At 46.1% G+C, this 72089-nt stretch overlaps 1 protein-coding gene across 1 annotated transcript; it reads right to left on the bottom strand.

Annotated features, from left to right (window-relative positions):
• Nucleotides 1–16973: 16973 nt before the first annotated feature.
• On the bottom strand, nt 16974–41028 carry PTTG1IP (PTTG1 interacting protein). The gene is made up of 7 exons (XM_073551572.1): nt 40850–41028; nt 38084–38136; nt 25756–25864; nt 23490–23595; nt 23153–23218; nt 21022–21068; nt 16974–19544 (listed from the first exon to the last, which is right to left on the bottom strand). Exons 1-7 carry the CDS (start codon nt 40911–40913, stop codon nt 19501–19503), a joined length of 489 nt encoding a protein of 162 aa, XP_073407673.1. The 5' UTR covers nt 40914–41028; the 3' UTR covers nt 16974–19500.
• Between the last annotated feature and the right edge of the window lie 31061 nt (nt 41029–72089).

Raw genomic sequence — 72089 nt, forward strand, 5'->3', positions numbered from 1 at the left:
CAGCTTCTAGTCTCACATGGAGGCTATTGAATATGCAAATAAAATCCGTGGAGCCTCATTTAAGAGTCTCAAACACGGGACTAGCCAGATCTTCCTCCAGGGAAGGACCCAGCCAAGGAGTGGCTCCTTTCGGAAACCACCATATTAAGTGGCCCTTTAAGTCAATATCCAGCTCTTTACGAGTTTACAGATATGACAAGGGAAATACCAAGGCCAGGTATCCATCCACAGACAGCTGTTTCGGGGTGTTGACCCTCATCAGTGTGGAGTAGGATTCTGGCTAGGTGGGAGGCTATTGAAGCATACCAAAAAAAAAAAAAAAAGTAAAAATATAAAAGAATTAAAAAAATATAAAAAGTTCCAAGCACCCCCCTTCCGCCCCATTCAAAACAAAAATCAAACATACACATATTTGGTATCGCCGCGTTGAGAATCGCCCGATCAATAAAAAAAAAGGATTCATCTGATCGCTAAATGGCGTAGCGAGAAGAAAAGTCAAAACGCCAGAATTACATTTTTTATTGCATTAAAATGCAATAACGGGCAATAAAAAGATTATATCTGCATAAAAATGGTATCATTAAAAACATTAGGTCGGCACACAAGTAGTAAGCCCTCACCCAACCCGAGATCACGAAAAATGGAGACGCTACAGGTATCGGAAAATGGCGCAATTTTTTTTTTTTTTTTTTTTTTAAACAAACTCTGGAATTTTTTTTCACCACTTAGATAAAAGAGAACCTAGACATGTTTGGTGTCTATAAACTCGTAATAACCTGGAGAATCATAATGGAAGGTCAGTTTTAGCATTTTTCTAGTACATGCTAATTATGCAAATTGTCTCTTCAGAGAGGAAGAGAACTAGAACTCTAGTGCCACCTATTGGAGGTAGCAATCCTAAAAGTCAATGTTGACCCTTTAACGAGCCTAGTTACATGACTTAGGATAAAAGCCAAGCCAGAATCTCCATTTGCAGACACTGTGTTTCGGGGTACTGCCCCTCATCAGTGCAAAGTGGGAGAAGATCTGGTTTGGCTGTGAGCCAAACCAAACCAGATCTTCTCCCACTTTGCACTGATGAGGTGCAGAGTGTCCTGAATACCTTGAGTGTTGTCTCTTGGTCTTGCGGCATCGCCACTTCGGTGGCTTAAGCCGGTCGCTGCTTTTGGGAGATAGCCAGGAGGTTTCGGGTAGGAAATCCTTGGAGCTGTGGACGATGGGAGTCCGACTTCAGTTCTCTGGGACCGGTGATAGCCGGGTCAAAAATGGATTCAGGATTGACATCGCTGAAGATAAGAAGTTACATTTTTCCCTGGGATATTTGGTCAACATGGTGTTTTATGACATCCTGAAGATTCGGAAGTCCGATATAATATGCCTGCAGGAGTTTAGGAGAGAAGGCAGGTATGTACTGGTGCTATCTTCTATGGCGGCTTGCCAGAATTTGTTTACTGCCCTGAAAAATGGAGTGGCAAATCCTTTGCTGGAAGGTCTTACCTTTACTGTGCTGTACTCTAAGGGAGATATCCCACTTGTAGTATTCATGCACAACCCGTTTGTTTCCCTGGAGGACATTGCTTTATTTTTGAAAAGACATTGCATTTATGTTCAGTACTCCCACAGGGTCCTGAATGGAGAAGGGCTCTGGACTGGGAAGTACAAATTTTTTGTGAGATTTGGGATGGATCCCCAAGGCCCGGGAGGCATCCATTACCCCCCTCTTAATTTTTCAATTGGGAAAAATACTGTTTTTTTGTTCTTTCCAGATGCCCTGATGTATTGCAGGAGGTGTAAAAATTTCGGGCATACCAAGGATAGTTGCAAGGAGATGCCAACTTGCAGGAATTGCAATGCTTCTGGCCATATGGCAAAAGACTGCACAAATCCTGTTATGTGTAATGCTTGTGGTGAGGAGGGCCATAAGTATCGGGACTGTAAGGCCAGGATCAGTCCTAGGTCTTACGCTGAGGTCTCAGGTGGGGCAGCTGCACCCACTGCTGCTGTTGTTGACATTCCACAGGTTTCAGACTCGGAACTTATTGAAGAACCTGAAATCATGGAGGCACATGAGGAGGCCCTGCCCCAAACGGAGTCTCCCAGCCCAGAGGTGGCAGTTTTGGAAGCTACTGATGTTGAATGTGAGCTCCCTCTTCAATCTGATGTCTGTGGGGAGGGGGAGTTGGAGAGTACTCTTGGCAATACCCCCAGTGTATCTTGGTTTGCTACTGAGGAGTTGGCCAGTTGTGGAGATCAAGGTGACTTCACTCTTGCGAGGTCCTCTGAGGATGAGGAGCCTGGAAATTCCTGTAAGAAGCCCAGAACGGATTGGGCAGACCCCGGTGAAGTTTGTTTAAGTCCGGTGAGTGAACGTAGTTACCCTCAGAATGTCTTCTCTCCTGACACCAATGCTTTTTTAGGCATTCCCGCAGACGTAAACAGATTCAAGGAGTTGCAGTTCCAGATGGAAGACGAAAACTGCTGAAGAGGAAGTGGCGTGTCTGTCGTCATGTAAATAACACAGTCATGTTATGGCTCCCCAAGCTGGTTGAGGCATTGCGTCCCTGAATGTCAGGCAAATTAGATCCAAATTCAGGAGGGCAATCGTTCTAGATTATATTAAACAGATGAATGCTCACATCTTTTGTCTTCAGGAATGTGCAAAAACGGCGTGAAAGTGCAATGAGGACTGCGCTTGCTTCTGGTGGAGTACAAAGTCTTTATTCAGCCAGGCTGAATAAAGACTTTGTACTCCACCAGAAGCAAGCGCAGTCCTCATTGCACTTTCACGCCGTTTTTGCAAATTTGTCCTAGGACCCTGTGCAGACTTGCTGCTGCTTCTCATGCGTTTATGGGTGTTGTGACTTTCTCACAACCCCAATAGGTGAGCACCTTCCTTTTTCTCTGTTAATGTGTTTTTTGATACGGATTTTACACAGTGGATGCGCCCTGTATTTTTCCTTTCGTCTTCAGGAATGTGGGATTGTGGACGCTCCAAGCGATAAGGACTGGCCTTACGGACAGCATGTATGGTCTGGCTCATGTGTTAATAGGAACGATGGTGTAGGGATATTAATGGATAACAGGGAGATTAGTTAGATAGCTACACGGTGGTAGAGGTGGGTAGATGCATAATTGCACATGTTAGCTATAGGGGATGGCGGGCTAGAATTATTAATATGTACTGTCCATCAGGACACGACAGGAAAAAGGAGCGTCTGGCTCTTTTGGAAAAATTAAGTTTGTTTCTTCTGGGCAAAATGCCTACAGTTTTAGTTGGAGACTTTAATTGCACCACAGAAGGGAATTGTGACATAACTGGTAAAAAGTTATCCAATCTTACTTCTGATTTTTCCCTTCTAGATGCTGCTGCTCTGAAATTTGGCATCCCACCACCGCCAACGTACCATGCTGATAGGGGTGGTATTGCATCCAGGATAGATAAAATGTTGTTTTCCAAAAATATGTTGTGTATGAATTTTGAAAAAAATGCTGTACCTTTTTCTGATCATGAGTGTTTGAGAGGTGTGTTTAGTGCGATTGATGACCGTGTGTATGGGGGTGGAGTTTGGAAGCTGAATGTAAGGTTGTTAGAAGATGAGGATGTGATGAATGAATTAAAAATAAAGTATAAAGAGTGGAGAGTATGTAAGAGGGATTTTGCGTGTGTACTGGAATGGTGGGACTGGGTTAAGGTGTGTTGCAAAAAATTCTTCAAAAAGTGGGGCTATAAAAAAGCTGCTATTTATCGGAGTAGATTTAATGATTTAAACAGGCGCTTAGACTGGATAAGGAAGTGTGGAGAAAGTGGCATGGATGTGTCTGATCTGCTGGCTGAGACAAAGAGTGAATTAAAGAGTGTTATGGATGAAAAAGGGAAAGAAATCATCTATCACACCAAAATAGAACATCTTGAGAAAGATGAAAAGTGCACAAGGTTCTTTTTTAAGAAAATGAATGGGAGAAAGGCTGATATGGATAAAATCCTGGATAGGAACGGTTTGTGTGTATCAGGTGAGAATGTGATAAAGGAGGTGAATAGGTTCTATAGCAAGTTATATGATAAAAAATGGATTGATTCTGGTCTTGTTTCAGAAGTGCTGAATGGGTTAGAGAACAAGTTGGATAGTGGAGAATGTGATATTTTGAATGAGGACGTAATTATGGAAAAAGTAGAAAATGTGATGAAGAGTGCTAAAAAGAATAAGACTCCAGGTAAAGACGGATTGCCGGTAGAATTCTATGTGAAGGCGTGGGATTTTCTGGGTGCTGATTTGACTGAGATATGTAAGTATATGTGGGAGAGTGGTAAGTTGTGTGAATCAATGAAAGAGGGGGTGGTTGTGCTTGTGCATAAGAAAGGTGAGAGAAAGTGTTTAGAGAATTGGAGACCTATAACATTGCTGAACGCAGATTACAAAATATATAGCAAATTGTTGGCGAATCGTATGCGTGAGGTGATTGGTAGTGTTGTGGATGAGGATCAAGTGTTTGCTGTGCCTGGAAGAAGTATGAGTGATAACTTATTGTTATTAAGGGATTTGATTGGAGACTGCATGGGAAGGAAACGGAAGTGTATGGTTCTGTCAATTGATTTTCAGAAAGCGTTTGATAGGGTCTCACATGTGTTTTTGTTTAAAGTTCTGGATAGAATGGGATTTCCTCAAAAATTTGTGAATGGGATAATGTCTTTGTATGATTGTGTGTCAAGTGAGTTTCTTGTTAATGGGTGGTTGAGTGAGAAAGTGAATATTAAGTCTGGTGTAAGGCAGGGGTGTCCCATGTCCCCTGTCTTGTTTGTATGTGTGATTGAACCTTTGTTGTGCTTGGTGAGACGTGATAAAATGATGCGAGGTTTGTTGGTACCTGGGAGTGGTGGGAAACATGTGAAAGTTCTTGGATATATGGATGATGTTGTGGCTGTGAGTGAAAGTGTTACGTCTATGAGTAGGGTTAAGTTGCTTCTGGAGTTTTTCTGTGGTGCATCTGGCTTTAGAGTGAATTGGAATAAATGTAGTTTTAAATGTTTTGGGGATGACAGGGTTAAAATGGAGGGGTAAAGTGTGAGGAGGGTGCTATCAAAGTGCTGGGAGTATTATTTAATAAGGACTTGGAAGGTAAGGAGAGCTGGGAGGAGTGTGGATTGCGCATAGAACGTAAGTTAAATTTTTGGCGACAGAGACTTGACCTTGAGTGGTAAGATTTTGGTCATAAAAGCGGTGATTCTTCCGATTTTGCTTTTTATTGCAACAGTTTTTCCACCATCATGTAGGAATATAAAAAGAGTGGAAAAGTTAGTTTTTACTTTTTTCTGGAGCAGTAAAATAGAGAAACTTAAGAGAGAGAGCCTTTTCAAGGCGTGTCACCATGGTGGCATGGCCTTTCCAAGCATTGAGATTTTTCTGGGGCTTCAGTATATCAAAACTGTTATTTTGCTGAATAAAGGAAATAAGGGAGCGTATATGGCAAGTTATTCTGCTGGTTGGATGTTATATGGCTTATGTTGGAGAAAGAGGGATGCTAGAGTGCCTGTTGCTTTCCAGTGTCCGGTCTGGTATGAGGTGATTGAGAAGTTTGTGAGGAAGCATGATTTGCTGAGTGTACCGATGAATGATTTTAGAATGGCTAAGAATGTGATGAAAATAATACGTAAGAATGATGTGGAATGTAATATTGTGGGGTTGAGAGGGAATGAAATTTCGGTTGCATGGAAGAGTTTGGAAACGCACGGGATGTCTAATAGACAAAGGGATATTGTATGGATGTCCTTGCATAATATTTTGCCTGTGCGACAGGTTCAGAAGAGACGAGGTCTGACCAGAACTGATGTGTGCCCGAGGGAAGGATGTGGTGGATGCGAGACTGTGTGGCATACTACTGTATGTGGGACTGTGATTATGCGTGCAGTGTGTGGAAGTGTGTAGGTGGGTTGTGTAAGGAGTTAGCAGGTGTGAGTTTTATTGACTGGCGTGTTGCGATGTTTGGAATTGGTGCATGTGGTCGTGTGAAAAATAGAATCCTATGGTTAATTATGACTTGTGTGATGCAGAGTTTGTGGGATGTGAGGAATTTAGGAATTTTCAAAGAGAAGCATGTATCTGTGAATAAGTGTGTCGGGCTGATCCTTTCTAGATTATACTTGATTTATAAATTAGACAGCGAAGGCGGTGGTGGTTCTGATGCAGAGGGTGTCTGGAAATTTAAAAAATGGCAGCACCTGATCAAATATCAGTGAATTTTAGTGATGTCTATTGATGTTCAGGATGTCTTTTGTGTATACCCTTGGTTTGTTATACTAAAATAAATTTGAACCATGATGATGAGAGTTGAAACAACATCGTTTAAGTTGATGAGCTTATATTGAGTTGTTTATAACTAACCTGAATGGTTTTAAAAAAAAAAAAAAAAAAAAAAAGAAACAGTGTCTGCAAATGGAGATTCTGGTTTGGCTTTTATCCTAAGTCATGTAACTAGGCTCGTTAAAGGGTCAACATTAACTTTTAGGATTGCTACCTCCAATAGGTGGCACTAGAGTTCTAGTTCTCTTCCTCTCTGAAGAGACAATTTGCATAATTAGCATATTTCCCAGAGGAGCATTGCGGATTTAAGTCTCCTCACCTCGACATGCTTAGCATGTCATTCTCCGCAAGGAGAAATGATACTTCTTGGATATCGGTCAGACGCCTCTCACAGCCAAACCAGATCTTCTCCCACTTTGCACTGATGAGGGGCAGTACCCCGAAACACAGTGTCTGCAAATGGAGATTCTGGCTTGGCTTTTATCCTAAGTCATGTAACTAGGCTCGTTAAAGGGTCAACATTGACTTTTAGGATTGCTACCTCCAATAGGTGGCACTAGAGTTCTAGTTCTCTTCCTCTCTGAAGAGACAATTTGCATAATTAGCATATTTCCCAGAGGAGCATTGCGGCTTTAAGTCTCCTCACCTTGACATGCTTAGCATGTCATTCTCCGCAAGGAGAAATGATACTTCTTGGATTTCTAGTACATGACATGTTAAAACCAATGATGTCGTTCAAAAGTACAACTCGTCCTGCAAAAAAACAAGCCCTCACACGGCCATATTGACGGGGGGAAAAAAAAAAAAAAAAGTTATGGCTCTGGGAAGAAGGGGAGCGAAAAACGAAAACAAAACTGAAAAAAGCTCTGGGTATTAAGGACCACATCATATTTGAGGGGTCTATATGATAGAAGAAACACAGAAGTGACACCGTTCTAAAAAAAACTGCACCCCTCAAGGTACACAAAACCACTTTCAAGACATTTATTAACCTTTCAGGTGCTTCACAGGAATTTTTGGATTGTGAGAAAAAAAAAAGTGGATTTAACTTTCACAAAAAAATTTACTTCGGATCCAATTTTTTTATTTTGACAAGCGTAAGAAAAATGGAGACCCCAAAATTTGATTTGTAATTTCTCCTGAGCATGCAGATACCCCATATGAGGGAGAAAAGAACTGTTTGGGCACATGGCAGGGCTCAGAAGGGAAGGTGCACCATTTGACTTTTTGAATGTTAAATTTCCTGGAATCATTAGCGGACGCCATGTCACGTTTGCAGAGCCCCTGATGTGCCTAAACAGTGGAAACCCCCCAACAATTCACCTCAATTTGGAAATTAGACTCATCAAGGAATGTATTTAGATGTGTATTGAGCACCTTGAACTCCCAGGTGCTTCACAGAAGTTTATAATGTTGAGCCCTGAAAATGATAAAAATCACATTTTCCTCAAAAAAAAAAAAAAAGTTATTATAGCACCAAATTTTGCATTTTCATAAAGGTAAAAGGAGAAATTGCACCATACAATTTATAGTGCAATTTCTACAGAGTAGAATAAATACTTTTGAGGCATAGTGAAAAGCTCATATTTTAGTTAAGATTTTGCTGAAATGGTTTGAGGGTGCCATGCCACATTGGCAGAGCCCCTGAGGTGCCAGAACAACAGAAACTCTCCATATGTGAACTTTTTTTTTTTTTTTTTATAAACTACACTCCCCAATGAATTCTTCTAGGGGTGCAGTTACCTTTTCCTGAGTGTGCCAATACCCTACCATGTAAAACATGAAATATTTTTTATGCACAGTGCAAAGCTCAGAAGGCAAGGAGCGCCAGATTTTACTATTATGGTTTGCAGGTGCCATGACAAACTGGGAGAGCCCATGAGGTGCCAAAACAGCAGAACCCCCCATATGTGACCCCATTTTACAAACTACAACTTTCAATGAATTCATCTAGGGGTGCAGTGATTATACCGACACCACGGGTGTCACAGAATTTTCTTCACTGCCCAATGGTATAAAAAAAAAAAAAAAAAAATCTACATTTTACCACCAAAATTTTGTTGCAGCCCCAGATTTTACATTTTCAGAAGTGCTCAAAACTGTGGCCGATGGCACTTTTATGCAATCCTAAAAACAGACACCGACGGATCACAGGCCCTATGGTGTCCACAGTGCCTTCATCTGCCTCACTATAGGGAATCTTCCGCTGGGGTTCTGTCTGAATCACTTATTTCAGAGATTTACACGGAAACCCCGGTGTAAGCGCTCAGCACAGGATAAATGTGCGCTGAGCCTTACTGCGATCTTTGGGAGGCAGAATGAAAAATCAACAGCATGTGAAGAATTGGTTTTATTTTTGATGGCGTTCCTCGTGCGGTGTAAGTGATTAGGCGACTTTATTCTTCGGGTCGGTGCGATTACATCGATACCAGATTTATATCGGGTTTTTATGTTTGGCTGCTGTCACACACTAAAAGAAGCTTTTTATTGCAAAAACCGGATTACTTACCGGTAATACTCTTTTGTAGAGTCCACGACAGCACCCACTGAGAGAGGGGATCCGCCCCCGGAACAGGAAACCTACAGAGAGATAAATGGGGCGGTCCCCCTCGCTCCCTCAGTTCGTGTTACCGAGAACAACGGAGGAACCGCCATACATGTTTTAGTCAATTTGTTTTGGCGATTCATCTATCTTACGCCTACATCGTTTAAGTTTGCTAAGTTTAACCACGTATAAAATCTTAATTACAATCTCCGCCACCAAGGAGACCCATGTGAAAAAAGTTTTACGGGAGGGAAGTGAGCGGGTGCTGTCGTGGACGCTACAAAAGAGTATTACCGGTAAGTAATCCGGTTTTTCCTCTTCGCCACGACAGCACCCACTGAGAGATTTCCAGAGATAATCACCTGGGAGGGCACACCGTGTTAAGGACTGATCTACCGAAAGACAAATCCTCGGTAGAGGATAAATCTAGTCTATAGTGACTATAAAAAGGTAGATGGAGAAGACCAGGTTGCCGCCTTACATATTTGTTCAATTGGGACGTTTGCCCTCTCGGCCCAGGAGGATGATATGGCTCTAGTAGAGTGCGCCTTAATCCCCAGCGGAGGTTCTTCTCCTTTAGCCAAATATGCCATTGTGATCGCATCTCTGATCCGCCTGGATAATGTGCCTGTTGAAACTCCAGACCCCTTTCTGTTGCCCTGGAAGGAGACAAAAAGAGACCTACTCTGCCTCCAGGGACTGGTCCTATCAAGGTAGGCTAGTACAGCTCTCCTCACATCTAAGGTGTGATATTTCACCTCGTCCTGGTTTGACGGGTTTTCGTAGAAGGAAGGTAGGCATATCTTCTGAGACCTATGGAATTTAGTTACCCGTTTGGGAAGGTAGGACGGATCTGTCTTCAAAATCAGTCTGTCTCGTGTTATTGACAAGAACGGAGGGTCTATTGATAGAGCATGAAGATCACCTACTCTTCTAGCTGATACTAAAGCCACTAGTGTAGCAGTTTTCATTGAGAGGCACTTCACTGATGCTGAATCTATGGGTTCAAACGGGGCCTGAGTAAAGGCATTCAAGACCAGAGTAAGGTCCCATGCCGGAAGCCGAGGAATATGCACCGGTTCTGATAGTTGACAGGCTGAAACAAAACGGGTCACCCATCTATTTGCTGCCACGTTATAGTTAAATAGGGCTCCTAAGGCCGATATATGGACTTTAAGAGTATTTACTGAGAGGCCCAATTCTCTGCCTCTTTGAAGAAACTCTAAGATGGCTGTAATGGGTGGTTCACCGGCTAGCGCTGCTGGCTGAAAGGTCAGGAATTTCCTCCACACCTTGGCGTATATCTTTGTTGTAGATTCTTTTCTACTTTGTAGCAGGGTATTAATTAGGTTTTTCGAAAAGCCTTTCTGCTTTAATAGTTCCCTTTCAAATTCCAGGCCGCTAGGTGTAGTGCTTTGACCTGTGGATGGTAGCAGGGTCCCTGCGAGAAAAGATCCTGGTGCAGCGGCAGGATCCACGGGTCGGTTATTGACATGGCTCTCAGCCAGGAAAACCACGGCCTCTTGGGCCAAAACGGGGCTATCAAGATGACCCTCGCCCTCTCTTGTCTTATTTTCCTGACTACTGTTGGCAGCAGAACCATTGGAGGGAAGGCATAGGCTAGCTGGAATGTCCAGGGTGCTTGGAGGGCATCTAGAATGTCTGGGTTGTCTGACCTGTAGAGCAAAGAAAACCTTTTTACACGTCTGTTGGCTCTGGTCGCGAACAGGTCTATCTCTGGTCTGCCCCATTCTGACGCTATCGTCTCGAAGACGTGCCTGCTGAGGACCCACTCGCCCTGATATAGGCCCCGTCGACTGAGATAGTCTGCTTGAGAGTTGTCCACTCCTCTTATGTGGAGTGCCGACAAGGAGTGAAGATGTACTTCGGCCACCTCTAGGATCTTTTCCGCGATAGACATCAACGGTCCCGATCGCGTACCTCCTTGTCGGTTTATATAGGCCACTGCGGTGGTATTGTCTGTCTGGACCCTCACGTGGGTTCCTCTTAACTGCGGGAGAAATTGAGACATCGCATAGTAAATTGCTTTTAGCTCCTTTACATTAGAGGAGGTTTCTATTTCATGTTTACGCCACCGGCCTTGTATCATGTGTTCCTCCAGGTGGGCCCCCCAACCTAAGGGGCTAGCATCCGTGGTGAGCACCTTGGAGGGAGTTACCCACCATTGCACTCCCTTTGACAAATTGGTAGGATTCAACCACCACTCTAGGGAATTAACCACTTCCGGCGATAGGGACATCTTCCCTTCCAACCGTCCCTGCAGTCTGTTTCCTGCAGAATAGCCCATTGTAGCTTTCTGGAGTGGAATTGAGCCCATTGCACCGCCGGGATGCACGATATCAGGGATCCCAGCAAGGACATACCCTGTCTCAATGATATTACGGGTCTTCCTATAGTATCTTGTATCTTATTGATTATAGCCACCGCTTTAGCATCTGGTAGAAAGCATTTTTGGCTTACGGAGTCTACTTGCAGGCCTAGGAACCTCTGACAGGTCACTGGTTCTAGCCTGGACTTCTCCCAGTTAATTAGCCAGCCCAGTGTTTGTAAGGATGAGATAATCTGAGCCATTCTTGTTTCACACTGAGAAACAGAATTCCCCACTATTATTAGGTCGTCCAAGTAAGGGATCACTAGGGTGTCATTCAGTCTTACATACGACATCACCTCCAGCATCAATTTGGTAAATACCCGAGGAGCCATGGATAGCCCGAATGGCATTGCCGCAAACTGGAAATGCTGAATCCGACCTTGAACCAGACCGCTACCCGCAGGAACTTCTGGTGCTCTCGGAATATGGGGAGATGGTAATAGGCATCCTTTAGATCCAAGACTGCCATATAACACCTGGGAAACAAAAGTTTTATTGCAGAATTTATTGACTCCATCTTAAACAGCCTCAGCCTCAAGAAGGTATTAAGCTTCTTTAAATTTATTATAGCCCTGAAAGAGCCATCTGGTTTTGGGATTAAAAATGGAGGTGAATAAAAGCCCATTCCTCTTTCGTCCCCTGGGACCTCTATCAGGACCTGTTTAGTTAGCAGTACTGCAATCTCCATCTCTAGTGCTTCCTGCTGTATCTGGGATTTCATGGAAGTCAATAGGAAGAGGTTCGGTGGATGCCGAACGAATTCTAGTTTTAGGCCCGATGAGACGATATCAATGGCCCATGGGTTTGATGTTACCTTCCCCCATTGGTGGCTGAATTTCAGTAGTCTGCCACCTACCGGTGTACTGGTATTAGCGGAACCTGTCTCCCCTGAAGGGACGTTTTCCGAATAGATTGCCCCTTTGTTTGGGGTCCTTATTTCCCCAGCGATCCTGGGGTTTAAAGTCTTTTTGCCAAACGGCGGTTTTCTGTAGGCCCTCCTATTAAAGGGAATATACGGGTTAGGAAAACCGTTCTTTCTCTCCCCCACTTTTGTTAAGATCTCGTCCAGATCCGTACCAAATAAGCACTTACCCTGGCAGGGTATAGCACACAGTCTAGTTTTTGTTTGTGTGTCTCCTTTCCACCCCTTCAACCATAAGGCCCGCCGGCCTGCATTGGTTAGTCCTGCTGCTCTAGCGGATAAACGGAGAGTCCGCTGAGGAATCGGAGAGGAAGGCAGCTGCTCCCTTAATGAGGGGCATAGAGGACAGGAGTTTACTCCTGGCCACTCCATTCTTAATATTGTCCTCTAGGTCATTCAGCCACACCAACATTGACCTTGCCATGCACGTGGCTGCTATTGCGGGCTTAAAAGCTGCCGTACATGCTTCCCAGGATCGTTTAAGGAGTGTATCGGTCTTACGATCTAATGAGTCAGCCAACATTCCTGAATCCTCTACCGGCAGGGAGGATCTACGAGAGGTAGAGGCCACTGCCGCATCCACTTTGGGGGCTCTCGACCAAGCCGTCAATTCCTCGTCGTCAAAAGGATATTTACGCTTTGACATTAAGGGGAGGAAGGTTCTCTGCCCGTTTCTCCCACTCCCTTTTTACTAGCTCCTTTATAGCTGGGACCACTGGGAATGCTCGGACCTTTTTACAGGAAATGCCTGCAAACATTATGTCTTGCGGAGTCTTGGGGTCCCTACTCTCTGGTAGCCCCATGGTATTCCGGACCGACTTAACCAAGTTGCTGACGCTGTCTGTAGGGAAACACGTCTGCTCCTCATCCTCTGAGGAAGGGTATTCCTGGGATCTATCAGAGTCTAGATCCCCGGTTTCTGCCGATGAGTTTGACGCCGGCGAAGCTCCCCCTCTTGGTGAACCTATTTCTCTCATGGAGGAGTGACCTCCCAGACTCATGGAGCTGCCTAAGGCCCGTAGCTCTTCTCTAATTATCGCTCGGATATCCTCCTTCTTCCGCGAGGATTCCTCCTGTAAGGCCTCCTCAACACACGACTGGCATAATCTTTTAGGGTGGCCGTCTGGGAGGGGCTGAGAACATAAGGCACACTCTATTTTTCGCCTTCTCCGTTCTTTTGGCCTAAAAAAAGGGGGTGGTGCGGACCAGAAACAAGCGAACATCAGTCATTTATTCTGACTAAAAACACTCACCCGTGAGTTTCGTCAGTAACTACCGGCTGCGGGGTCCGCGACTCAGGCTTAGGCGAGGGACGGTTTTTTCTCTTTACGTTTTCTCTCCAAGGGCTCGTCTTGTCTGGAAGGTCCACTAGATTCCTTCCTGGAGCTGCCACTTCTTCTGGTGCTACTACTTCTCCTTGTAGTACCGCTTTGTCTGCTGCCATGTGGGGATTCCACTGGCTGATTTAACGGGAGCGAAGCTTGGTCATTATGGATGACATGACTGCGCTTTGGCGCTATGCTCGTGGCTTCTTTTTATAGGTTTTTTTTTTCCCTGATGCTCCACCATTTTTTTTTTTCCTTCTCATCTGCGCATGCGCGGGCGTTTCCCCGTGATCGCCGCCTCCTGTGTTGACCCCGGAAGTTGTCCTACCACTTCCGGGTCGCCTTTGCCTGGGAGCGCCGCAGGAAGCGGTTATGCAGCGGCCACCGGACAGTGACCCCTATGCACCCGGCCGCCCCCCTTGCGCAGGTATGATCTCCGTAGCGCTGCCTGGCACAGCGCTCAGGCCCTTCCGCTTTTCTCCCGGGAGGGGCGCACGGCCCCCATCCCTGATACCTCCTGGTACTTGCAATGCGCTCCCCACTTGCTGGGCCCTCAGGCTCTTCTGCTTTGTCCCGGGCCCACCGCCATCCCGGATATCTCATGGGATATGTAATGCGCTTCTCGCCCCTTGCTGGGGGGGTTATATGCACCGTCCCCTTAGTGAGCCTTGGCACTTTTCGTACCTCCGGCCTCACCTGCATTACCAGCTCTGGGGGGGGGGGGGGGGGGGGGAGAGAAATTCGCCTCTCCGCCCGACGCTGCTTCCAGTTCTGGGGCCCCTGCTGCTCATATTATGCACACAGGCGGCTACCAGACCAGGTATCCTCTTCTGCGGGTTCCTTTCCAGGAACAGGAAACCAAAACTGAGGGAGCGAGGGGGACCGCCCCATTTATCTCTCTGTAGGTTTCCTGTTCCGGGGGCGGATCCCCTCTCTCAGTGGGTGCTGTCGTGGCGAAGAGGAAAAACTAATTTTTACATCACCACATTTTGAGAGCTATAATTTTTCCATATTTTGGCCCAGAGTCATGTGATGGCTTGGTTTTTGCAGGACAAGTTGATGTTTTTATTGGTATAATTTTCGGGCACATGACATTTTTTGATCACTTCCTATTCCAAATTTTTGGAGGCAGAATGAACAAAAAAAAAAACAGCAATTCAGGATTGGGGCCGTGGAATGGCTTGTTTTTTGCGAGGCAAGATGACGTTTTCAGTGGTACTATTTTTATATCAGTCTTTCTGATTGCATTTCATTCTTTTTGTTTGGCGGTATGATTAAGCATGGTTTTTGGCCTTTTTTTATGTTCACTAGAAGGGGTTAACTAGTGGGACAGTTTTATAGGTCGGGTCATTGCTTAAGCAGTGATAACAAATATGTACTTTTATTGTTTAAATATTTTTTTCATACAAATTTATTCTTAGATACATCTTGATTTTTTTTTTTATATATTTTTACAATAATTAACAGAAAAAAAATTACTTTCTCCCACTGTGGGAATATCATTTTTTGAAGGCTGATTGTTTGTACAGCATAGAGCTGAAGCAGCATCCCCATGCTGTAGAAGCTGTCAGCTCTGCACTGGCAGGGAAAGTTGCAGTCATGCACTGCACACGATCAGCAACTTTACTAGCTTTGGTGACCCATAAGTCGTCATGACGACATCAGGTCACCATGGCAGCGATCAGGACCCCATGTCACACCACAGGGTCTCAGGTCCAAAGGCAGAGGGGGCCGTCAGCCCTCTGCCAGCTCTCAGAATGCTGAGATCACTTCGATTGCAGCATTTAGGGGGTTAAGTGCCGGGAGTTAGCCGTCAGAACCAGCTTACACCCAGTGGCAATCGCCCGCACACAGCCGGTGTGAGCGGGTGATCGCTATGACGTAATAATCTGTCCCTGGTCAAATAGGCCCAGGTCACATGGACGGAATATTACGACATACACTCACTGGCCACTTTATTAGGTACACCTGTCCAACTGTGTGTTAAGACTTAATTTCTAATCAGCCAATCACATGGCGGCAACTCAGTGCATTTAGGCATGTAGACATGGTCAAGACAATCTCCTGCAGTTCAAACCGAGCATCAGTATGGGGAAGAAAGGTGATTTGAGTGCCTTTGAACGTGGCATGATTGTTGGTGCCAGAAGGGCTGGTCTGAGTATTTCAGAAACTGCTGATCTACTGGGATTTTCACGCACAACCATCTCTAGGGTTTACAGAGAATGGTCCGAAAAAGAAAAAAAATCCAGTGAGCGGCAGTTCTGTGGGCGGAAATGCCTTGTTGATGCCAGAGGTCAGAGGAGAATGGGCATACTGGTTCGAGCTGATAGAAAGGCAACAGTGACTCAAATTGCCACCCGTTACAACCAAGGTAGGCAGAAGAGCATCTCTGAACGCACAGTGCGTCGAACTTTGAGGCAGATGGGCTACAGCAGCAGAAGACCACACTGGGTACCACTCCTCTCAGCTAAGAACAGGAAACTGAGGCTACAATTTGCACAAGCTCATCGAAATTGGACAGTAGAAGATTGGAAAAATGTTGCCTGGTCTGATGAGTCTCGATTTCTGCTGCGACATTCGGATGGTAGGGTCAGAATTTGGCGTAAACATGAAAGCATGGATCCATCCAGCCTTGTATCAACGGTTCAGGCTGGTGGTGGTGGTGTCATGGTGTGGGGAATTTTTTCTTGGCACTCTTTGGGCCCCTTGGTACCAATTGAGCATCGTTGCAACGCCACAGCCTACCTGAGTATTGTTGCTGACCATGTCCATCCCTTTATGACCACAATGTACCCAACATCTGATGGCTACTTTCAGCAGGATAATGCGCCATGTCATAAAGCTCGAATCATCTCAGATTGGTTTCTTGAACATGACAATGAGTTCACTGTACTCAAATGGCCTCCTCAGTCACCAGATCTCAATCCAATAGAGCATCTTTGGGATGTGGTGGAACGGGAGATTCGCATCAGGGATGTGCAGCCATCATGTCAATATGGTCCAAAATCTCTGAGGAATGCTTCCAGCACCTTGTTGAATCTCTGCCACGAAGAATTGAGGCAGTTCTGAAGGCAAAAGGGGGTCCAACCCGTTACTAGCATGGTGTACCTAATAAAGTGGCCAGTGAGTGTATGTCAGAAAGGAGTTAAAAACAGAGGATAGAGAAAACATGACTTCCAGGGCTACTTTGTAAAAGTGTTGCAGCCAAGGATAGATTTTAGGCAGTGTGCTTCTCCGCACTTCTAGTTATGAAAGGATGATCAATTTAAAAATACGTTTGGAAAAAGGTTCAGGATAAATTTTACATCTCCCATTCAATTATTGAACACCTTGACTGCTGGAGTGTTGACAAGAAGGAAAAAAAAAAAAAATGAAACCCCACACTGAGGTAAAAGATTTGCATTAGTCTAAGGCTGCATATTTTATTGGATGAATGCCTAATATATTACATGATGCAATTCAGTCCGGGATACATAACGACACATACAGCAAGTAGTTTGGTTCTTTTTATTAGGTTTAAAAAAAAAAAAAATTCATGAAAAATTACATTAAGGTATTCATAAAGTAATCAAATCTGCTACATCAAGAAGTGTTAGTGTTACATTAACATTATGCAACCTGTTAATGCATTTTGATCAAGTTACTTATAGCACAAGTTACGGTATATTGTTACAGCTCACGTTCAGGATGTGTATAAACCAAACGGATCTACAGTTAGAAAAAAACATTACATTCATGTTACAAAGTAAAAAGTGGCAAGTGGAAAAAAGCTTGCAGTATAGACCTTTTCATAAATAGGACTAAATAATGGCACTTCTATATAAAGGCACTATAGAGCGGGGCACAGCCACGTACCCATCAAGGAATTTAGAAGTCAAGGCGGCATTTATTCAACATCTATGAAACATATTTGGCTTAAGTTATATATCCCTGAACAAGATGTACCTGGGCGCTAGCACTCTTCACAATAGATACGGCTGCATTTATCCCATATATTTTTGGCCAGAAAACAAAATAGAAAAAATATAAGGCACTGACCGAATGTGATATTTGTATATCATACATTACAGGATATTGCAAAATGAGCAAATTTCCAGCACTTTACTGCACCATAAAGGTCACATTATTTTTTCAACATATGATCTAAAGATTAGTAACATCTACAGAACAAAGACATTTTGCAGCAATAGTTGGATTTCCAAGCTGCACTCAAGTGAGCCCGGATCAACAACTTAGTATTGAAAAGGCTGCAACTGCCACAAGCGTTCACCATTTAAAGGTGTCATCCGATGCTAGGAAAGAGAATTTTCTTAGGGATGGACTATTATAATCTGAAAGAGGCATACTGCCTTACAGTCACCCCAAAGATCCAGCACAGGCAGCTGTGGTCAGAAATATCTGATGACGTGCTGTCCTAGTCACAGGCTTCCGTGGTCCTGAGACATCTGGACGGCGCAGTCACAGCTTCTAGAGCAGGAGCGGACCGAAAGAACAACCTGAGAGATCCATGGGGGGGGGGTGGGGTTGGGAGACAGCAGGCAAGTATATGCTGGCATTTGTCATTTTACAACAATTCATTTTGGTCACTGGGGCCCTCCCATCATTCTCTAGAACTGGGGCCCTAAGGAGCTCCAACTGAATGGAGCGGTGGTCAATCATGGGCACTGCCACTGCATTCAGTCTAACAGGATTGCTGAAGATCAGTTGAGCTCAGATCGCTGCCACCTCAAGTCCCATCAGAAATGAATGGAGGAGCAGCAGCGCACATAATCGTCACACCAATCAGCCAGAGGTCTTTAGGGACATAGTTCTTGAATCGATGGGGGGGGGGGGGGGGGTCTCCAGCTGTCAGACCTCCATTGCCACGGAAAGGTTGAGAACACCCCTTTAAACAGGCCAAAAAGTAGGGATTTCAGTTGGCTATTCCAAAACTAAAGCCCTGATTAAAAAAGTGTTTACATTCTAGTGCAAAACATTGAACATTTGCAATATTTTTGCACAACATGGGGTTGTGCAAAATTTCTGCAGCTGATTTTCATACCAATTTCATCTAGCTCTGACTGGACTGCAGTAAGATTTGTGGTGAGGCGAATGCCACATTTAAGACTCGCCTGATTCAATAAGAGGTGTGCACCTCCTAATGAATCCGGCAACTCTCACTTCTATACAACCTCCCAATCAAGACTGGGGTGAACAATGCTGGTCTTTATGAATTATGACCTGCGGCGTATTTTTTGGCTCTCAAATCATTAGTTTATGGCCATTACTAAAGCATGAGAAAGGAGGGTCAAGAACTTGTCGAGATTAAAGTGTTTAACACTAGACAATCCCACAGGGTGGCGCATGGAAAATCCCCTTCATGTGATCAGCAGCAATGTGAGGAGGAACCCAGGATTAAGAGTTCAATTCATTTCCCGATGCAAAACAATAAAGCAGGAGATTTCATCATAGGACAGATCTCCTCTAGCCAAAAAGTGAGGGATTTGAGCAGCGCAATGCAGACATAAAATAAGTTTCTATCCCAGAGAACCCCTTTAAATACTCATTCTGGACTTTAGTGACACCTACATAATAGATGTGTTTTAGAATATACAATATGAAACTGAAAGTTCATGTATTGTTTGCTTAATGCATGATATTGGGGGGCTTAAGAAAAAAAAAAAAAAAATCAGAACAGCAATATATAAAGTACACGAACAGTGGTTAACTATAAAGCAAATGGAGTGTTCAAAAAGAAAAAGATAAAAGTAACCTGAAATATTGAAACCAACTCAAGGGTGACAAGGATTTGCACATTTGAAGCTGGGTAAGGAACACTTGTAAAGTAGCTAGACCCAACATCTCAGCAGGAGAGGAGGGATGGATGGTCTGACGTCAAGGAGGAGATTTCTTTCACAGTTGGTCCCATCAGTACAATCAAGGGGGAATGGTCACTGCTGGAAAAAGATGTGGGTTCACACAGTGTGAAGAAACTGCTGTTTTTACAAAGTGAAATCCTTAAGTTCTGAATGTTTCGGGCCTTAACTGTCAAACTTGGAGTAGGGATTATCTTCCTTAAACAAACCTACAAGTGAAGAGAAGTGAAGATATGTTATAAAGGAACCATAGCTTAACTATACTGTGAGAATTCTTGCATTATCAGGAAATTTTTTTTTTTTTTAAAGAAACATCAATTTGTTGTAATATAGAGAAGAACATTGTAGATTTTATTCATTAGCTATAGGTTGAGATGGACTAATGTCTACCTTCAACCTTAAAGCGAACTTGTCAGCAGGATTTTGCTAAGAAAACTACAGGCATTGTCATTTCATGTTGCCGCTGTTTTACTGATTATAATGATATCTGAGGTGAAGAAATCCATCTTGTGGTTCTTGTGTAATGAGTGTTAGAAGTTTTCAGTTAATGCTATGCCCGTGCTTTGGGGTGGGACTGTAGGCAGAGTCTTATCTCCCTGCTCTAAGCCAGAGAAACCAAGGAGAAACCTGCCCACACGCAGCCCCAAAGCACAAACAGTCTGTCTCTATGATAAGGAACAGGTTTGTGCTTCATGGCGGTCTGTGGGAAAGGTCTCTTCTTATCTTCCTGCTCTAAGCCAGAGAAACTAAGACCCTGCCTCCTGACCCAACCCGGAGCACGGGCATATCATTAACTAAAAACTAGCACTGATTACACAAGAACCACAAGATGTATTTCTTCACCCCAGGTATCATTTTAATCAGTATAATTGCACCAACCTGACAGTGTCTGTACTTAGCAACATTTTACTGACAGGTTCGCTTTAAAACCCCAACTTGTTAGTCCAGAAGAAGGCAAAAACTCCATGGGGAAAGACAAAATAACTCCAGATTAGGGGAAAAATTTAATCTTGACTCCACATACATCAGACTAGTTCCCTGGATCAATGTTCCAGCACAAAATCTAGTGCTTATGACCTGTAATACTATATATTTTGAGAAAGTCAGACATTTCTATAATTTTAGTAGTGAATCAACCATTACAACATCATATTTTGGGGGGGGGGGGGGGGTTCCATATTATCACTGCTCTTTCAGTGAAGAATCTATTACATAATCTGAAGAAATAACTAGAAAAGTGTTTATCCCTCAGTTATATGGCGCCCACATTTCCCATGACACCCACGTGAAGCCGACTCCACGATCATTTTCCCTAATCCCCAGTTTTCAGTTACCTCCAAAATCCTTGTCTAGGCATACACATCTACTGTAGTGACCGCCATAGGGAAAGTCTAAGATTGCACGATGGAACACGAAGGAATGCCACTATGCAATGCAACAGGCTGATCTGCCGGGTTGCTCTTTATTCTGGCACAGAGACCTTATAAGAAGCATAGACCTGAGAATGCCTGCTCCGTCTCCAACTATTAGACATCCAATACAGGCTGGTTCATAGGCTTTTTTATTTGCATTTTACAGCTTTGGGGGCAGGGGGAAGCAGAATCCAGATATCAGTATGTCCCCAAACCCTTTTACATTTTTAATTGACACTAACTGCTAAGGAGAGTAAAAAACCCTGAAACTTACCATATTTCTTCCTTATTTCATCGTGTCGGGACTTCATCTGGACCCTCCTGACAATACAGAAATATATACACATAATATGAAACCATAAACTGACTGAACCCCAGATATACCATGTGCTATTGACAGAATGGACACCATCTAATTCAAGTCAGTTCATGGCACCCAACACATGTCCTGTCCTCCCCCTAGGAGCACAATACCGGAGGGGACCTCATCGCGAACCCATCTGACGGGATAATGAAGTAGCTCCAATCAGCTCTATAGCAGTTTTCCTACTTTGAAGAATTCTTTTTTTTTTGCCGGGCACCCTAGTAATTAGATCACGTGTGGTACTAATGAGACACATAGGTATCAGATGTATATGTATGGTACCCGGCAAAGTTTTAGTTTCTTTGCAGTAACTGAAATCACACATTGCTTAAGTCATATAGGAGGCCGTCGAGTTCAGGAGACACACGGCCGATCTGTAAAAGGTCCATACTCTGACCACAAGACATGGATGAGCCAAATTAATTTTCTTCAGTCAACACAGAGCTGTGCCACTTCTGATTAACAACTGTCGTTTTAATCACCTAATCATGGGGGTGCCAGGAGTCAGACCCCCAATGGTCTCAAATAGAGGATGCATCCTAAAAAAATCAGTTCATCAATATTAGGAGTCGTAGAAAGGTCATTTAAGAAAGAACTGGCCAACCCTCTAATATTCTATTACATACAGAAGGAAGCCATGACCATAGCCAAACAAACCAGCAAGGCACTCGCAAACTTACTACAAAAATAAAAATTTCACCTTACTACTTTCCATCATGAGTGGCGATGCCTGTTCTTTAATACTTAAAGGGATTGTCCACTACTAGAACAACCACTTGAACTAAATGTTTGGCTCCAATAAAATTAAAAAAAAAACCTATACTCACCTCCTGGGGCTCTCGTGCAGTGGAATGACACGTGATGTCATTCCAATCAGCGCTAACGTCACAGTCCCCGCCTTCATACACACTGAACATGAGCGTCAGATCAGCTACAGCCCTGACTTGCTCTTCATGTTCAATCTGTACAATGGCAGAGACATCGACGCCACCGCTGGAACGCTGCCAGCACGGGAAGAGAGTATAGGTTTTTCTTACTTTATCGGAGCCAAATATTTAGTTCAAGAAGGGGATGTCCTAGTGGTAGACAATCCCTTTAAAGGGAACCTGTCACCAAGTATTCTTTATACGAAGTACAGCCAGCATCTGTGAGCCCCAATATACAGCATACCGGTCCAGTAGTTTGCTCTGCCCTCAGCAAAGACAAGTACGCCCATGCAGGAGCATGACGCTGGACACTGTGGATAATGTAGGACACATCCACATGAAGCAGGGGAAGGAGGACGGCCATCACAAGAAAAGAGGAGGTATCAGATCAAGACCAGAGGCGCCCATCAGACAGGCCGGTCTAAGTATAATAAAAGCTATTTTTTTTAGCCTTGCAGAGCGGGTTGAGGATGCGCGTACTAGAATGCGGTCACCCAGGACTTGCAGGTGCTGGTCCTACTTTATATGGTGAAAACGTGGTGACAGGTTCCCTTTAAAAAAGGCCAACAGTAAAGCATATAAAGTAGTGAGACCGATACCCAAAATAGGGAGCCCAATCCTTAATTTTTAATGTTATCTGACTTTGCTAAAGCCTTACTTCATCATTGGGGGATTTTTAGTATATTGAGGGCATCAATAGCATCACAACTTTGATGCAATCCTAAACATGTAAAAGTGGAAAGTGGGTGATAATCAGGACCAGAATGTTTAGGTCATGCCTAGTGTTATCTAAGCATGCTTGGGTGCTAATCGAGTCTTCAGTGTGCTCAAAATACTGTTTGAGTCGCGACAGCTGCATACCACGCAGCTGTTCGACATGCAGGGGATCAACTAACAAACAGGTAATCCCTGCATGTGTTGCGACTGTGGAACGGCTGTTATACATGCAGCCGCGGGGACTTGAACATAGTATTCAAGCACGCCGAAGACACACTTGGCACCCGAGCATGCTCAGATAACACCTTATCCAAGCACGTTGGCTCAGCACTAGTCACGCCAGAAGATATTTCTGCATGTGGCCAGTGTTCTCCCTGTATCCATTCTACTTCTCTTACCTTTCTTCCTGGCGGACTCGTCTCTCCTCGTTCTCTCTCATGGATTTTTCAGTCTCTAGACTTGAGCTAAAGGGGGAAAACAAAATAAAATAGATATATAGTCTGATGGCATGTCTGCTCCTATTAAGCAATAAAGTGGTCAGAAGAAGAGGGAGGCATGTAGACCTCCTTTACACAATGTAAACTTATAACTTCTCATTGTGTAAAACTGCTGTACAGTAAAGATGTTAAAAAAAAAAAAAAAAAAAAAAAAAAAAAAAAAAAAAAGAGTGCAAGAACCTGGGAAATTATTAAACATCCCCACTGAGCCACCCATCTGATACCGGATCGCACTTACCTTCTGTTCTTCTTTTTCCTGCAACAGCAGCAGCAGCAGAGGATCAGGGACAGGATGATGACTCCTCCGATCACAGAGAGGGTAATAATCAAAGCTTCAAAGTTAACTGAAATAACAATACATTTTGTCATCAGTACAGACGTGACCGCTATACACAAACAAGGTGTGATGAAAAGGATCTGGAGATAGAAGCAGTAAGTGTGCAATCCTGTATTACCGCCCCCACCATAAACTCCTGTAATATAACGAGTTATGAGGACTATAGTGTAAAAACCACCATTCCTTCATAATTATAAAAAAAACAACCACTCCTATGAAATGGAGGAGATAAAAATTAAATGAGTCAGTGGCTGCAAAATCCAGGCCCTGAGCTTCTTACAGCAAGTCACATGAGAGCACATGAGCATTCCTCAGCGCTCAGAACGAGATTTGTGCAGCCGGAGGCGACAGGATCCAGATACCAACAGAAGGATAAGAAGATTGTGCCGGTATAACAGGAGGAGCCATAAATTCAGCTGAAAACTCGCAAGCCATAAGATTTTATCCAACCTGAATGCTGAGCTCTGTATAACCCAGCCCACACCGCTTTCTGTGCACTCTGTGCATATGCAGAAAGCTGCCAATCAGTGATTGAGGCGGGGTTTGACTACATGGCAGCAGGTTAACTAGTCCGTTCTCTGGATGATAATTTTAAGAAAAACTACAACAAGCAGCCTAGTATTTGATATGTCGCTGGAATCAGGATCTCTGCCCCTGCATTATATTTCACTCATATTAGGTATTGATAGACTCCCTTTAACCCCTTTACAACCTAGGTACGTTTAAGATCGCCTTCTTCCCTTTGATGCGGGCTCCAGTGATAAGCCCGCAACTTTTCCAGCACATGTCAAACCCCGCCCATGTCACAACTGTGGGTCGCCGATGGGTTGGCATGAAAACCCTCAGGTTGTCATTGCCGAACTGCTATGAGCACCGCCCTGCAGTCAGCACTCATAGCAGATGATCAGTTTATCTACACGTAGCATGGCTAAAGCCCTGATGTGTGTAGAATAAGTGATCGGATGATCGCAGCTTCTAGTCTACCGTGTAGCCTATTAAAAGGTAGTGAAAAGTAAAAAAAAAAAAAAAAAGGCTTTAAAAGTATTTTTTTAAATGATATATGTTACATACTTTTAAAACCTTCTTTATTTTTTTACTTTACACTTTCAGATTATAGGATAAAGATTAGAGATATATATTTTCATGTGTTTCCTGCATTTCTCACCAGTTTCCACCTCTGCGGGCACCATTTCTAATGAGGTCTCACATACACAGAACACATGGATGCCTGCTCTTTCCTTTGAGAGTGCAGATAGAAGCAGATATATGGAGGACATTGTACAACAGTTCTGAGCTGTGTAGATGTGAATCCAGCTCAGAGGGGAGAAGATACTTGTCAGAAAGCTCAGCACAATCTTTGTTTTCTCACTACCATCACTCCTTCTCCCCACATAATATAAAAAAAACATGTAGTCTGACATCTCACAGTGCTACATCACGAAACAGTCACTGACCTCAGGGAGACCAGTCAAAGAAAACACTGCGGCAGCCGGCAAAGGCGCACAATCAGTAAAGTCCTAGGTGCAATGCTCCCTGGGAAATACAGATATGCAAATAAAGTCCGTGGAGCCTCATTTAAGAGTCTCAAACATGGGACTAGCCAGATCTTCCTCCAGGGCCTTGGCCTTTCCCTTGTCATATCTGTAATCTCGTAAAGAGCTGGATATTGACTTAAAGGACCACTTAATATGGTGGTTTCCGAAAGGAGCCACTCCTTGGCAGGGTCCTTCCCTGGAGGAAGATCTGGCTAGTCCCGTGTTTGAGACTCTTAAATGAGGCTCCACGGACTTTATTTGCATATCTCACAGTGCTGGCAGTCTATCTTGTAAGAGCAACACTGAATTGAGCTGTACCCCCCACCACAGTGAATGAGGAGTTCAGAAGGTAGAGGCGATCAAGCGGCTCATAAATGGAGAAAGAAGGAACAATTCTAAAGTACATTAAAGTCTCATATAAATCCCCTGTACTATTGATTTGTACAAAGTACAGCACAGTCCCAAGTAAAATCAAATAGAAAGCTATAACACTGGAAAATGCGAGGAAAAAAAAAAGTCACACTTCCTGGAATTGTCTGTTTTAAATGAAAACATACCTTTAGTATGTAACCTAGAAAACCATCAGAGTTGGTGTATGGGACAATTGACACAAACGTCAAATATTTACTCACCCCAGCATATCCCCCAGCGGGCATCCTTTAGTGTACACAGCGATGACGAAGGCAGGATGCGTCTAACAGGATAATCCACACACTTGCTGTCTGTGTTGCACCACAAACACTAAAAAGGGAGAAAACCATCAATGTGTCAATTGCAGAGAATTCCAACAACACGTTCACAGACCAGCAATCCTGCCCCCCGAGGATCTAATACAACCACGTGCATGAGCCCCAAATCCCATCTCTTAGACTGGCCTGTGGCAAATCTACAGCTCCCAGCAAGGCTCAGGCCACTGCTATATGTGGTGTGCACACTGAGTAGTTATGCAGAGCTAGACAAGGTAAGAGCAGACAGAACCAATTTATGGGCAACATAAGAGCTGTGTTCACACTGGCTAAATAACGTCTACCATAGACGGCAACCTGTCACTGACAAACCCCAAGGCGTGCATCAGGTGGCCAGGAGAGAACAGAACTCCACCAGGCTGCAGTAGTGGGCAGCACATTATGCCTCAACACAAACTACTTGAGACTATTTTTATTTTTTCTCCTCTTTTTCTAAGAGCCATAATTGTATTTTATTTTTCCATAAACATAGCTGTATGAAGGCTTGTTTTATGCAGGACGAGTTGTAGGAAACCACTGACTTTACTATGTGATGTAGGAAGGGGAATCAAAAGTTACATATAGAAAAAAAAAAAAAAAAAAGTTTGTGGGCTCTCATGTAATTTTTATAACCAGCAGAGGGAAAGCCGACAGCTAATGTTAATATTCTGGGAAGGAGCCAAAAGCCATAAACAGTCTCCTATGAACATGTGGCTGGGCTTTACAGGAGTACCAAGGCGGCAGCAACAGGGCTTTTTACAAGCCTCGACACCCCACCGGCATCCCGCAATCAACAGAACATACACTCCATCAGGATGGTGCACTTTAAATGTTGCTGTCAATGAATGACTTTGCAAATAAAGAGTTGAACAGCAGCAGTCAGAGCTCGCTCCAACCAATGCGGTTAGACGCAGATGACTGCTCTACAGCACAGCCTCAGAGTTGGCTCCATGACTGGTACAAGTCATAGCGTAAAGGTGAGACATGGAATTTGGGAATTGATTTGGCACACAACTTGTTACAGACATTAACTATAGGAGTCCACTACGTGATCACTGCAGATTATTCATAGATCAGATCATTACAATGGTGCGGGGAATGAGACGTTACATTAAACAGAAGAGATTAGATCAGAAAATGCACATTTACGTAGGACGACATGACCATCAGTGCCATTTCATGATTACGTGCAGGTCCGCTCTATAGGTCTGGCACATGCAGCGAGGGAAAAAAAAAAAAAAAAAAAAGAGAAAAGAGAAAAGCCGAAAAGAACACCACTTATGATGAAACAGTTACTCATAAAACAGAAGTAAATTCATTAGAAACAGAAGCACAGGGTCAGCAACCTGAAGGATTACTCATGATTTCTAATCATGAAGAGGCAGATTTGTTTTGTTTTATTTATTTTATTACTTCTGTGCTTTGCTATTAGAGTTACCTACAATAAGTTTCTAACTGAGAAAGATTTCACTGGTGACAAAGACTCGGCTCGTACATAGTTTGGCCTTTTTCATGGTAACATACGGATGTGAAACCTGGACAATAAAAAAACAAGACAGAAGAATCGACACCTTCAAAAAACCGGATTACTTACCGGTAATACTCTTTTGTAGAGCCACGACAGCACCCACTGAGAGAGGGGATCCGCCCCCAGGAACAGGAAACCTACAGAGAGATAAAAGGGGCGGTCCCCCTCGCTCCCTCAGTTGGATTACAGAGAACAAGAGGAACCGCCACACATGCTTTAGTCAATTTGCTCAGTAAGCGATTCTAGCATATATTTATATACAGCTTCTATCCTTCACCCACCAGAGTGAACCACATGTACATATATCAAGGGAGGGAAGTGAGCGGGTGCTGTCGTGGCTCTACAAAAGAGTATTACCGGTAAGTAATCCGTTTTTTTTCTCTTCGCCACGACAGCACCCACTGAGAGATTTTCAGAGATAATCACCTGGGAGGGCCCACCGTGTTAAGGACAGATCTACCAAAGGCCAAGTCATCGGAAGAAGACAAATGTAGCCTATAGTGATTATAAAAGGCAGAAGGAGAAGACCAGGTTGCGGCCTTACCTCTTACCCACCTCTAGGGAAACAGACCAATATTAGCTCAATTGGGACTTCCGTCCTTTTGGCCCAGGAAGAAGATATGGCTCCTGCAGAATGTGCCCTCACGCCCTGTGGCGGGCCTTCTTTTTTTTGTCAAATATGCCAATGCGTTTCTGATCCACACTTCTTGTTACCCTGGAAAGAGACAAAAAGAGCCCTGCTCTGCCTCCAGGGCCTAGAGTTATCTATATAGACTAAGATGGCCCCCTTTACGTCTAGGCCATGCTATCTTTCCTTCTCTGGTGTTGCCGGGCTATCATAAAAAAAGAGGGAAGGTAGATTTTTTGGATCTATGGAATTTAGCAGCCTTCTTAGGGAGGTAGGACGGTCCGTCTTTGACACTATTCTGCCCTGAAATATTGTCAGGATGGAGGATCTATTGACAGGGTCTGGAGATCATGCATCCTCCTTGCCGATACTAGAGCTGCCAATATGGCGGCTTTCAACGAAACGCACTTTATTGAGGTCAAGTGTATGGGCCCGAATGGTCCCTGTGTGAAAGCATCTAGGACTAAGCTAAGGTCCCCAAGGCGGTCCTTGAAGAATGTGAACCGGGTTTGCTTGCTGACAAGCAAAGATCGAGCTACCCCTTTGTTGCCCACACGTTATAATTATAGTTGGCCTCCAGAGCCGAAACTTGGAATTTTAGGGTGTTACCTGCAAGTCCGAACTCACGCCCCTCCTGCCGGAACTCTAATATGGCAAGGAAAAAGACCCTCACCGGAAAGGTCTGCTGAATGGAAAGTTTAAAGTTTTTCCTCCAAGAGGGTGCCAAATAAGTCATCTGCTTAGCTTCAGTAACTGCCCCTCAAATTACATGCCGTGAGGCGTAGACCTTTGACCTGAGGGTGTAACAGGGTCTTTGTGAGCGCAGGTCCCGATCCAGAGGGAGAACCCATGACATGACTCTCAGCCATGAAACCCATGGCTTTTTAGCCCCACCGGCTATTAAGATGACTCTCGCTCCTTATTACCTCATCATCCTGGTAACAGCTGGCGACCATAACATCGGAGGGTCTGGTGAACCGTCCAAGGGTTTAGAAGGGCGTCGAGTACATGCCCTGTACAGTGGAGCGAACCTTTCGACCTGTCTATTGTAGCCAACAGATCTATCTCCGGCATGCCCCATATAGCCGCTATCATCTTGAAGATGCCCCGGCTGAGCACCCATTCCTCTTGATGCCGGGTAGGGTGGCTGAGGTGTGCTCCGGAATTGTCCACTCCACTGACATGGAGAACAACCAGGAACAGGTTCTGAAGTTATTAGCCTGATAAAAACAGGTCAATAGGAACAACAGGTATGTTTTGGCTCTCTGCAGGATTCTCTCTGGGGTAGATATCAGAGTTCTTGACCGTATTCCTCCTCATACTATGAAGGTACCATATCATACCATGAAGCATCCTGAAGTGATATGAGGTCCTCTGAAGTACCATGAGGTACCATGAAGTACTCTGAAGCACCAAGTACCGTGAAGTACCATGAAGTACTCTGAAGCAATGTGGAGTACCTTGAGGTACCATGAAGTACTATGAAGCACTATGAAGTACCATGAAGCACTATGACGTACCCTGAAGTACTTTGAAGCAATGTGAAGTACCTTGAGGTACCATGAAGTACTCTGAAGCACTGTGAAGTACCATTAAGTACCATGAAGTACTAATAAGCATTATGAAGCCCTATGAAGTACCATGAAGCACTATGAAGTACCATGAATTACCATGAAGCACTATGAAGTACTTTGAAGCAATGTGAAGTACCTTGAGGTACCATGAAGTACTCTGAAGCACTGTGAAGTACCATTAAGTACCATGAAGTACTAATAAGCATTATGAAGCCCTATGAAGTACCATGAAGCACTATGAAGTACCATGAATTACCATGAAGCACTATGAAGTACTTTGAAGCAATGTGGAGTACCTTGAGGTACCATGAAGCACTATGAATTACCATGAATTACCATGAAGCACTATGAAGTACCATGAAGTACTTTGAAGCAATGTGGAGTACCTTGAGGTACCATGAAGTACTCTGAAGCACTGTGAAGTACCATTAAGTACCATGAAGTACTAATAAGCATTATGAAGCCCTATGAAGTACCATGAAGCACCATGAAATACCATGAAGTACTATGAAGCACTATGAAGTACTATGAGATACCATGAAGTACAATGAAGCACTATGAAGTACCATGAAGTACCATGAAGTACTGTGATGCAATATGAAGCACTATGAAGTACTGTGAAGGTACTATAGAGTACCATGAAGTAATATGAATCACTATGAAGTACTATGATGCAATACTAAGTATGAGGCAGTACTATGAAGTACCATGAAGCAATATATATTATGAACCACAAAGGATGCACAATGCAGCACTATTCAGTACTATTATGCCATCTGAAGTACTATGATGCAATACTAAATATGATGAAGTACTATGAAGTACCCTGGCATACCATGCAGCAATATTATGCGCTATGACATACTATGATGTACTATGGCGCAACAAGAAGTACCACAAGGTACTATGACACACATATGACCTATCATGAAGTACCATGAAGCAATCTGATGAGCTATGGCACACTATGATGCAACTAGAAGTACTATGAAGTACTGCAACATATCACGAAGTACCACAAAGCAAATATGACGTACCATGAATTATATCATTGGCTGCGTGTGCATCACTATTTGCGCTTTTTCTCTTATTTTTTTGATTCATCTTTGGCGCATGTTTGCAGCGGGCCGTAATATTTGTTAATTTATACAGTGGTGTCCACATCTCACTGCATATCTTTCGTACTATGAAGCACCATGCAGTACCCTGAAGTACTATGAATTACCATGAAGTATTCTATGATGCAGTACGATTCATAGAGCCGCTATGACGTAATACGATACATCCAGACTCTATTAAGCCATATGATATACATAGGCCCCATGGGGTACAGACAGACTTACGGCCCCGCTTGAAGGTGCTAAACAAGAGACCAGGCCCACAGTTACACTCAAGGGGGCACCTCTCAGAGTTCCAGATAACCCCCACTCTGAATGGTACATCTCAATTGTCAGAGTGACCTCACCCGAAGGAGCCAATTAACGAGCTGCAGCTGGCAATCTTCACAGAGACAATGCGCTGCTGAAGTCCCCCATAAGGCTCTCAGCACATGAAATTGTGTGTGCCTCTTGGACTGCTACCAGTATGCTGCTGTTTACCAGGATCTATGACTGGTATTCCATTCTGGTACTTGCCTGGCTTCCAGCTACTTAGCTGCTGCCATCTAACGAGAGCAGTCAGACTGGAAAGGCTGCCGACCCTTCCTTTATTTTTTTTTTTCTTTCTCGGAGAGCAGGAGGAAGAATGAGCAAACTCCTGCACACTGCTTCATTAACCCCTGCCGGGTGCTGTAGCCCCCCAATTGCAAGCCGAGGGTCTAGCTATACTGAGCCTCCCCTCCAGGGAAGCAGGGTGAGGTTAGTGCACTTTTTTTTTTTTTTTTTTTTCCTTTTCACACATCAACCAGACTAGGGATCATCAGCTGGTCTCTCTCCCACTCTGGTAATTGCCCGGCCTTCATTTGCTCAGCAGCCACCTAAAGAGCAGCCCCGCGTCTCCTTGATGATTAACACATGGTACCGGCTGTGGAAACTCAGCCTAAGATGTGGTCTGCTTCACCGTGTACCACCTCTTTCCGTGGAATCATTCTGTCTACCACTTTTATCCGTGGCTATACAAGGCCTTCAACTGCCTGCAGACCCTCTGCGCAAATGCGCGCCTGTTACATTCCAGCCATATCGTGCTGCATCCGTGAGCGACGATGGCCTCACCTGGCCCCTGCCTCACGCTGTCATTATCAGCCGAGAGGGGAGTCAATCTGCCTCGGCTCTCCTCTGAGACTCAGGCCCACCATGCCAAGCCCCCGGCTGCTGGCCTTCTGCGCCTCTCATACGCGCCATGTCGGCCTCTCCCGGTCTACGCTGTCGGACCGGAGCCAGTTCTACTCCAGCCATATGCTGCATCACCATGCCAAGCCCCCGGCTGCTGGCCTTCTGCGCCTCTCATACGCGCCAGGTCGGCCTCTCCAGGTCTACGCTGTCAGACCGGAGCCAGTTCTACTCCAGCCATATGCTGCATCACCATGCCAAGCCCCCGGCTGCTGGCCTTTTGCGCCGAGCTGCGCCCTCTTATATGCGCCATGTTGGCCTCTCCCGGTCTATGCTGTCGGACCGGACCATACCACTGACCATCGCCAGGAATCAGGTATGGAATCAGCGTTCAGCCTCTTACCGCAATCCGCATCATACCTGGGGATGCCGGTCTTTTGTTTTCATCTCAAGCACCTGTGGCACACCTTGCGTCCTGCACAAGCTCAGGGCATCATTCTCCACCCTGGCCTTGCTATCCCCAGTCTTCCTTTTGGGGCGGGGGGAGGGTCTTCATCCAGGTTCCCCGGACCCCTGACGCTGTGCCGCGCTTCGTAATGCGCAATCCCCTCCTAGGGATTTCCCAGGTGCTCCTCCACTGCACCTCCTGGTGAGCCAGGCACTCCTCGCCACGGCCTCACCCGCATTACCAGCAGAGGGGGGATTCCTATTTCGGATCTGCCCGTCGCTGCTTCCAGCTCTGGGGCCCCCGTTGCTCATATAATGCCGCGGGCGGCTACCAGGCCAGGAATCCTCTTCTCTCTGGGTTCCTTCCTAGGAACAGGAAACCAACTGAGGGAGCGAGGGGGACCGCCCCTTTTATCTCTGTAGGTTTCCTGTTCCTGGGGGCGGATCCCCTCTCTCAGTGGGTGCTGTCGTGGCGAAGAGAAAATGTGGTACTGGAGAAGGACGTTATCAATACCATGGACGGCAAGAAGAAGAAAATTCAAGCCAGACCTGTCACTCGAAGCAATGATCACCAAGCTATAACTTGCCTACTTTGGACACATCATATAAACAGAGCCATCTCACTGGAGAAGGACATCACGGTCGGAAGAATAGAAGGAACAAGGTGAAGAGGAAGACCAGCAACCCCATGGCTTGACAATATCAAGATAACAGTGGAGTGGACCCTGGTGGACCCATCTAGGCTTAGGGTACCGTTACACATAGTGATGCACCAGTGATCCCAATGATATGGGTCGCTGGTGCATTGCTAAGTGGTCACTAGTGAGCTGCCACACAGGCAGATCTCACCAGCGACATCGCAGGGGTCGGGGGTCGCTACTTACCTGTCAGTCGCGGCGATCCTGACGTCCTCCCGCCCGCGTCCAAGCGTCGCTCGTCGTCACAGCAGGAAGCCCAGCAGGAAGCTGACTACAAGAAACGGTCCAGGACCTTCTCGCGCGACCAGCGATAACCAGCGGGGGAGCCGGTCGGAGGCAAGTATCACATGTAGCGATATCGCTAGCAATATCGCTGCTACGTCACAAAATCGGTGACTTTACAGCGATATTGCTAGCGATATCGCAGTGTGTAATGGGGGCTTTACACAAGATTGATTTTCCTACAGAATGTTCATCCAGTAGTCACATGGCTCGAGATCGAGCTGAAGGCTGCTAAAGCAATAGGTTCCTAAAGGAAAATAAAAGTTAAATCTGCAGAATGTCAAATTAATAAAATATACCAAAAAAAAAAAAAAAAAAAAAAAAAAAGTCATAAAGAACAAGTCTGAACACTGGCCTGCGACGCAGAAATTCCACAGCAAATCAATTTATGCTGCAGATTTTACCCATGGAAGCACCGAGCAAAATTCACACTTAACTAAGATATGCACTAAAATAAGAGGATGGGAGTTTGGGAAACAAAAATAATTAAAAAAAAAAAATCTAAATTTTCTAGACTGAACTGAGGTAAATGTTTTGTTATTTTGGCCAATATCTCTATAGCACATAAAGCCTATTATAATGGACGGAGAACAAGCACTGGCCAGTACATTTACAGAGCAGGCTTTTCAGGTAATACTTAAGGCCCTTTTACATTTAGCGATGCACCAGCGATCCAACCAGCGATCCCACCCGGTCAGGATCGCTGGTGCATCGCTAAATGATCGCTAGTGAGCTGCCACACAGGAAGATCTCACAGCGATGCAGCAGCGACGCAGCGCACGATGCTCACCTTTCACACACAGCGATCCTGCGTCCTCCCGCCCGCCTCCACGCGTCGCTGGACGTCACAGCAGGAAGCTGACGACGAGAAATGGAGCCGGACATTCTCGCGCGATCAGCGATGGACAGCGGGGGAGCCGGTCGCTGGTAAGTATCACACATAGCAATATCGCTAGCAATATCGCTATAACGTCACAAAACCAGTGACGTTTTAGCGATATTGCTAGCGATATCGCTTAGTGTAAAACCCCCTTTAGGTATTCAGCACATGTCATTGGCTTATCTATGCAGATTATGCACCCCAGGTGAGACCCAGAGCTGCGGGAATAACACTCATTGCAGAAGCCAAGAAGGACCCTAGGGGGGGGTATGTGAACATGTGCAGAAATTGCAGCAGATCTTTCTGCTGCCAATCCCAATGTGTTGGCAGGAAAAACGCCAAGCAAAATAGCTGTGTTTTTGCCATGTTTCCTTTACATGTGCTTTTGTTGCAGATATTCCCCTCATTAGTAACACTGAAATAATCCACAGGCTCCAGATTTAAAGCTGCAAGGGAAAAAATAAGCAAAGTGTGCATGAGACTTCAAGAATCGCATTCACTTTGCTGGTACTAGAAAATACTTTAAGATGTGACACAACACTGCACAAAAAAAAAAAAAAAAAGAATTATATTTGTGACTTTCCACATTGCTGAGTCTTAAATACACGGATGACTGGGCAATAAAACCATGTAACATAACTTAGAGATTATGCGGTATTTGACTAGTGAAATAACGAGTAAATATCTGCTTGTATTACTTCATCTCATAAAAGTCACAGCTGTGTGTCAGTGTAAGGACAGCGGACAGTGTAAGGACAGCGGACAGTGTAAGGACAGCGGACAGTGTAAGGACAGCGGACAGTGTAAGGACAGCGGACAGTGTAAGGACAGCGGACAGTGTAAGGACAGCGGACAGTGTAAGGACAGCGGACAGTGTAAGGACAGCGGACAGTGTAAGGACAGCGGACAGTGTAAGGACAGCGGACAGTGTAAGGACAGCGGACAGTGTAAGGACAGCAAGTGATCATCGTTAGAGGGGCATTCCTTCTCACTAGAATATGCCATCACTTTATGGTTGATAGCGGTTCAGTCTGTGGGCCCCCAGAGATCTGAATAATGACAGGGCTGCAGTGCTGACCCTCCATCCCTACACAGCGGTACGCCAACTGGTGTATAGACCCATCCATGTGCAAGGACTCATCTGTAGTCCGGGTGGCAAACACTACTGTGCAAGGGAAAAGGTAGAGCAGCAACAGAGCTAATCCAGAGAAATTGGATCGATTATGGCAATGACACAAGGCTCGAACTCTGATCAGAGTCCGTTTACTGTGATCCAATTCTTTTGAATGACAGAATTGTATCACAGGTGCACAGAAGATGGAGAACGTTATTTCTCCATCTTCACCATTGTCTGTGTCCGCAGACATAGGACTGCACTGTGATAACATCCGAGGGCAGTCAGATCTTTTACAAGTACCCATAGACTTGAATGGGTGAGCGTGATCGGGTTTACAGAGCCAAATCGCAGCATGCAATAATTTTTTCATGCCGAATCGGTACGAGAAAAAAAAAAAAAAAACAAAAACAAAAAAAAAAAAAAACAGTTGCACTGCCCCATAGTATAACATTGGTCTAGGTGCTATATGACAGAACATCAGATAGCAGATGTCCAAGATGTGGACGAGCCCTTAGTTGCGATAAGTATCAAATATGTCAGATTTAAGTTGAGAAAAGAAAGGTTTCATCTATATTCTATCAGTTTCATTCTTATGTGTGGGTTCTTTTAACTTTGAGATTTGTTTTATATATCAATAGATGAGCCACATCCTAAATACGGACAGACAAGTGCATGAAAAAACTAGACATCTGATTTTAACACGGACAGAACATGGATGTATCAGACTCAATGACCCCCCCACCACAAACTAAATGAATTTCTCAATTATTCATCCTTCCTCTACTAATCAACCTATACCAGATATAACTTCCTTGGGTGGTTCAACCACAACTCCCAATGAGTACGCTCACTATCTTGGGGTGTGTGCACACGTTGCGGATTCTGCTGCAGAATTTTCCGCACGGATCTGTCTAAATCCGCAGGTCAAAAGACCTGCGGTTTATTTGTGGATTTGTCTGCGGTTTGACACCTGTCATGGAGCAGGTGCCAAACCGCTGCGGAATCCACACAAAGAATTGACATGCTGCAGATTTAAAACCGCAGCAAATCTGCACAGAAAATTCCGCAACATGTGCACTGCGGTTTTTGATTTACACAGGTTATAAAAGGTACTGTACACTGCAGCAGAAACTGCTGCAGATCCGCAGGGCCAAATCCGCTGGGGATCCGCAGCAGAATCCGTAACGTGTGCACACACACACCCTTGGGGTCATATTGGACACAGAACTTTCCTTTATTGCCTATATCCATTTTCTCACTGCTCATGTTTTTTTTTTGTTTAAATGCAGGCCAACAACTCTAGAATCAGACATTTTCTCATCTTTGAAACTGCAAAAATTCTTATTGATGCGCTTATTCACTCATCTCTAGCCAACCTTTTTCCTCTAAAATCTACCCTCAATGCAGCAGCCAGGATTTTACTTGTGTCCAGATGCTACACTGATGCCTCTACCCTGTGCCAGTCAATGCACTGGTTACCCCTCCAGAACAGAGTACAATATAAAGTTTTCTCTGTCTCTCCCACAAAGCTCTCCACACTTCTGCACCACCCTACATCTCTATCAATCACTCTACCCATGTCCTCCAATCTGAAACTGATCTAAGACTAACATCCTCCATAATACAGACCTCTCACTTCCATCTCCAAGACTTCTCGTGCTGCACCAGTTTTCTTACTCCGGATGATCTGACTAATACCCAACCCCCACATTTTCACATTTTTAAGCATGCTTTAAAGGGAATCTGTCACAGGAAATTTGCGGGCTATGTAAATGTCCTGTGTCCAGTCCGATGGGCGGTGTTTCTTCTTCTTTTCTCCACCCCATCCATGGCAGCCATCCTTGATATTTTCCAGAATTAGAATAGTTCTCCATATTTCGCGCGTGCGTAAAGCAATCTTGCCTCGCACATTAGCAGTATGCTTCGCCCAACTGCGGGCAAAGCCGAAAATCATTACTGCGCATGCGTCGGTTCACTATGTCCCGTAACACAACGAAATACTTCCGGGACAGTGTACTGGCGCATGCACAGTAATGATTTTGGGCTTTGCCCGCAGTTGGGCAAAGCATAGTGCGCGAGGCAAGAGTGCTTTGCGCACGCGCAAAATCTGGAGAACTACTCTTAATCCGGAAAATATCGCGGATGGCAGCCACGGATGGGGTGGAGAAAAGAAGAAGAAACACCGCCCATCGGACTGGACACAGCATTTACATAGCCCGCAAATTTCCGGTGACAGATTCCCTTTAAAAACACATCTGTTTAGACAGGCCTATCACCTCACTTCACCAATCTAATTCTCCACTGCTCCCTCTTTCTAATTTTTCCTCAGAATCTGCTACTCCCATTTATTTGTCTCTACATGCTGCATACACCCCAACAGCACTTGCTAACTGCACAGAGGCCGATACTAGCTGATGACCGGATCATGCAGCCTATTTGAAATTCCTTATTAGGGCTCATACTCACATGAAAACTTGGCACTGATGCCGGCACTCGGACCGGAGCTTGCGACTGCATAGAAATACATGTAGCCACATGCTCCGGTCTGAGTGCTGGCAGCAGTGCCAGGTTTTCATGCGAGAGACTCGCATGAGAATCGTGCGAGTCTCCCGCAAGTGAGTATGAGCCCTTATAATGATGATCGGACCATACAAATAGCTTGTGGAGCTTCTGCATGAGTTTCCCAGTCAATTGTCCATGTGAAATTTTGCGCCTGGCACCTGGGATGTGTTCAGCTCTGCACCAATTCACAACAAAATAATGCACAATACAAGACAAAGCAACTGTCCTGACCCCTCCATGGATCTCACTTACCGACACATTCTTCAGACAGATCTCACACGTTGTGTTTGACATTGAGGAGCATTCTGAAAAACATTAATAAGCAGAAAGCAGTTACTTCATAGCAAGCACCTACACAAGTCACCAAGTGTTACATGGTTTACGGGCAAAAGCCACAGATTGTGCCTCTGTTCTCCTAGAGAGGTTGAGGGCAGCACCCTGCACACTCATAGCCCAATATTACACTGCTACAGTAATAGATGAATGGATTAGGAGCTAGAAGAAACGTTTTGTGCTTTGGACGTCACCGGTTCTTTATGTTGCACAACTTCCTTGTACAATATAGTTACACTCACATAAACATGCAGCCAATGACATTAGTCACCAGACAGGTAACTATTACAGGATTAACACCATGACTTGATAGAACATCAGGCCAACACTACAAGTGTCAGCGCGCTGCCAACAAACAGCAGGATTACACATCAGCCCAACAACGCAGCATGGGAAGTATGGCCGCTTCATACTTTGCACCTCGGCGGTGAAGAGCACAGCCAGTTAATAAGATTAGTTATTTCTCCAGCTGGTAAATCAGGGCACAGAATAATCACAGCAATGTTTATTTGGCCCTGGCACCAAGTGCAACTCTGAAAAAAGCGACTGTAGCAGCAGAAATAATTACAGCCCAGAGGAGGCCTCATCGTGAGCAAATAAACTAAAGGCCATAGTTCTATACAGCTCCCTGCAAATACAGAGCCTGGCACTGCCCAGGTCATCACCACATGCATCCAAAAGCCTAAGGAAAACCTCCAGCACCCAGGCCAAATGCCACACTATGAATGAAAACTATGGATCATGACAGATTAAAGGGTTTTTCCACTTCCAGGAAAATTAACCCAAAACACTTCGACACACCTCAGGGCTTGATGTGTATTTGGCCACAGCGGTGACCGTCCAACAGTGCACAGAACTGCTGGAACCGATCACTGTGCTTAGCAGCTGTGCCGAGGTAGCCGGCATGAACTACCGGGCTCAGTGATTGGCTACAGCGATGAGGTGCGCTGTCTACATGAGGTCACTGCTGTAGCCAAAACACTAAGACCTGAGCAGCGGAGGGGAGCTGGCACTGGACCCAAGGAGGGAGAGGACCTGCTCTGTTACTTCAGGCATTTTTAGAGAACTTGGGGTTCACGTTCCTGGAACTGGAAAACCCCTTTAAGGCTCAGGTCACGTCTACCCTGAAGCTTCTGTCATAACCAGAGAACACGGCCCACTGCTCTGTCTATTGGAAAGACGGATACCAGAGGACAACATGGACAAACAACGATGTTGGCTTCTGCTCAAAAGGAGACTCCAACACAGATGTGAGCACAGCCGTATGGTTCATTTACGCTGCAGGCAATCGGCACATCAGCTTGTAGGAAAGCTCACCAAAATTATAGACTTTTGTGTAAGAATGCCAAAGATCACCAGAGCGAACAGAACGCTCATTGGTTGAGGGATTGGATGATGTACTCCAGAAAAAAAATAGAAGTTATTGACAGCACATTGCCACCATGTAAAGAGAACGTGCTGCAGAAAGCATGGGGACACTATAATGGCATTAGTGATCGCTCTGCATCAACCCGAGCCAGGGGTCCCCAGTAACTGAGCAGCGAGAGACGTATAATGGGATTTATTGCTCCTTATCGGAGCTGAAACCCACATCTAAATGCACCGGCAGGCCATGGTCACACATTATGGTTTTGCAGCTTTTTTTTTGCTATTTTTTTTATGCAAACGCAAAACTGTTTGTACTGTTTGTGTTTACAGTACCAGCAAAACACATGAAATGTCAGACATCTCATGGACACTTGCTTTTCTTTTTCCCTGACTAAATTGGAAAACTGGCGTTCTTAAAACTGCAGCGTGTCAAGTTTTTCATGGTTTTTTTTTTTTTCACCATACAAAGCAAAAAAAAAAAAAAAAAAAACCCTGAAAAAACACAGCCATACGTTTTTTTGGGCGTGAATGAAAACTTTGTTACATATGTACTGTAGACCAGACGTAATCTGCACCAAAAGCGGCTATTTGTAAGCAGCACAGACGTGTGACTCCAGCCTTACAGGGACCCTATGGGCCCAGGAAACGGAGATTCCCATCTATAAAGTTATTTATCCCAAACCTGTCACCATTAGATCAGTGACGGTCTGACCCTACTGACCCCAAGAGGGGGCATCAAAGCCCCGTGGAAAAGCCACGGACACCAGTTTTCTGGCAGGCCGGTAGAGAACAGGGCATTACAGAGCCCCCGCTCAGGATTGGGGGCGCAGCGGCACAGTGATACCCCACCCTCAGGACCGGTGATAGTGACTACAGTATAGACAGAAGGGGCCACGAGACCTCCAGGGGGACACAGGGGGCAAATGACAGCACCGAGTAGGGTCCGCACCAGGCAGGGTACAGGGGGCATCTAGGCAAGCCCCACCGAGCAGAGGGCCCCCACAGGCCCACCACTGTCACTCAGGGGTTACCTCGGGGTATACACCACAGACACCTAATAACTGGGGGTCTCCACCAGGGTCAGTGACCTCTCAGCACATAACTGCTCCCACAGACAGGACTCACCACTCCTATAAGTTAGTACACCCCGAGTCCCACCTGAGCCCACAAGGCGCCCCCTGCACACCACGGCTGCCGGCAGTATTACAGCCATACAGGAGGGCGCGACTCGTATCCGCGTATAACGGGGATGTAGTCTCAGGGGAGAGCCCGGCACACCCGCCACGACGGAGGCAGAAGCTGCGCACAGCCACCCACCTGTAGCAGCGGAGGCAGCAGCCAGCAGCGCACACAGCACGGGCAGCAGCCGGCGGGGCCCCATCCTCAACCACCAGCAGCGACCTCCTTCTGCCAAACCGACCCGCTTACAACACGTGACCAGACCCAGAGCTGACGTCACCGACGCCCCCTCAGGCTCCAGCCCCGCCCCCGTACGAGAGCGTCTGCTGCTTCCTCATCACTAGTACACTGCGGTCGTTGAGAGGTCACGTGGTCGCTTAGCCCCGCCCAGACCATGAGCTCTTAAAAACAAACCATTGCCGGCCTTACGGAGCGCTACCCGGGAGTCAGTGAGAGCTGGCGTGACGTCATGTGCGCAGAGCGGCAAGAAGGGTCGAAATCAGCTCATATTCAGCCGGGACCGACCACACACTGTGTCACGTACTAGGGCAGCGCCGGCTGTGGCCGGCAGCAGGAAGGCTGACAGAGCGATGGCGCCACCTGCTGGCACCTCCTTGTAACACCTGGTGTGTGACTGCCAGGTCTCTATAGTCAGGAGGGCAGTACGGGCACGGCGGGTGTATATGAGATGCTGTATAGAGGATAATGCTGGATATAGGAGGAGGCTATATGCACTTTATGTATTGCGTTCTGACCATAAGCAGCGCTGGCTTCTCCCCTTTTTTTACCTGATGTTGGTATGTGGCTGACCACCACAGTTGCCGTGTGCGCTGGGTTATGTTTGCCGTTCTTTCTGTGTTCATTGCGATTGATCTATGCTGCTGTGCACACACACACACAGCAGCCCTGCCCTGCCCCAGGCTCTGTTTAACTGTGCACCTGTGTCTGGGCCTGTATCACCCTTCATCTGTGGTGCTGGTCAGGCAGTGTGGAGGTTGGACCTGATCAACCTTTATCTTGTGCTCGCCTTTTCCAGCTCCATGGGAGTGATTCAGAAACTATTCAGGTACAGTTTGCATTTAATGTGGTTTTGCTTTTAATACATTTAGGAGGCCGTAATGGCACAGCGAATATAAAAAATGTAGAGTAGGACTGCCCCATATGAGATTGCTTTGGCATGGTGGGGTGGCTCAAACAATTGATCAATTTTTCGTTAAATGTCTCATTTTGAAATACAGTTAGAAATCAATATTTGCATATGCACTTTATGTATTGTGTTCTGACCATAAACAGCGCTGGCTTCTCCCCTTTTTTAGATGAGGACTTGCACTGTATCTAGGAGGCTATGCACAGGCTCACACTGCATATATGAGGCAATATAGATGCTCATACTGTATATAAAAAGCTATATGGGGCGCATATTATATATGAGAGGCTATGTGCAGGCTCAAAAAAAAATATAAATATATATATGTGTATATATTATACACACACACAGTATATAAGGCTATGTACAGGCTCCTAATAAATATATATAGCTATACAGGGGCTCATGCTGTATATAGGAGGCTATTTAGGGGTTCATACTGTAAATAGGAGGCTATGCAGCTCTGGCAATAATTAAGAGACCACTGCAAAATTTTCAGTTTGTCTGATTTTTTTTTTTTTCTTTATAGGTATATTTTTGAGTAAAAGGTAAATTGCTCTTTTATTCCATTATCTCCTGACAACATGTCTCTGAATTTCCAAGCAATAAATTTTGTATTTATTTTCAGAAAATGAGAAATGGTCAAAAGAACAAAAAAAAGGCAACACTTGCAGACCTCAAATAATGCTAAGAAAACAAGTTCATAATCATTTAGAAACAACAATACTAATGATTTATCTCAGGAAGAGTTCAGAAACCAATATTTTGTAGAATAATCTTGATTTTTAATCACAGCTTTCATGCATCTTGGCATGCTTTCCACCAGTCTTTCACACTGTTTTTTGGGTGACCTTATGCCACTCCTGGTACAAAAATTTAAGCAGTTCTTTGTTGGATGGCTTGTGAGTATCCATCTTCCTCTTGATTACATTCCAGAGGTTTTCAATGGGGTTCAGGCCTGGAGATTGGCCTGGCCATGACAGGGATTTGATGTGGTGGTCCTTCATCCACACATTGATTGACCTAGCTGTGTGGCATGGCGCACTGTCCTGCTGGAAAAAAACAGTCCTCAGAGTTGGGGAACATTGCCTAAGCAGAAGGAATCAGCTGTTTTTCCAGGATAACCTTGTATGCAGCTTGATTCATACGTCCTTCACAAAGATTAATCTGCCCAATTCCAGCCTTTCTGAAACATCCCCAGATCATCACCGATCCTCCACCAAATTTCACAGTTAGTGCAAGACACTGTGGCTTGTACGCCTCTCCAGGTCTCCGTTTAACCATTAGACGACCAGGTGTTGGGCAAAGCTGAAAATTAGACTCATCAGAGAAGATTACCTTACTCCAGTCCTCTATGGTCCAATCCTTATTTGTCTTTGGCAAACTTCAGCATGGCTCTCCTTTGCTTCTCATTGATGAAAGGCTTTTTTCTAGCTTTTCATGACTTGAGCCCTGCCTCTAGGAGCCTGTTACAAACTGTTCTTGCCGCGCACTTCACCCCAGCTGCCATTTGCCATTCCTTTTGTAGGTCACTTGATATCATCCTGCGGTTGCTGAGATGACAGTCATCCCGGTCAGTGGAGAGTCGTTTTCATCATCTGTCGGTCTGTAGCTTTGTTGTCCCCAATGTTTGCTGCTTGACCTCATTGTAATGGACTGCCGTCTTAGAAATTTTAAGGATGGAGGCAACATGATGCTCACTATATCCCTCTGCTAGGAAAGCCAGAATTTAATCTTTCTTTTCCTCACTTAAGACTTTTCTTTTCAACTCCTTTTGGCATGGTTAAAAGTTATTTTATTCGGTCGTCCATGACAGCACCACCTGAGAGAGGGGATCCGCCCTTCAGGAACAGGAAACCTACAGATACAAAAGGGCGGCACCTCTCCCACGCATCAGTTGGTTTCCTGTTCCTATAGGACGGGACTTCCAACAGATGGTCCATCATGGAGTCGTTGAGGGATTCCCAGGCCGGCTGACCGACCCAGGTAGCGGGGGGGTCTCCTACCTCGGTCAAGCTCGGGTCCCTGGATGCGCCACGGTGGGGCCGGGTAGGTCACCACGACAGTGGTTGGAGCAGGCGGAGCAGAGGGTCCGGTGGACAGCCGTCTCCATAGGGCCGGCACAAGGTATGTATGACCCCTGGAACCCCTCCTGTTGCATTCACCCGGTCTCCGCTTGCTCCTCTCTCTCTCTCGCCGGGGGCTGGCGGTCGCGCCTGTGCGGCGGGTGCAGGTCGGCGCATGTGGGGGCGGCAGGCATTCCGGAGCCGGGGGCGCCGTGCCGGCTCCTTTCCGCGCGCTCCCGCGGTCTTGATCGCGCGGCGGAAGTGACGCAGCGGAAGGGGGGGGGCCGGGAACGCCGAAACCGGAAGTCGGGTGCCGGCCGGCTTTCCGGGATGCGCCGCCAGTGCTCGGCGGTCTGGGGCGGCGCGCGGTACCCGGGGGGAGGTGCCGCGCCAGAGCCCTGCTCACCCGGACACTGTGGGAGGCATTAAAAGCACAGGAGGTGACGCTGCTGGGGTGCTTCTGAAGGCCCAGCAATGGATTCGACAGAAGCCCCCACAGAGCAGCAGGACGAGGCGCAGGAGCGCCCAGAGAAACAGGCCACAGTGAATTCACATACGAGTGGCCAGCAGAAGAAGAAACGGACGGGCGAACAAAGCCACAGAAGTTCCTCCAGGCTAAAGGACCCTCCTGCCTCCCTCCGTGACCCGGTACCTGCCTCATCTGCATGGGTAAGAGATCTCCGTGAATGTACCCTGATGCAGTGTTTTATTTTGTTCTTTCGCAGGCAAGGAAAGCTACGGGGAAGCAGAAGCACAGGGAATGTGCCCTCTGTAATTACCCTTTGCCAGACGGCCACCCTAAAAAGTTGTGTCAGCCATGCGTGCGACAAACGGTAGGGGTTGGATAGGGGTACCCTAGGGGTAGATTGACAGGCCCTTACACTCTTCCCCGTCCATACAGGTGGCGGAAGAAACACCGGACTTCACCACAAGCCTGAGGGAGATAATCAGGACAGAAATGAAGGCCCTATCTAAAAAAGACTCCTCTAAGGGAAGAGATGTTAACCTCTCTGGTTCAGAGTCCTCGGCCGCACCTGGAATCGATATCTCCTCAGATTCCCCGGCCTCCACTTCATCATCTTCAGAGGAAGACTCGAGCCGTTTCTGCTTTCCCTTAGACCAGATGGATAAGTTAGTTAAAGCAGTAAGGTCCACCATGTGGGTAGCAGACACAAAACCGGAACTTTCGGCACAGGACGTGATGTTCGGAGGCCTAGATCCCAGAAAGCGCAGATCCTTCCCGTTGAATGATAAAGTCCAGAACCTAATAGATAGAGAATGGAGAAAGCCTGAAAAAAGAGGTTCTTTGCCACCTGCCTTCAAACGAAGGTACCCGTTTGATGACCCAGTGGTAACCAAATGGGACAAGGCCCCTAAGCTGGACGCGGCAGTGGCCAAAGCCTCCAAAAAGTCCTCCATACCTTTCGATGACATGGCCTCCTTAAAAGACCCGCTAGATAAAAAAGCGGATTCTTTTCTGAAAGGAACATGGGAGATGTCAGCGGGTGCCTTGAGACCAGCGGTAGCGGCCACATGTACGGCCAGATCCTTGATGGTCTGGCTGGATCAGCTGGATTCCCAATTGAAGGATGGAACCTCAAGAGCATACATTCGAAAAGCTTTACCAGTTATCCAAAGTGCTGCTGCTTTTCTGGCTGATGCGTCAGCAGATTCTGCGAGGATGGCGGCTAGGACCGCAGGTTTATCCAACGCAGCTCGAAGGGCTCTCTGGTTAAAATGCTGGCCAGGAGACATCCAGGCCAGATCTCGACTCTGTTCCATTCCTTGTGAGGGCGAATACCTGTTTGGGCCCGTCCTGGATGAACTTTTAGAGAAGGCCGGGGACGATAAAAAGAAGTTCCCCAGTCTGCCGAACCCCTCTTTTAGACGCCCCTTTACCAGGAAAGGATATTTCCGTAGGAGGCCGTCCAGGGATCAGGGCAGATGGGACGACAAAAGAAGGAGAGGTACTGGATTCATGTTCGGAGGAGGGGGGCGCCAGGAAGGTCCAGCACGGGACACTAAAAAGCCGCCCCAATGACTAGTTGCTCCGGTAGGGGGGAGACTAGCTGCCTTCTACCCGGCCTGGGCATTAATCTCTAATAGCAACTGGATACTGGGGGTGGTAACTGCGGGCCTACGACTAGAATTCTCCCGGGTTCCCCAAGATCGTTTTAAGGTCACTCCTCTTAGGTCATCCTCATCAGAACAGTCTGCCCTGGAAGCTGAAGTTCGGGATCTTTGCCATAAAAAGGTCCTAACTAAAGTTCCAGAGGAAGAAAGGGGGAAAGGTTTCTACTCCCCTTTGTTCCTGGTCCGCAAGCCAGACAGTTCCTTTAGGACCATAATAAATCTTAAATCCCTCAATGAATTCCTGGTCACACGTCCATTTAAGATGGAAACAATTAATTCAACAATAAAATTACTGTTTCAAAACTGCTTCATGGTGGTGTTAGATTTGAAAGATGCCTACTACCATATACCCATTCATGCAGATCATCAGAGTTTTCTCAGAGTGGCAGTGCAGTTAGATGGGTCAGTTCAACATTTCCAGTATGCGGCCCTCCCCTTTGGGGTGGCAGTCGCTCCCCGTGTGTTTACTAAAGTAGTAGCGGAAGTTATGGCCCATCTACGTGAATCAGACATTTTAGTAGTTCCCTACTTAGATGACTTCTTGATTGTAGGGAAAACGGCTAACCATTGTTTGCAACAGCTACAAAGGGCAAGGTCTGCCCTAGAACGGTTAGGATGGCTGCTTAACATTAAAAAATCTTGGTTACAGCCGATGAGAATCCAACAATTCTTGGGCCTCATCCTAGATTCCGAAAAACAGGAATGCCGTCTGCCCCCGGAGAAGCTGGTTCGCCTACACTATCAGGTCCTGAACGCTTCCAATAACCCGACCATGTCCCTCAGGAAAGCCATGTCCCTTCTAGGTTCACTTTCCTCCTGTATCCCGGCGGTCCAGTGGGCCCAGTTTCATTCAAGAACTCTACAGGGCGAGGTCTTAAGGCATCAAAAAATGCTTGGGGGTTACTTAGAGGGCCAGCTAACCTTGTCCCGAAACACAAGGGAGTCCCTAGAATGGTGGCTAGACGAGAATAATTTATCCAGAGGGGTTCCCTGGGAATATGACATATCCCGCATAATCATCACGGATGCTAGCCCTTCCGGTTGGGGGGCTCATATGGGGGAAATTCTGGTCCAGGGCCTATGGGAGCATCATCAGATAGAGATGTCATCCAACTTGAAAGAATTGACAGCAGTAGAGCTGGCGGCTAAAGAACTGCTTGTGTATCTACAGGGCCATCATGTGCGAGTGTTCTCCGACAATCTGGTCACCGTAGCGTATATCAACCACCAAGGCGGGACCCATTCCAAATCCCTGATGAATGTAGCAGAACGGCTGTTCCAGCTAGCAGAGCAGAATTTCCTATCATTAACAGCTCTACATATAAAGGGGAAAGAAAACACCACGGCAGATTTCCTGAGCCGCAATCTCTTAAGGCAAGGAGAATGGTCCCTAAAAAACTCTATCTTCGACCTGATTGTACAGAAGTGGGGACTGCCAGAGATAGATCTCTTCGCCACCAAGGAAAACAGGAAAGTAAGGCAATTTTGCTCACTAAATCCCAGAGAAGACCCCCTGGCGGTAGACTCCTTGCTGATAAAGTGGGATTTCGGGCTATCCTATGCCTTCCCTCCCCTATCGCTATTACCTCTAGTGGTGAGGAAAATCAGGAGAGACAGAGCGAAAGTTATAGTGATCGCTCCGTTTTGGCCCAGGAGGGCTTGGTTCTCATGCCTCAGGACCATGTCAGTGTCCGATCCTTGGGTCCTGCCGGAGATCCCGGATCTCCTATCCCAGGGCCCAGTCTTTCATCCTCAGGTGGCTGGCCTACATCTGACGGCGTGGAGTTTGAACGGACACTGCTGAAAGATAAAGGCTTCTCCCCAGACCTGGTTGACACTCTACTTAAAAGTAGAAAGATCACTACTACCAAGATCTATGTCAGAATTTGGAAGAGATTCCTAAAGAACTCTAGAGTAGTCGCTGGGGGTTCGGCTCCTATAAATCAAATCTTAGAATTTCTTCAGAAAGGTCTAGAAATGGGGCTCTCCACTAGTACCCTCAAAGTACAAGCTTCAGCCTTGGGGGCCCTCTTTAGCTGCAACATCGCGGGTAATTACTGGGTCAGTAGATTCATCAAGGCAGCAGGTAGATCCAGGCCAGTGGTGAAGGATAGATTCATGCCATGGGACTTGAACCTAGTCCTCACAGCCATGACAGAAGCTCCATTCGAACCCATCTCATCAGCCTCTATAAAAAACCTGTCCAAGGTAGCCTTCCTGGTAGCTCTAACCTCAGCTCGTAGAGTAAGCGACATCCAGGCATTATCTAGGCGTCCTCCTTATTTACAGTTTAAGGACGATAGGGTAATACTCAGACCTGACCCGGCGTAATTACCGAAGGTAGTTTCTAGCTTTCATAGAACACAGGAAATAGTCCTTCCATCCTTCCTCCCTAATCCAGCTAATGAGAAGGAAGAGAAATTACACACCTTAGATGTTAGAGAATGCCTTAAAGAATATCTGGCGGTTACTGACCCCTGGAAAAAGGAGAATGCCCTATTTATCTCCCATCAAGGTCCCAGGAAAGGCTGTAGAGTGTCAAAAAATACACTAGCTAGGTGGATTAGAGAGGCTATTTCAATTGCATACACCTCAAAGGGCAGACCGGCACCTGCAAAACTGAGGGCGCATTCCACCAGAGCCATGGCGTCCTCGTGGGCCGAGAAATCAGAAGTCTCCATTGACCAGATATGTAAGGCGGCTACTTGGTCCTCTCCGAGCACCTTTTATAATCATTATAGGCTAGACTTGGGTGCTTCCACAGACCTCTCTTTTGGTATAAGGGTACTGCAGGCTGTAGTCCCTCCCTAAAATAGTTATTACTCTCTGTAAATCTCTCAGGTGGTGCTGTCATGGACGACCGAATAAAGTCTTAGTTACTCACCGGTTAACGGTATTTTTCGGAGTCCATGACAGCACCCGTATATTCCCCCCCCCCTTTTGTAGTTTAAATTTAGATATGCACTTCTTTCTCTTATATGTACACTAGTAAGGAATAGTTGTATAAAAAACACTGCGTATAAATTTTGCTATTAACCATTGTGGTCCTCTTGTGCTCTGTAATCCAACTGATGCGTGGGAGAGGTGCCGCCCTTTTGTATCTGTAGGTTTCCTGTTCCTGAAGGGCGGATCCCCTCTCTCAGGTGGTGCTGTCATGGACTCCGAAAAATACCGTTAACCGGTGAGTAACTAAGACTTTTTCATTCCTATTACTTTTGGGATATTACTAGCACTTGTTTTTCGATCCAGCTTGTCCTATTGCAAGAGGATTGTGAACACCACAGCAGGGTTTTTTATACTTTCCTTTGTTAAATATTTGGTTCAGGTGATCAACTAATCAGAAGCACATTAAGTAGAATGAGGTGTACGCTGGTAGGAATTCAACTGTGAAAAAGATCCTTGAGATCGAAACGCGTCACTGTATACCTTATGTGCACTTTCACTGTAGAGGAGTTGCCGAATTCATTATTTTTATGGATTAATAAATATGTCTAAATTTTAAGGAACTGGAACGTTTTTCCCTTTTTTTCCTTCATTGCATGTGTGAGACTCCGGGTTTACTGATGTCATTGGTTGTATTGTGGTAGTACACTAGTACAGACACTTGTCCCTGCCTGAGAAAGTAAGTGTCCATCTGTCCCTGACTGTGGTGAGGGGCATGACCAGTTTGCTCCTGCCCAATTTCCTTAATATGAGAAGGGACTGAACAATACTGTATGTGGTCTGCTGAGGTTTGTGTCGGCGGTATTTGTAAGCCAAAGCCAGGAGTGGGTGAAAAATACAGAAGTGGCGACATGTTTCTATTATACTTTTCCTCTGATTTTTCCACTCCTGGTTTTGACTAACACATATTGAGGTAAAAAACTCACCAAATACTGAGTGTGTGAATGTGACCTATTGCAAAGTGTGGGAGCTAAAATACAATGACTGCACTGTATACCGTATATTGGGCGCTGCCGCATGTTACCGCTATATCTCATATTACACTTCCAGCTATGTCTGTTATAATTATTGTGTGTCACCTTCCCCATCCCCCTATGTCGTCCCTATCACAGCATACGTCACATACAGGACCACCAGTAAATCTTCATGCAGATCCTTTTACCTGAAAGGTACTTGGTAGTCATTTGACCTGGGAGATGGACGCTGAATTGTGCGGAGATCTCTGCTGGAACGTGGACTTTAATGACTTTCATATATCCGCTTGTACAAGACACTGTCCCTATGGAAGAAATGTATCTGTATCTGCACAGTCCCAGGGCTGGAGTCAGGGATAACAAGAAGCTCCTCACCGGAACCAACCAACACATTCCAACTGCCATGTCACAAGTGGCAGAGAAAGCATCTGATTGGTTGGTTCTAAGAGTCACTCTTAAGTTCTAGAAAATAAAGCAATCAGCTGATTGGTTCTTTCCACATGTCACTTATATAAATGACAGAAACCAGGAGGAAGCATCTGATCATTCAGAGGTGCAGGTGTAAACCTGTGTTTATTAGTAGTAAGGTACAGGGACAAACAGTGGCATCATTTGTCATCTCGTTATTCATATGATCTTGCCCCACACAAGGTCCCAACACAGATCAGCAAGTGCTGAATCCATTCATTAATCTGCTGCTTTTTATACAGAATGGGCTAATTTCAACACTACTAATACCTGATCCTTACTGTTTATATTGTTCCTATGACCTCACACCGATGGCACCATCTGACTCCACACTGATCATATTGTGCTGCCTCCATTCATTTAGAGGGAACCTCTCCTGGTGTGAAAGTGTGTTGTTGTAAGGATGATTCTGATGTGTAGATGCATTTCAAGATCCACTGGGCCTATTGTTAAATACAAGTAGCTCATACACATACTGTTAGGCGTCAGGTTCCTGTCGCTGCACAGCGGGAATCCTGAGCCTTACTTCCGGCAGTCTCCCATTCTTCTCCAGCCACAGAGGAGGTTGCTCAGCAAACTCGTCGGTCCAGGCGCTCTGCCCAGACCAGCTCCGTGGGTTTGCTTGCTGCTGCCACCTTTGGCACAACTATGGCAGTACATGCTGCTCCGCAGCGAGATTCTCCAGGGACTAAGTTCCCATGTCGGGCCACTGAGCATGCCCATGGAGTGATTTCCCATTGGAGATCGAAGGTTACATGCTCAGATCCTGCTCCTGTTCGGATTTCCCCATCCGAGAAGCCAGGAAGGTCCCGGACGCTCGGCCATGCGCTAGGATAGCCTGTATTTTCAGACTATAAGGAGTGAGTGATGGATGCACGTATGAATGTCTCTGGTGACTGACTCATTATGAAACCCCTACCCTTGGTACGCATGTGTTCTGCAGCCTAGCCTGCTAGCGCCCAGGCTTAGGCATAGGTAGGACAGAGATGAGTCAGATATTAGTCGCTATCAGTGACTCGGCACGCCTCAGTGCAAGTGCTCCACACTCCATAGCCAGCGTCTATAGCGGCGTTCGCGGCAGCGACGCCGTGCGCTCAGAGGGCCTAGAGGGACTCTAACCCCATGTCCTTGGGGTAGAGTTCTGTGGCTGCTTGCTGTGCACTCTTTGGCCGGGCTCTGTGAGCTAAACAGGTTCCGATATCCACGTTCAGTGGTTGTGCTGCTCTGTGAATTAACAGAGTCCGCTCCTGCTCACACTGGGTGACGTAACCCACGTGTGACTGTTTTCACGTCGCTCTATTCTTCTGCCATTGTCTAACAGCAGTGTACCACGTCTGCACGGTGGACCCCAGCTGCGAACGCACCTACTACTACTTTATAATTTGGTGCGTTCCGCCAGCCCTAACACATACTGTGTATATATATATATTGCTCGGATCAAAAATGAACACGTTTAGTTTATTTTTTTGAGGACTCACGTTCTGCCCCCCAAAAATAAGCAGATCGGTGGAGAACCAGGTCTTGAGACCGACACCAATCTATGAAACTCACTGTCCCCCTGAGAGGGGCGCTGTTCAACAGACAGGAGCACATACCTCCTGGCTGAGTGTGAACATGAAGACTGTGCTTTCTATTAAATCTGTACCCCACTGTGTGTACACTCAGCCACGGGCTATGGTCTCCTGTTTCCTTAGCTGAGAATGTGTCAGGGGTGTTTTTAGTGATCGGTGGGGGTCTAAGGACTCAGACCAGCACCAAACTTATTGTAATTATTGGCATAATGAAATGTGAAAAAACATTTAAAAAAGGTTAGTTACTCTTTAAAGTGAATCTGTCGACAGGTTTTTGTATTGTAATCTGAAAGCAGCATGCTGTAGGGGCTGAGACCCTGATTCCAGTGATGTATTACTTGTTGGTTTGCATGCTGCCATTTTAATACAATCCTAGTTTTCTCTGCTGTGGATTTAGCAGTGCTCAAATACTAAGCAGAGTATACCCCTGCCGACAGCACTGATTGGCAGCTTTCTGTGTACACTATACATTGACACAAAGCAGCTCATCAGTGCTGGGGGAGGGCATTCGCAGAGCAGGAGGACCAGAAGGCACCAGACACCTAGTCCTGTAATGATTAACCTTGTGTTGATAAAATATTGATTTTATTAAAATGGTAACACACAGCCTAGTGCCACATTGCTGGAAACAGGATCTCTGCCCCTAAATCATGCTGCCTAAATCATAGCAAAAACCTGCTAAAGATTCTCTTTAAGGTGTATCAGAGCAGCAGTCATTACTTTAACAAGTGTATTCAGACTTACTTAAAAAATGAAACCTGACTCAAGAAATTCTGACCCCTGAGCCCAAAATATAGACCACAGACCAGATCCTAAACTGACTCCAAACACATAACACATCCATCACACATGTCGTACCCACGCTTTCTGCCACATTATTACTTACAAGCCTTCATGACCAAAGTCTGTATAGTGATGTCCCCCTCTCTGCACAGACCCTTCTAGAGTCCCACATACTGTACATTTATACCTACATACCTATTATCATTTCTAAATGATCTGCGCTTTTAGCAGCTGGTTGCAATTTCCAGTTCAGAGAGGAAAGGTGCGGGGCGGCTGGGTCAGCAGATAAAGATGGGAATGATAAATGCAGGAACAAGAGAGATCCTGTCTACATAGATCAGAGATAAGAGAAGCATTAGCTGGGTAGAAAGGCAAAATGAGCACTTGTAAGAACACAGCGATGTATAACAGTGATTACAGCCTTAGGCTGGGTTCACATAGCGGTAATGCGCTGCGTTTAATGCATCCGTTACACAGCGGCATTAACGCTATGTAACAGATGCGTTAACACTGCCATACACTGCTATAGATGAGCGCATCGCTAACGCATGCCTTAATCGGCATGCGCTAGCAATGTGCCGTCATTCTGTGACGGACCTTCGGACGCGCCTGCACTGTAGCGTCAGAGGGTCAGTTAGTGCTAGTGCAGATGAAGCATCTGAGCTAGCGGGATCACATAACACGATTGCATTATGGGGGTAGCGTTAATGCAGTCCGTCAACGCTATGCGTTGAACAGACTGCATTAACGCTTTGTGAACCTGGCCTAATATGATGATTGCTATGTATTAAGATAGACACTTTGATGGGAAGAGTGCTTCTTTAATCCATGAAAACAGATGTCTGTATGTACATGTAGGTGTCAATGAGCGCAACCCTTGTAAAAACACAATATCAGGCTGGTTTCACACTTGCATTTTTTGCGCTGCGTTTTTGCGCATACATGCGCATGCGTTTTTTCCCTATATTTAACATGGGTGCGCAACGTCATGTGTTTGTGCGCGTTTGCATGCGCATGCGTTTTTTGTAGTGTGCGCCCAGGCGCACAAAATGCAACCTGTTGCATTTTTGGTGTGTCCGGCCTGTCTCAAAAAATCGCATGCGCACGCAATGTGCACGGAATTCACCCAAGCACACATTAAAGTCTATGCGCACGTCAGCGTTTAAAAACGCATGCATTTTTTTAAAAAAACCATGCGCAAAAAACAAGGAAACGCGTGATGCGTTTTTTTGCGCGCGTTTGTACTGCGCGTGCAGCGCAAAAATAACGCCAGTGTGAAAGTAGCCTCACATTGGTGGAAAGCGATAGGTCAATGTGGAATGCCAACAGGTTACATCAGATGGAATTCCCTTGAAAGTTACATCCTTCTTTGAAGAAACATTTAGAAGTGGAATATCCGATCTGAATATTGACCTGCAGCATTACTGTTCTCTGACTGTAACGTTTTTTCCTATGGCTGACTGTCCTTCTTGCTTCATTGTAGACTGTCCTACTAGGATACTACTACAGAATTAATTTAATAAACAAAAGAGAATAACTAAATATTATGAGTACTGATGAGTGAGTATACTCGTTACTCGAGATTTCCCCAGCATGCTCGGGTGTCCTCAGAGTATTTGGATGTGCTCGGAGATTTCGTTTCTGTCGCCGTAGCTGCATGATTCGCAGCTGCTAGACAGCCTGAATACATGTGTGGAATGCCTGTTTGTTAGGAAGTCCAAATACTCGGAGATTACCCGAGCATGCTCAGGAAATCTCAAGTAACGAGTATACTCGCTCATCACTACTTGTTAATAAACACATAACAAAAGTCCCATCATAGTGGTCCCCATAAAATAACAATTATCAAACGATTAGCATGGTTAGCTCACATTTGCCTTCTACATAGAATGGCCTGCGCACCAATGTGTCTAAGCAGCAGCATGGAAATACATACATTCACTTCCTGGCGCCGCTGGAGTGGCAGCCTGTTACAGGAGCTCCTTCTTTGCTCTCCTTTTTTCTCTATTTTATTCTATTTTTCCTTTCTCTTTTGTATTGTTACTCCAAAGGACATTGCACTATGGAAAACCATAAGGCTAAGTGCACACGTACCGGAACTCTCGCGGAAATTACCGCGACAATTCCGGAATTCCAGTCCGCGGGAAAATCGCATTTTAAATTCCCGCGATTTTCCCGTGGAAAAACTAGCATTTTGCAAGCGTAATTAGCTTGCAAAATGCTAGCGTTCTCCAAGCGATCTGTAGCATCGCTTGGAGAACTGATTGACAGGTTGGTCACACTCGTCAAACATAGTGTTTGACGAGTGTGACCAACTTTTTACTACTGAGGCCGCCTATGCTGCATCAGTAGTAAAAGATAGAATGTAAAAAAAAAAAATAAAAAACGGTGTTCTTCTCACCCTCCGACGTCCCGTGCCTCCGTTCCCAGTAATCCTTTGCGAAAATGCCCGCGATGACTCGCGGTAATTCGCGATGACGTCGCGCGAATGACCGCGAGACTTCGCGATCCCGCGAGAAGGGACGCCATCGCGGGCATTTTCGCAAAAGGCTTACTGGGAACGAGAGCATGGAGAGAGGCGGGAAGGCTGCGGGGGACGTCGGAGGGTGAGAATAACAATATTTTTTATTTTAAGTTCTATTTTTTTTACAGGGATATGGTACCCATGGTCCGGAGGACATTCTCCTCTCCTCCGGACCGTGGGTACCATCCGCAATTGTTCTGCTTACTTTCCGCATGGTGTGCACAGCCACATGCGGGAAATAAGCGGAACAATGCAATCCTATGGGTGCGGGATCGCCGCGATTCCGCAAATTAATGAGCATGCTGCGGTTTTTACCGCGAAGCGATTCCGCCGCAGTAAAAACCGCAGCATTAGCACAGCATTGCGGAATCCCATAGGAATGCATGGGATGTTTATTTTTTGCGTTTTCGCGGCAAAATCGCGCGGTTAAAACCGCCGCGGAAACGCGAAAAAAACGCCACGTGTGAACTCAGCCTAAGAGGACCTGGACCTTCGATGGACTTTTTACCTTGTTTTTACTTGGATCTATTGTGTTGGGAAATCCAGGAACTGAAAGACTCTATTGTCTACTCCAGAGAAGCTATACTGCTGCTTAGGGACACAGCAAGGCAGCATGCTGCTAATAGACCAGAGGACATTCTACCAGAAATAAGGAGGACTAAGGCTAGTTTCACACTAGCGCTTTGGAGCGCAGCGACGGCCTACGCACGGCCGCCGCTAAGCCCCGCCCCCTGCCGCGCCTCCGCCGGTAGCTCCGCCTACCGGCGCATGACGCTGCATGCGTCCTGCGTCCCCTATCTTTATCACTGGGGGCGCAGGCCGTGCGCAGTATGCGTTTGGCGGCGCATGCGCCTCTTTGACGGTGCGCCGGCGCAACCAAACTGCAGCAGGTTGCGTTTGGCGCAGGTTGGCGCACCGTCAAAAAGGCGCATGCGCCGCCAAACGCATACTGCGCACGGCCTGCGCCCCCAGTGATAAAGATAGGGGACGCATGCAGCGTCATGCGCCGGTAGGCGGAGCTACCGGCGGAGGCGCGGCAGGGGGCGGGGCTTAGCGGCGTCCGTGCGCAGGCCGTCGCTGCGCTCCAAAGCGCTAGTGTGAAACTAGCCTTAGAGAAGAGGTTGCAGAGCTGGAGTCCTCAGGAAAGCTAGAAGAAGGCGCTATAGACTTGCTCTTCCCTCCGTCATTATGGGCAATGTGAGGTCACTTGGGAATAAGATGGACGAACTGTCGGCGCTGACCAGACATCATCGGGAATTAAGGGAGTGCAGTATGTTGCTGTTTACAGAGACCTGGCTCACCGAAGGTATTCCAGACACTGTTGTCTCGTTGGATGGCTTTAAACTCATTCGCGCGGACAGGACAAGGGAGAGTGGTAAGAGGAAAGGCGGAGGGCTGGCGATATTTGTGAATGATAGATGGTGTGACTCTAGGCATATCGTGGTCAAAGAGCAAACATGCTGTAAGGACATTGAGCTATTAGCTGTGGGCATGAGACCTTTTTATTTACCGAGGGAACTATCGCATGTAATCATGATAGCGGTATATGTCCCCCCTTCTGCGAAAGCTGATGCCGCCACTGAGGTCCTACAATCCACAGTGAGCATGATGCAGTCCCTTCACCCCCAAGCACTCCTACTGGTTTCGGGAGACTTCAATCATGTGTCTCCAGCATCCATACTACCCGGTTGCACACAGTATGTTACCTGCCTCACTAGACACAACAAAATATTGGACTTGTTCTTTGCCAATGTGAGAGGGGCATATGCCTCGTCAGCCCTACCGCCCCTTGGAAGATCGGATCACAACCTAGTGCACCTCCAACCCGTGTACAAGCCACTTGTACAGAGAGAACCTGCTGTCACTCGCACAGTGAGGATATGGACTGAGGAGAGTGATGATGCTCTGAGAGACTGCTTTGAAACAACCACTTGGGATGTGCTGCAAGATTCCTATGGTGATGACATGGATGGTCTCACACACTGTATAACGGACTACATTAATTTCTGTGTAGACAACACGGTACCCACAAAAGTAGTGAGGTGCTTCTCTAACAATAAACCATGGATCAGCCCCGGAATAAAGGCTCTTCTCAAAGAGAAGAAGTTGGCCTTCAGATCAGGTGACAAGGGCAGGCTGAGAGATGTGCAGAAAGATCTGAAGAATCTAATCAGGCAGGGAAAGGCTAATTATAAGAGAAAGATTGAACTGAAATTGTCACAGAAAAGGATTCATGAAGTCTGGGAGGGTCTAAAGTCTATATCTGGGCATAGACAGACTGTCTCCTGGATGGATGTAGATAAAGAGGGGCTTAATGAACTTAATCTATTCTTTAACAGATTTAATCACACACTGGCTGCTCCTGCCCCTGCATACCATTCACACCTCTCTGCTACAATAACCTCACCCCCTGCTGCAACTTGTCAACTGAGCCAGGGTCTGTTCTTCACAAGTACCCAGGTTGCAAAAGAACTGGGTAAGATCAAAGTTTTGAAGGCTGCAGGTCCTGACGGCATCAGTGCAAGGCTAATCAGAACCTGCGGGCACCAGCTGAGTGAGATCATTACATATCTGTTCAATATGAGCCTGAGAATAGGTATAGTACCACAACTGTGGAAATTATCGTGTGTGGTACCAGTTCCGAAGAAACCTTATCCGAAAGACCTTAATGACTATAGACCTGTAGCATTGACATCACACCTGATGAAGGTACTAGAGAGATTGGTTCTCACACGTCTCCGTCCTCTAGTGAGCTCGGATATGGACCCTCTCCAGTTTGCCTACAGGCCGGGCATTGGTGTGGATGATGCCATTATCCACCTTCTAGATAGGACTCTCTCTCACCTGGAGAAACCTGGGAACACTGTGAGAATAATGTTCTTCGATTTCTCAAGTGCTTTTAATACCATACAGCCAAGTCTACTGAGAGACAAGCTGGGCCTTGTTGGCGTGGACCTCCAACTCTCCACCTGGATCCTTAACTACCTCACGAACCGACCTCAGTTTGTAAAGGTTTGGGACAGTGTGTCAGACACGGTGATCTGCAATACAGGGGCACCTCAAGGTACAGTTCTTGCCCCTTTTCTCTTCACACTGTACACTCCGGATTTTAAGTGCAACTCATCTACCTGCTACTTGCAGAAGTATTCTGATGACTCTGCAATAGTAGGCCTCATCACAGGAGGAGATGAAAGCGAGTACAGAGATACTAACCAAGCTTTTGTGGAGTGGTGTCAGAGGAACCACCTTAGGATTAATTCCGGGAAGACCAAGGAATTGGTGGTGGACTTTCGCAAGGGAAAAAATCCACCAGTAGTGGTGAACATTCAGGGAAATGATATTGAGATAGTCGACACCTATAAGTACCTTGGTGTGATCCTCAATAATAAGCTTGACTGGGCACATCACTTGGATGCAGTGTACAGGAAGGGCCACAGTAGGCTTTATCTGCTCAGAAGGCTGAGAGCCTTCGGAGTTAGGGGGGCACTCCTTGCATCCTTCTTCAACTCTGTTGTGGCATCAGTCATCTTCTTTGGTGTGGCGTGCTGGGGTAGTGGCATATCAACCAGGGACAGGAATAGGCTGGACAAACTGATTAGAAGGGCCAGCTCTGTCCTGGGATGCCCCCTTGATCCAGTTCAGGAAGTAGGCGACAGGAGGATACTGGCCAAGGTGAGCTACATGGTGCAGAATGATTCCCATCCCATGCATGAGACCGTGACAAAGATGTGCAGTACTGTCAGTGACCAGCTACTTCATCCTAAATGTGAGAGGGAAAGTCCTTCCTTCCTGCTGCAGTTAGGCTGTATAACCAGCACTGTCCAAAACGGAGAACGACCCAAACAGTGAGCTGATAGATCCAAAGTTGTGATAGTCTGGTTATATTTTTTTTTCCGTATATGTACCTACCTACTGTCAATGTAATGCCTTTATGCATCTGTATCTGTACTTGTTCCTGCCTTGCTGCTGTAATGCTCTGAATTTCCCCATGGTGGGACGATTAAAGGATTATCTTAGAAATAGTTCATACTGCAGATCTTCATTGTCTTGTGTGATCTGCAGTTATCGCTGAGCTTATCCAAGCCACCTCCTCATCTCTGAGCTTTTCCAGGCCACCTCCTCACCCCTGAGCTTTTCCAGGCTACCTCCTCACCCCTGAGCTTTTCCAGGCTACCTCCTCACCCCTGAGCTTTTCCAGGGTACCTTCTCACCCCTGAGTTTTTCCAGGCCACCTCCTCACCCATGAGGTTACCTGGATAAGCTCAGGGGTTAGGAGGTGGCCTGGATAAGCTCAGGGGTGAGGAGGTGGCCTGGGTAACCTCAGGGGTGAGGAGGTGGCCTGGATAAGCTCAGGGGTGAGGAGGTGACCTGGGTAATCTCAGGCGTGAGGAGGTGGCCTGGAAAAGCTCAGGGGTGAGGAGGTGGCCTGGAAAAGCTCAGGGGTGAGGAGGTGGCCTGGGTAACCTCAGGCGTGAGGAGGTGGCCTGGGTAACCTCAGGCATGAGGAGGTGGCCTGGGTAACCTCAGGCATGAGGAGGTGGCCTGGGTAACCTCAGGCATGAGGAGGTGGCCTGGGTAACCTCAGTCGTGAGGAGGTGGCCTGGCTAACCTCAGTCGTGAGGAGGTGGCCTGGCTAACCTCAGTCGTGAGGAGGTGGCCTGGGTAACCTCAGGCGTGAGGAGGTGTCCTGGGTGTCATGATCCCAGTGCAGGTTTTGATCAGGGGTTAATGTCTTGGGCTCAGTGCAGGCTTGACCTGCACGCCGGGGGTTAATTATTGTAGCTTGACAGAGTTGTGCTATAATGTGCGACTACTCCCCCCTTTGCCCCACTCTTACATCTGTTTGGAGGCTGGCACCTTTTAATGAATGAGGCGCCGCTTACTCTGCCTTTGACTTAATATTAATGCTGGCATATGAAATTAAATCCCCCTAAAAGTTTTTTTCGGTTGGGCCCCAAAGAAAACGGCTGTAATTTTTGGCAAAACCTGACGGTAAGTGTCCAGCTTCCCAAGAGTGACAACATAGGGAAAATATGATATGTTTGGATGTTTTTTTTGGGGGGCATAATACAGAATAGGCCAGGACATCCTCCAGAGGTGGAGACGCTCTGTGCAACTGCTCTTCAGGATCATCTTCTCTTGGCCATAGTGAACACCCTCTAACTCTGAATTCCTTAATCGAGTCTACAAAAATGGATTTTGTAGCATTTATATGCCCTTTAACCCTTCCAATTCACATTTTGGTTTTTTTTGTTAGCATTTTGCACCTCTGGAAGTCAGGACAATTTATACACTTTTGACTTGTGCAAATAAAAACCTAAGTTGCTAAAAAATAAATTAATATTAAAGCAGTTGTGAGGTCAAAATAAAACTTTGCCTAAGGGATGAAATATATAAAAACTAACAAACATAGTAATAATCACCTGCTGGGACCCATCTGGATCTAGTGCAGGTCGTACAGACAGGAAGCAGCATTCCATCAAGCAATGGACCACTGCAACCTGCCACTGAGTGCAGCAGTCAGGTGACTTTGAGCAGTGCATCATCATAAAACGTACGTCATGGTTCTCGGGTTACCTATGGGTGCTTTAACATTGTGTTCTGGCACCCATACATTGCTCCCTCCGGGGCTTCCATTTGAACCCCCCTGCAAAATGGGATTTGGGCGTGTGCGCCGTTGGGGCTATAGACTATAATGGTATAATTTTCGGGCCTATACGCCTACTGTAATAGACTCCGTCTGGATGTCCATCTTCTAGTAGGTGTAGTCACTCGTAAATGGGAAGCAGGGTAACCCTAATGCAGGGGAGCGCAAAGGAAAGGGAGAAGCTTGAAAGGTTTTCTTCTTTATTAAGTTCCACTATGCGTTTCGACGGATAACCTCCATCTTCATCAGGTGGCAGGTATATGAAGTGGGAAAAAAGGGAGCATAAAAAGGGCTGACAGCCAATCACAATTAAGGTGCAATCATTAGGGACACTTGAGTAGGAGGCATAATTAAAATAAAAGGAGGAAAAGAGTAATTACATGGGCATAATATAAAACACAATTACAATAAAATGAATGGAAATATATGACAAAATATGAAAATGCTGAATAAAATATTATATTAAAATATACTAAAAAAGGGGTATAGTTAAATGACTTGCTAAAGTGCCGAGTTTAAAAATCCAGTAGCTCTCTCTTCTTATTAAAGCCGCATAACGGTCTGGGGTCTCTGCTGGTATCTGATCAATTATAGTGAGTTTTAAAGAACTTAAGTCTTTGTTATGTGCTACAAGGAAATGTTTTGACAGGCTATGCATTAGATATCCATTACGGATATTCTGGCGGTGTTTGTTCATCCTCGCATGCATAGTCTGTATTGTTCTCCCAACATATTGCAGCCCGCAACCGCATTCAATCAGGTATACAACATAACAGGACTGACAGTTCACACAGCAATAGATAGTGAAACTTGAACCAGTGGTGTGTGACCGAAAAACTAATGTTCCAATATTAATGGACATACAGCATAAACATTTGGCTGTTTTAAATGAAAAGTAGCCCAGATTGGGAAATGTCCGGGGATGAGAAGAAGTTAAGGGTCTAAGGGTTGTGTTGCTGGGGGCAACAAGGTTGCAAAGGGTACAATTTTTCTAAAAATGGTTCTTGGTTGTGCAGGAATGTGCATTGATAAAACTGGATCTGCTCTTAAAATGAACCAATATTTTTTCAAAAGGTTGCGTACCACCCCATGCGATTGATTAAAAGTGGAGAGGAAGCCACGCTGCAGGTGGCGATACGTGTGGGGTCTCTCCCCCCCTCCTCCCATTATATCATGCGGGTATTTGTCTCCATTCCAGGACCTCTCTAGGACCTCTCTAGGACTCACTATCTTTATGAGTCTGTAACTTACAGGCATTTTGCGCATACTTGCATTTCTCTTATTGTAGAGATATTTTAAGCTCCATTATAAGAGGCTTTAGTGGCTTATACATATTTTTTACTTTTGTATAAGCTCCATATTTTCCTTCTTTACATCTATTTGATTTATACCTGGAGGCTTCATTAATCCGCCAGTGGTATTATATTTTGTGGATTTGAATATATTTTGACAGCCAATATCAAGAACTGCAGGCTACTTACGGTGACATATATTATTTTGCTTGTTTTCTATCTCAAGGATATTGGTCTGTATCTCTATGGTAGCTTGTAAGGAGTCCACCTGATTGCTCCTTAGGAGATGCAATTTTTTTTTTGCTCTATGTATTTAATGCCTTGTCATGTTACATTAATATGTTTATTACAGGGTTTATATAGGTCTTGCTCTATGTATATATTTTCATCCTTATACATTATTACATTGTGTGCCTTTGCCCAGCACATTGGAGGAGGTGAGCACTAGGTTCCTATTCTTGAACCTTTTTCTCTGGAGTGTCGTATGTGGCTAATTTGTTTTGGACTTTTTAAATTTTTTTAATCTAATTCTTGTCACTCATGTGTGTCCTTTTTTTGTATGCTAATAAAATTTACTATTTTTATATATCATGTTATACTTTTGAATTTGGGGTTGATCGCGTCCATTATACACACTTCTTTTTTTTCTCTATTTAAGATGAAAACACAAACGCAGGCAGAAAAATAGACTGAGCAAACGATGGGGCCTACACTGACTAGACAGGACAGGAAAGAAACGACACTGTCTGCAATCACGCAAAAAACCCTGCAAAAAGTCCAACACGTCTGATGCACAAAAGCACTGAAGTGGCACGACTTCGCCACCCACTATATCAGCACTCTGGTATATTCTGAAAGCAAAGCAAAAAGAGACCAATATAAAAGGGGACAAAACAAACTGGCACATGCAGTAACATATGGGCAGTGATTCAGCACAGCCCCAGCCGGAGCTGGCTGACCCGCACAAAGTAGAGATAAACAAAACCAGATCAAATGCAAACAAAATAGCAAATGAATCACTTAGCTGAACATGCAGGGAAAGAGCAGGAGACATCAGACCTCAGGAGGCACAGGAAGAAAATCACCAGCAGGTATAGAGGGAGTCAGCTGTCTTAAATGCCAATCAGAAACCCCTGATCTCCAATCTTCTTCCTCATTATCAGGTGGCAAGCCTCTGTCAATCAGATCAGCTCCATTACCTCCAGTAACCACCAGAGGGAGCCCAGAAAGAGAACTCTCAATCTGACCAGCTCCACTATCTTCAGTAATCACCAGAGGGAAGCCAGGGAGAGAATTCACAACAGGACCCATATAGTTAAGATGGCGGCAACACAGGTGCAAAAATACGATTGAGACAGACGCTCACATCCTACCAATCCATGGAGGGGGCGGCTGCTTGGTATATAAATGCACAATGAAAACTTGTATGTGACGCTGTTCACACTATGGCAGTGCACAGCATCCAGATTAACAGTCTATTAGTTGCGCCCTTCTATTTGATCAGGCGGGCTGCCCAGCACTATCAAGATGCATCCCATGTGAACAAACACCACAGTTTACAAGACCAAATGGGCCCAACTGCACCCTGAATAAAAAAGTTCAAAAAAAATTAAAAAATGTGAGGTATTAGTTGATATTTTGGCCAAAATACGTAAGCTTGTAATCCTCGTCACTAGAGTTGAGCGAAACGGGTTGAAAAATTTCAAAAGTCGCCGACTTTTGGCAAAGTCGGGTTTCATGAAACGAAACCCGACCCTAGGATGAGGTCGGCCACGAGGTCGGCGACTTACGCGCCAAAGTCGCGTTTCAAAAGTTTGTTTTGCCAATCAGGATCCACGGACACTGTGGGCAACGTGATGACATAGGCACGGGTCACCACCATCTTTCAGAAGGGCATGCAAGTGATTGGCTTGCTTTGGTGGGCGTCACAGGGGGTATAAAAGGGCGTGCACGCCGACCGCCATGTTACTCATGCTGATCTCAGAATAGGGAGAGCTGCTGCTGCTGATGATTTTGTAGGGAGAGCGTTAGGCAGGGAAGAAGACACCAAAAACTGCTTCTGCTGCTAGCGATTTTGCCTGTACAACACACCAGTCACTGTGTGTGCAGTGCAAGGGGAGGCTATATAGTGGTGTATCAGTGGTGTTGGTTGTTGGGCTGCCTTCTAAGGCTTCCTGACATTCCTGCATTGCTGTTTACCCACTGCTCCGCAAACTGCTTTTTTAAAAGCAATCCCAATTTTTTTTTTGTCCTGCTGAGAAGAAAAAAAAACTGCTTCTGCTGCTAGCGATTTTGCCTGTACAGCACATCAGTCACTGTGTGTGCAGTGCAAGGGGAGGCTATATAGTGGTGTATCAGTGGTGTTGGTTGTTGGGCTGCCTTCTAAGGCTTCCTGACATTCCTGCATTGCTGTTTACCCACTGCTCCGCAAACTGCTTTTTTAAAAGCAATCCCAATTTTTTTTTTTTGTCCTGCTGAGAAGAAAAAAAAACTTCTTCTGCTACTAGCGATTTTGCCTGTACAACACACCAGTCACTGTGTGTGCAGTGCAAGGGGAGGCTATATAGTGGTGTATCAGTGGTGTTGGTTGTTGGGCTGCCTTCTAAGGCTTCCTGACATTCCTGCATTGCTGTTTACCCACTGCTCCGCAAACTGCTTTTTTAAAAGCAATCCCAATTTTTTTTTTTGTCCTGCTGAGGTACTGAGCGTGCATTTTTTCACACCATACAGCGGTGTACGCTCCTCACACAGTACCGTGTAACGGCTGTTATCACAGCCACAGTGAAGCTATCAGTGTGTCACTCTGTGAGAATAAAACGAGGACATGTTCCGTTCTTACAGACCTGCACTCTAGGGAGATTCCTATTCTGCCCAATTCTACATACACCTTGTAGTTTGTGATACACTAGCCAATTTCTGCCTGTAACATAGCGCTGTGATATTCAGTGGGCCTCACACAATCCATAAGTGTCCAGTGTCCACAAGTGTGTGCAGAAATTCAAAATCTCCCTTATCCTCTCGTCACTTTTGTCACAGCTGTGCCATCGAGCCTGTCACATAGCGCTCAGATATTCATTGGGCCTCACACAATCCAAAAGTGTCCAGTGTCCACAAGTGTCTGCTGAAATTCAAAATCTCCCTTATCCTCTAGTCACTTTTGTCACAGCTGTGCCATCGAGCCTGTGACATAGCGCTCAGGTATCAGTTGGCCTCACACAATCCAAAAGTGTCCAGTGTCCACAAGTTTCTGCAGAAATTCAAAATCTCCCTTATCCTCTCGTCACTTTTGTCACAGCTGTGCCATCGAGCCTGTCACATAGCGCTCAGATATTCATTGGGCCTCACACAATCCAAAAGTGTCCAGTGTCCACAAGTGTCTGCTGAAATTCAAAATCTCACTTATCCTCTAGTCACTTTGGTCACAGCTGTGCCATCGAGCCTGTCACATAGCGCTCAGATATTCATTGGGCCTCACACAATCCAAAAGTGTCCTGTGTCCACAAGTGTCTGCTGAAATTCAAAATCTCCCTTATCCTCTAGTCACTTTTGTCACAGCTGTGCCATCGAGCCTGTGACATAGCGCTCAGATATCAGTGGGCCTCACACAATCCAAAAGTGTCCAGTGTCCACAAGTGTCTGCTGAAATTCAAAATCTCCCTTATCCTCTAGTCACTTTTGTCACAGCTGTGCCATCGAGCCTGTGACATAGCGCTCAGATATCAGTGGGCCTCACACAATCCAAAAGTGTCCAGTGTCCACAAGTTTCTGCAGAAATTCAAAATCTCCCTTATCCTCTCGTCACTTTTGTCACAGCTGTGCCATCGAGCCTGTCACATAGCGCTCAGATATCAGTGGGCCTCACACAATCCAAAAGTGTCCAGTGTCCACAAGTGTCTGCAGAAATTCAAAATCTCCCTTATCCTCTCGTCACTTTTGTCACAGCTGTGCCATCGAGCCTGTCACATAGCGCTCAGATATTCATTGGGCCTCACACAATCCAAAAGTGTCCAGTGTCCACAAGTGTCTGCAGAAATTCAAAATCTCCCCTGTCCTATAGACACCTTGTACCTTGTTTTACATTACTATATAGTTTGTTGGATTTTGTCTACATTTCTACCAAAAATGAGGAAGGCTGGTGGAAGAGGCCGTGGAATTGGGCGGGGGTTGGCAGCTGGTAATGATGGTGTTGGTGGTGGATCTGATGGTAGTGGCAAGAGCAAAATAGGACCGAATGCAGGAGGTGTTGAGCCTGCGTCATCGTCTGGCTACATAAGGCCTCGAACGCTTAGTTTTCTAGGAGTTGGCAAACCGCTTTTAAAGCCAGAGCATCAGGAAAAAGTTTTGTCTTACATTGCTGACTCAGCCTCCAGCTCTATCGCCTCCTCTTCTTCAGTTGTAAAAAGTAAAAGCACTGAGTCGTCATTGGAGGCTCATGTTCATGAACCACACCTTTCCTTGTGTCCTTCACCCCAACCAAGATTGAAGGATGACGCAGGCCATACTACTGATTACTCCATGGAGCTGTTTTCACATACCATGCCTGGATTATCAAGTGAAATGGTGAATTACCCAGGCCAAGATGAATCTGACATGGAGTGCTCTGATGCACAGCCGCTGATGGATGATTCTGCTGGTACATTCACTCAGAGCACTACATTGTCCTCGCAGTGTACAGAGCCAGATTCTGACCCTGATGAGACTCAGGTGCCCCTTCCCGCACACTATACCACCATACACGGTGACACAGAGGAAGGTGCACATGACATAGAAGAGGAGGTGATGGATGACCCAGTTGTTGACCCAGATTGGCATCCATTGGGGGAAGAGGGTGCTGCTTACAATAGCTCAGATGAGGAGCATCCACAGCAGACATCGACATCGCAACAGCTGTTATCTGGCAGGCCCGGAGCACTCCAAAGACAGGTTCCAAACATCAAAAGAGTTGCTGGACAGCTTGTCCAGAGGGTCAAAAGATCACAGTGTGCTAGGCCGCAAAATGTCTGCCAAAGTAGGAAGAGTGCAGTGTGGCACTTTTTTGAACAAAATCCTCATGATCAGGCCAAGGTTATCTGTAAGAAGTGCGCAAAGACCTTTAGCCGAGGGAAAAATCTGAAAAATTTGAATACCAGTTGCATGCTTAGACATTTAACCAGCATGCACTTGCAAGCGTGGACACAACACCAAACCTCAAGTGCCACATGTGCAACTGATCACAACGAAGGTAGTCAGCAACGCTACATTGTTTCGCCCACTGTAAGCCCACCGGTTAGCACAGCAGCAAATGTTGAGGTGTCGTTGCAAGGCCACAGCAGTCAGGGAATCCCACTGTTATATCAACGAAAGACTGATTCTAGGCCATCAGAAAGAACACCAACTCCATCACCATCATCAACCCTCTCTCAGTCCGCCCTGTCCACCGCTACTTCCACCATATGCAGCTCTCAAGTCCAGCTCACCCTCCCAGACACTATGAGTAGGTCAAGAAAGTACTCAGTCTCTCATCCGCGTACACTGGGTTTGAACACCCACATTGCCAAACTAATCTCGTTTGAGATGATGCCCTTTCGGTTGGTGGAAAGCGCAGCTTTCCGCAAACTCATGGCCTATGCAGTACCACGCTATGACCTACCCAGTCGCCACTTCTTCTCTCGCAAAGCCATCCCAGCCCTCCACCATCATGTGAAAGACCGCATTGTCCATGCACTCAAGCAGTCAGTGAGCGGAAAGGTGCACCTCACAACTGATGCATGGTCCAGTCGGCATGGCCAGGGCCGTTATGTGTCCATCACTGCGCACTGGGTTAATGTGGTGGATGCAGGGTCCACAGGGGACAGCGGTGGTGGGACAGTGCTGCCTAGCCCACGGTATAGGAAACAGTTGGCTGTAGGCGTTCGACCCTCCTCCTCCTCCTCCTCCTCCTCCAGAAGCGAAAGCTCGTCCACAGAGCGCAGTCGTACGAGCACTCCATCTGCAGCTGCCACTGTTGCACACGAGGTGTCCCCCTATCGAGCAGCTAGTGGAAAGCGTCAGCAGGCAGTGTTGCAGATGATGTGTTTGGGCGACAGACACACCGCCGAGGTGCTGGCCGAGTACTTTCAGCGACAAACTGAGTCATGGCTGGGCAGTGTACATCTTGAGGCAGGCAAGGTAGTTAGTGATAACGGGCGTAATTTTGTGGCAGCCATAGCCCTTTCAAAACTCAGCCACATACCTTGCTTGGCTCACACCTTGAACCTGGTGGTGCAGTGCTTCCTCAAAAATTATCCGGAGTTAACAGCCCTGCTCCAGAAGGTGCGAAGACTGTGCGCGCACATCCGCCGGTCGCCTGTACACTCCGTTCGTGTGCAGAAGCTGCAGCGATTGCTCCACCTTCCCAACCACCGCCTCATTATCGACATTGCAACAAGGTGGAACTCCACCCTGCACATGGTGGAGCGGCTGTGCGAGCAGAGGCAGGCCATAATGCATTTGTGGGAGGATACACGGCCAGGCACTTTGAGAGCAGACATGGAGTTGACCGGTGTGCAGTGGTCGAAGCTGAAAGACCTCTGTAAAGTCCTTCAGTGTTTTGAGGAATGCACACGGCTGGTAAGTGCAGACGACGCCATCCTAAGCATGAGCATCCCACTTATGCGTCTGCTCATGCAAACTTTGACGCACCTTAAGGAGCAGGCTTCTGCAGCCAATGTTGATGAGGAGGAAGAGGAGGAGGGAATCCTTGATGACATTCAGCCATTGTCTGCTCAGGGACCTCTCCTGGACGAGGTGGAGGAAGAAGAGGAGGAGGAGGAGGATGATGGGGATGATTACTTAGGGGAGGAGGATGCATCTCGTGGGGCAAGTGAAAATGTTGGCGTGGCAAGGTCTGGTACAGGGTTTGTGCGTGACTGGAGGGATGTGGATTTGCCAGAAAGTGCTCCTCCAACCAGCACTCGCAGTGCATCATTGACACCGGGAACATTGGCCCACATGTCAGATTATGCCTTGCAGATCCTAAAAAGGGACCCCCGCATTGCCAAAATGATGAACGATGATGACTACTGGTTGGCCAGCATCCTGGATCCACGCTATAAAGGCAAATTACAAAACATGCCACAGGAGAACCTTGACCTAATATTGGCTAATAAACAAGCAACTCTGGTAAATCGGTTGCTTGAGGCATTCCCAGCACACAGCAGCGGTGATGGTTCTCACATGAGCCGTACGGGCCGGGGGCAGCTTGGCAGAGGTGTTCGTGGTGCACACAGCATAAGTGGCGTTGGAGACAGGGGTTTCATGACAATGTTGTGGACTGATTTTTCAAGTACCGCTCACACAACTGGTAATACTGCATCGATGGAAAGTGACAGGAGACAGCAGTTGTCAACTATGGTTACAAACTACTTTTCCTCCCATATCGATGTTCTCCCACACAGGTCATTCCCCTTTGACTATTAGGTCGCTAAACTGGACACCTGGCCTGAATTGGCACAATATGCCTTACAGGAGCTCGCTTGCCCAGCTGCAAGTGTGCTATCGGAAAGAGTCTTCAGTGCAGCTGGATCAATCCTGACAGAAAAAAGGACCCGTCTGTCAACCCAAAATGTGGATGATCTATCCTTCATTAAAATGAACCACGCATGGGTTTCCAAGGATTTTGTCCCACCTTCCCCTGATGACACATAGGGTGACAGAAAAATGGCTTGCTTTGGTCCACCTCTTCCTGGGACTTGACCTATTTCACCTTTTGCATCAGCTGAATGTCCAACATCAACATATGCCACTTTCTAAAACTCCCTAACTGTGCTGCCTCCCCCCCCATGGCCGGGGTCACCACCTAGCGCACGACACCGTGCGAGTGCCGTTGCCCTGGACAGGTGGGTAGGCCGACTCTTGGGCGCGGGCACTGGCACAGGGTCCTTCATAGTGCAATCAAGTGTCTCTGACGGTGGTGGTGCACACCCGCCGTCAGACACACCGCCGTACTATGAGGGGCCCAGTGCCAGTACCGACGCCCACGAGTGGGCCCCCCTTGCTTGGGCAGGGCCCCAGCATTTGCAATCTTTACCTCTCCCTGCTCCTCTGCTGTGTAGTCTGGGCCGTCAAATCCATACTGTGCCTGACACCGTCTGAGCCTGCCTCCTGATGTATAGACATATATTTTGAATGTGTACGCTATCCATACATGTTATCCGGGGATACGGTACCCTTTCTAACCTTTATGCAATCACGTGCAATCCATACTGGGCCTAATACCGTCTGAGCCTGCCTCCTGATGTATAGACATATATTTTGAATGTGTACGCTATCCATACATGTTATCCGGGGATACGGTACCCTTTCTAACCTTTGTGCAATCACGTGCAATCCATACTGGGCCTAACACCGTCTGAGCCTGCCTCCTGATGTATAGACATATATTTTGAATGTGTACGCTATCCATACATGTTATCCGGGGAAACGGTACCCTTTCTAACCTTTGTGCAATCACGTGCAATCCATACTGGGCCTAACACCGTCTGACCCTGCCTCCTGATGTATAGACATATATTTTGAATGTGTACGCTATCCATACATGTTATCCGGGGATACGGTACCCTTTCTAACCTTTGTGCAATCACGTGCAATCCATACTGGGCCTAACACCGTCTGAGCCTGCCTCCTGATGTATAGACATATATTTTGAATGTGTACGCTATCCATACATGTTATCCGGGGAAACGGTACCCTTTCTAACCTTTGTGCAATCACGTGCAATCCATACTGGGCCTAACACCGTCTGAGCCTGCCTCCTGATGTATAGACATATATTTTGAATGTGTACGCTATCCATACATGTTATCTGGGGATACGGTACCCTTTCTAACCTTTGTGCAATCACGTGCAATCCATACTGGGCCTAACACCGTCTGAGCCTGCCTCCTGATGTATAGACATATATTTTGAATGTGTACGCTATCCATACATGTTATCCGGGGAAACGGTACCCTTTCTAACCTTTGTGCAATCACGTGCAATCCATACTGGGCCTAACACCGTCTGAGCCTGCCTCCTGATGTATAGACATATATTTTGAATGTGTACGCTATCCATACATGTTATCCGGGGATACGGTACCCTTTCTAACCTTTGTGCAATCACGTGCAATCCATACTGGGCCTAATACCGTCTGAGCCTGCCTCCTGATGTATAGACATATATTTTGAATGTGTACGCTATCCATACATGTTATCCGGGGATACGGTACCCTTTCTAACCTTTGTGCAATCAAGTACAATCCATACTGGGCCTAACACCGTCTGAGCCTGCCTCCTGATGTATAGACATATATTTTGAATGTGTACGCTATCCATACATGTTATCTGGGGATACGGTACCCTTTCTCACCTTTGTGCAATCACGTGTAATCCATACTGGGCGTGAGAATGGCTGGCGAGCTGTTAAGCAAGCTACAGCACCTGTGGTTTGCACACGTAAGTTTTTCATTTTTCCAGGAATGACGGTTAGGCCTAATTCCGGAACTGCGGTTGACTTGCACTTACTGGGAAATCATTGTTCGCGGGTAATAATTGTAATCAGTGATCCCCATCACTAACGTTGTTCAGCGGGTTATCTGCACCTGTAAGCGACAAACGCTGGCCTTTTCAGTGTAGCGCACATGCAGCCACGGACATGTAAGGGCATGACACACCATTTATTGGCCAATCTCATGTGCCAGAGCCTCACGTGTCCCTCTAGTAAGCCGGACTCGGACCGCGGGGCATGACGGAGTCTCGTTCGTTAACGGAATTAAGCTTGCAATGTGTGCATCTGTTCTGTAGCTGGCATGGTTGAGGTTTCCCAGGTGGAGT

The sequence above is a fragment of the Dendrobates tinctorius genome, unplaced genomic scaffold (genome assembly GCF_039654945.1).
Source record: "Dendrobates tinctorius isolate UK_male_01 unplaced genomic scaffold, ASM3965494v1 ptg000177l, whole genome shotgun sequence".
Lineage (NCBI taxonomy): Eukaryota > Metazoa > Chordata > Amphibia > Anura > Dendrobatidae > Dendrobates > Dendrobates tinctorius.

What these genes read in the sequence shown, in the direction of transcription:
- PTTG1IP (XM_073551572.1), bottom strand. Translation starts at nt 40,913, where the DNA reads ATGGGGCCCCGCCGGCTGCTGCCCGTGCTGTGTGCGCTGCTGGCTGCT. An exon ending in TGCTGCCTCCGCTGCTACAG is followed by an intron (nt 38,137 to 40,849) that starts GTGGGTGGCTGT and finishes AATGTTTTTCAG; the next exon opens with AATGCTCCTCAATGTCAAAC. An exon ending in AGGAAAAAGAAGAACAGAAG is followed by an intron (nt 23,219 to 23,489) that starts GTAAGTGCGATC and finishes TTCCCCCTTTAG; the next exon opens with CTCAAGTCTAGAGACTGAAA.